The sequence below is a fragment of the Mus caroli genome, unplaced genomic scaffold (assembly GCF_978045245.1).
Source record: "Mus caroli unplaced genomic scaffold, Mus_caroli_1 scaffold_18, whole genome shotgun sequence".
NCBI classification, from domain to species: domain Eukaryota; kingdom Metazoa; phylum Chordata; class Mammalia; order Rodentia; family Muridae; genus Mus; species Mus caroli.
This window is the reverse complement of record NW_028227273.1, coordinates 19,386,704-19,445,761: the sequence shown is the minus strand read 5'-3', so window position 1 is coordinate 19,445,761 and position 59,058 is coordinate 19,386,704. Positions and strand designations below refer to the sequence as shown.

Here is a 59,058-nt window from a genome sequence, read left to right as displayed (position 1 = left end):
TTAAAGTTGCAATGAATGCAAATCAAAAAAAAAAAAAAAATGGGAGAGATCTTCAATCCTAAGCCCAGGGGAGAAGATGGCCACTGTCAGGTATTGATCAGAGGATCTTGCTGGAGGAAGTTTCTGTGGCAGACATGGATTCAGTGTGGCTGTGTCATTTAACAAACCAACAGAACAGAACAGACAATAGAAATCCCTCTCCCTTGTACTTTGGATAAAAACTCAAAATCAAAATAAAATCATGCTCTTGGCTAGGGAATACTTCTGGCATCTCACTCGAAAACAAAAGGCTACAGAGCATAGAAAAATTGCTCTTCACATTTCTCCATGAAGAGAAGCAGCTTTAATAGATTCCTGACCACATCACTAATAAACGTTTGTTTATTCAATGTGCTAAGTTTTAGGGTTTTTTTTTCCTACACTGCAAACGATGAATACACTGTCCTACAAGGCAGATACAGCACAACCTTTGGAATTATCCTATTCATCAGACAGAGAAGCATATGTCACTGGCAGATATCTATGACACCAGTACCCTAATCCACAGTAAATAGAAGCCAAACACAGGAATCTGTAACACAGGAGATTTATTTCCACTTTAGCTTGTTATATCACCAACCAACAAGTACACAACAATAAGGCACTAGATCCATACCATCCGATGCAGTAGCTATTAGTGCTGGTGCCGGCGACTGAACTCAGCCCTGAGCATGCCAGGCAAGTACCTTGCCAAACGCCATATTTCAGCTTTATATTTCAGATAATTATAAAACAGAAACAAAAGTCCTTAAGATTCTAGAAATACTTAAGGGACTTTATAACATGACAAGAAGGAGCCTTCCACTCTGCAATTTATTTTCTTGTTTTTGAAACGCTTCTTACAAAGCTGCTTAAAGCTCAGCAACTTTATTGTGGGGAAAAACAAAACAAAACCTTTAGAACCCCAAAGCATTCCAGACCAAATGGTACAGAGGGACAAGGAAGATGGTCACAGGGAGGCTTGGTTGGCTGGAGAGACCCTTGCCTTTCACAGGTATGATCTGAGCCAACTGTTAATGGCTAAGATTTGCCGAGTCATAAGGATGTTCTTTAAGTTACAATGTATTTACGCGTCAGGCTAGGGCACAGTATACTGAGGAAGGAGGCTCCTCTGGGCTATCACCCACGTACAGTGGACAGGCTTAGGCCAAGCTAACATTCTTTTTTTTTTTTTAGTTTTTCGAGACAGGGTTTCTCTGTGTAGCCCTGGTTGTCCTTGAACTCACTCTGTAGACCAGGCTGGCCTCGAACTCAGAAATCCGCCTGCCTCCCAAGTGCTGGGATCAAAGGCGTGCGCCACCACACCCAGCACCAAGCTTAGCATTCTTAATAAATAGTAATAACTATATTTCCCAGTAAACCTAGCCTTGCATGCCAGGTTTCTTGGTCTTCCTCCTACCCTGACTCTTCTATTTGTCCCATAAAACATGATTCCTTAAGATTCCATATCTGGGCTGGCGAAATGGCTTAGTGGGTAAGAGCACTGACTGCTCTTCCAAAGGTCCTGAGTTCAAATCCCAGCAACCACATGGTGGCTTACAACCACCCATAATGAGATCTGAGGCCCTCTTCTCGTGTATCTGAAGACAGCTACAGTGTACTTATTTATAACAATAAATAAATCTTTAAAAAAAAAAAAAGATTCTGTATCTGATCCGCTACCTTTTCCCTCCAATCTAACGGGATTCGGTAGGGACTTGTAATTCTGATTAAGTACCGTGATGCAAATTTCCTGGACCCTTGTTCCAGCCAATCCCAAACTTTTATTTCTAAGCATTTTCTTGAGTTTTCAGATGAAGCACACCCCAGGATATTACTTTTTCTTTTTATTACAATAAATCATTTTGAGACAGAAAAGGGAGAACTGCCCTGCCCTGGGTCACTCAGCAGGTGCTAAACACATCATTAAGATACTGTTAAAAATATGGCATAATCACTGTTGTTAATGGTATGATTATTAATGCACACATTCCTTCTGGTAAATATTTTCCTGGATCTACATAGATATTGGGGGAATGGTGAAATTTAACTGTTTTGTTGGCAGCTGTTGGGACTCTTCTTCGCTGTCCTGAATTCCTTGAACAAAATAATGGTCACTTAAACAACTAGTCAGCCCATCCTTTGTCAGAGCTTGCTGTTTTGAATACTGCACAGATGCTTTGAGGAAACTACAGGGCAATTACAGCAGCTTTCTCCAGCTTCTGAAGGTGATGAAATGTTTCAAATAGTTCGTACCAGGCTTTTTCCTATCACACACTTTGGATGGCCCTGCAACCACCTTCATGGGGGCCAGCTTCCTGGTAGCCTGTGACTAGGGCACAGGCAACCATGCCATGAATTGTACAGACACAAACTTTTATTTATGAGAGTTTGCTGGGATGGGTACAAACGCTCTTTAAGTGGCCATGTGAAAAAGGTACTCAGCTTACTAAGCTAAGCAGACATGATCCTGTGCCCCTTCTCCCGATGCAGATGCAGCAGGGTCACTCAACAAAAGGCTTCCTATAGGATCACTGCTTTTAGTGGGACAATCTGAGCTGCCCTCATGAAGAAAGCAGCGGCAGCGCATCAAGGCATGGAAACAGCTTGATGGCCTCAGGGGCAGAGGCAAGGCTGAGCCTGTCAGGTGACTGACTGGTGGTAGCAGGGATAGCAATAAGGATGGCAAAAATAGAGTTACTAGCCGAGGTTGAAGGACAGAAGGTCCTGAAGAGTCAGAGAAACAGCAGGCCCTAGTTACCAGAAAAGTTCTAGAGAGCTGTTCTAGGTCAAGGGTCTCAGTTACCCTAGGCCTGAGAGATGCTCTTACAGGGGCAGGCATCCTGATAACAAGCCTCCACCTAGAGTGGGCAATGCTAGCTGTTGCCAAGGGCTACACAAACACGCAACCCTAGAGGCACCACCTGCTCCTGTTCCCATCTGCCTGGTGCAGGTGTTCACTGCAGCCTTCGTCATTAAACAGGAGGCACACAGAAGCATTCGGTCAGGCAAAACAAATAGCTACATTGAGTTATCTTTTTCTTACTTATAACCTTTGCATTTTGCCCAAATCTGTACCACTTTTATTTCTATTACACATGTACACGAAGCTTCTTGGACCATATCTCACTGTTTCTGCTTTATAAGACTTCTCCCCTTAAACCTAGTCCCTGCTCTAGTCCATGAATTAGATGAACTACACGGGTTCCAAACTGGCACACACCAGTTTTTATTGCTGTGTCACTGAACAACAAGACGAGCATTTCTAACTATCATCATGCTAAGGAGGAATAAAATAAGATCAGGGAGAAGTCTTACAGAGCCCTGTATGTGGTAATGAGCACAGCCTGAATCTATTTTTCTACCTAGGTAAACTCAAAGATACTTTTACAAGGCCTGAGGACACGGTGCATGCCTGTAATTTCAGCACTTGAGAATTAGATGGAGGAGGGTCAGTATAAGGTCACTCTGGGTTAAAAAACTAAAAGGATATCAGCAGAGTTTAGGAAGAACCCATACGACAGAAATAAAGATGGGAAATGCTTGGGGGAAAAGGTGATTTGGCCAGTGGAAATCAGTTCCGAGCATGTAGAAGTGGTTCCAGTTCTGTCAGCCAGACTCAGTCTGTGTCTGGTACAGCTGGACATCAGCCAGACTGGTTCTACACATTAAAGGTACAGGACCCACCCATGGCAGGGCTCAAGAGTTCTCAGCACAGACTCCCGGTTCCAGCTCCTGATCTTGGGTGGAACAATGTATAGGCCTACCTGGCTGGTTCCACAGATGGCCTAGTGGTTCATGTGAAAAATCTTGATTCTCAAAAGAAATCCCCATATGCCTTACCCCAGGTAAATCACTACTGACCACAAGGTTAAGAGAGTCTACAAGATCAGCTGCGGTATAGCTGGTGGCATTTGCCTGTAGAGCCACGTGTTTGGGAGGCTGGGGTGAGCCCAAGAGTTTGAGGCCAATTTGAACATATTGTGATTCCAAGCACAAAGAAAACAGATGAAAACAGAATATGCCATCATTTAAAGGAACATTCTCTGCAAAACCCAACAATGCTAATGTGGTAATGTTGGTGGCTAGGATATCTTATCTAGAGAATTTATGGTCACGGGGAGAAACTAAATTCTTTTATGGCTTCTCAATGTAGAGAACAAGGTCTAGTTTAAATCATAAACAAGGATGAAAAATTTAAGGTCATCGTGGAGAAATCTACCATTTATTCTCAGATCATGCCTGAGAAAACAACCTCATAATAATAAACCAAAATTCTACCTGTCAAGAGTAAGTCTAGTGGGAGGAATACTGTGGAGTCCTGGGTTATGGAAACAAAGCAAGTTTCTACCTGAGATATTATTTCAAGACATGTGGCTGTGCCAACTCTATTTCTAAGAGGAACCACCTACAGTAAACCTATGTATTCATTGCTGTTTAAGAGAAAGCCTACACTCTAATTCATTTTAATAAAGCATTTTGAACATCTTGCAATCACAAAAGGTAGCTGAAATTTGCTAAAATGAATGAAAGGATCATATCGGTCTTTCAAGGACAGTTTTAGTTATCAGAAAACCCCTATTTCAATAGTAAAATATTCTAAAGATAAGACACCTTGGTGTATACCATCTGGGGCCTGTGAGATGGCTCAGAGTAAGGTATCTATCTGCTCAGGCCTGATTACTGATGGATGCAAATTTGACCTCCCAACTCCCTCTACTGGAGGGAGTAACCAACACCTGAAAGTTGCCCTGTGACCTTAAGATACATACATGCCCCACTCACACACAGTAACTCACACACACACACATCACACCATAACGAACCTTAAAGATGTTCCACTTAGCAGACGATACCATTTCTCTCCTAATAAGTACCTTGTAGTTTCCAGGTCACTTTCTTCTAAGAAAACCAAGTCTGCTTTTAGGAAGAACGGGAAACAAACCCTCTGAGGTTAGGGAAGGGCATTGCTGGATCTTGCCTAACAAGTGTAGCAACAGCTACACCCAGTGGACACAGTCAGAGGAAGGCTTTCTAGCCGTACTGTTAGAAATAAGGTAAATGTGGAAATAGCTTTTCCCCCTCCCAGTTTGTTTCGGCTTCCAGGAAAAGGGCTACCTTCTACTTAAGGAAATACCGTTCAGGAACAAAAGCCTTACTCCATAAACCTGACACAAACGTATAATCTGGTATGAAAATAGCTAAAAGAAAACTCCCAGAGCAAGGAGAGAATGTGCAGGTACTTTATTGCTCACCTCTCACACCAAACACACCTCCAGCCACTTTCTTTCACAGCTTGACAGTGTTTACATGTACAAAAACCCGGCAGAAGCATTGAGTGATTTCAGGATAGACGTGGAGAGTGACTCAGCCAGGCTTCTGTCTTCTGCAGCAATAATGAAGGGCCTCCTGCACGGAGCAGGACTCCATCTCACTTCGTAGTGCACGTCCATCACAAGAAAGGTCCCTTGCCTAAAGCAAGCTAACTTGTATATGCTGAGCCAGTAGCATTAACTAGTCATGGAACAGATGTCTGCTCGCCATTTCTTCTAGCGAATTTCAAGTAAAATCAAGGGTGAAGGAGGAACTTTTGTCTCGGATGGATGCAGGTCTGTTTGAGTTGCTATACTTAACTAAGTGCCTACAGATACTACGGTTCTCAACTTGGTTTGCTTTTGTTGTTTTTATGGGTTTTGGCCGTGTTCATGGGTTTTGGAGGAGCATATGGTACAGTATTCCACCAACAGGATAAGGCTACTGAATGTGCTATCTGCAAAAGAGCTCATGTAATAGGAACCAACCCAACAGGTCTACCAAAAAGAAAGGTGACAAACATCTCTCTGAATAAAATGCCAATCAGGGCAGAGCTATGCTCGGAGAATAGACATCAGAAGGTAGTTTACGAAAAACACACATGGGTTGTTAATATGAGGAAGGTTTCCCAGCAGTAAATATAAAGAAAGTCCAGGCAAATCCTCGTTTTCAAAACTTGCATATTGAAAATGTGAAAACTATTTTATTCAAGTAATTTCTTCAAAAAAGCATGTATGTTCCAACTGGATTAGTTTACTGGTCAACTAAAGGCAACTTAAATTGCCTTTAAAATTTGTTTTTCATAGAAAGAAGAGATATGTTTCTTAAATAAACAGTGTTATGTAAAACTGTTTAGTAATAAAAAGAGAGAAAGAATTGAATGAAGACCAGCAAATGGTTATCCTAAGCAGGAGTATGCCTGCTACCTGTGGTCTTACATTCATTCCAAATAGATGTTGGATTCAGGATTCTGAAACTAAGTTTCTATTACTTGAGCTCTAGCAAAATATGAGTTTCTGTAGCCTCAACTAGTATAATGTCTTCCTTGTCCAAATCCAGAATGACTATACTGATAGCCTCCATGTTGGAAGTGCTGTTCAAACTGGCCCCCTTGATGATAAGTCTGGCTCCCTCTTCCTCCCCAGCCTCCTCCCTGGCTTCCACGTCCTCCCCGACCCCCTCGACCACCTCTTCCCCCACGACCACTGCCTCGTTCGCCATGGTGCCCACCATCTTGGTATCTATTGTCTTGCTGGTATCCACCGCCCTGGTAGCCACTTCCTGTATATGAAGATGTCTGGAAACCACCATAGCCACCACCTTGGTAGCCACCGCTGTGGCCACCATGATAGCCACCAGGCTGGAAGCCCGAATCTCGATAACCACCGTCCTGGTAACCACCTCCACTTCCACTCCCTCCATCTGTCCAGCCTCCTTGATGTTTATTTCCTCTTCCTCCCCCTCGGCCACCGTGGTCATAGCCACCACGTCCACCTCTCCCTCCTTGTTCATGACCTCCTCGTCCTCCGTATGAGGAATGTTCATAACCACCTCTCCCTCCGCCTCGGCCTCCTGCTTGCTGCTGGGGGCCATCTTGTCTTTTCTGCCACGGTGGCATCTCTGGGGGTGGAGGTTCAATTTCATTAGGTCTGCCACCTCTGTCAGGCACCCTGCCCATCAGCACCTATGCAATAAGAAAGATAACGTAAACTTCTCATTTTACAGAGAGAGCAATGCATGGGAAAGACAATCACAAGTCCTCTGGTCACCTTATTAATGGCACAGGCAGTCTTTTCCCGTATGGACCCACTGCTTGTCCTTAAGATCTTTGACAAGTCTTGTCTGGCGGCCAAAAGATGAGCAACAGAAACGGTACCTTTAGGAGACAAGACCGAGCGCTTCGGCTGGTAAACCTTAGCTAGCTTTTCTGTCTGACTCTGTTGGAACAAAAGTGTTCAAAGACAAGTGTTAAAAATTCAGAATGGGGTGTAGAAAACAAACACTACCACTGAAAAGACTAAAGATCTGATGAGGAGGTTACTGGGTTCCAGGTGGTAGGAAATAGTTTTAAACTCTGTGCAGTTTGCCGTAGTTAAGAATTACCTTGTACAAATACAGCTGCCAGGCTTGTTGACAGAGCAGGCAAGGCAGGCGGGGCTGGGGTCACCTGGAAGCTTTCCTTTCAGGTGTGTAGGGACTGTGTTATAAACAACTACTTCATCGTACCTTAGCTCTGTCAGACCAGCCAAAGGACTGGACGGTGACATCCAAGCGTTTGATTAGCAGCTTCCTCCGGACTTCATATTCATTGGCTATGGCTTGGTTAATGGCTTCTATCTTTTCCTAAAGCACAATTTAAGCAACCAGTTAGGATTTACACATGTGCTTGATCCCTGTTCATAAAGAAAAACCTGACGCTTTCACATGTGGCTCCCCAGCATTCCCCACACACGGTCCTTCCCACTGGCTAATATGTGAATGGTTAGTAAAGTGACAGGACAGAAAAGTTAGTCTCAAAACAAGAATATATGTAAATAAAGTAAGAATTCTTGGTTAGCTTTCTCATAATTCACTGCATGAAGTTGGTTCAGCTCAGGCAAGGTTGGATCCATCTGGCAATTAGAAAAAAACGCTTCACTCATACCAAACTTCATTTAATAAGTGCATGAAATGTTTACAAATCATGAGTTAAGTGCTTCAAATCACACACAAATAAAAATTATTCTTCATAAATCTGGAGGTTCCCCCAAAATATTCCAAAGATGTCCATGTAGCAAATCACATATCAGAAAATGTAATGTAAATCAGGTGTAGTCACAGTACTTGGAAGGCTGAGGCAAGAGGACTGCCAAGAATCTGAGGCCAACCTGGGCTCTGAGTGTTGACATAAAGGATGGCCGCTTAGGAAGTAGCCTCAGGAGGATCACGACTCACCCAGTGGGCTGGTCCCATCGGCTTCTTCAGTAACGGCTTTCCCACATGATTAGGCGGAACTTTTGCTAATGTTTCCTTTAACTGACACAAAAACAAATTAATGAATAAAAAAAAAAAATCTAAAAGTAATACGTATCTTCCTCATTACCCAATTCCCATCATATCTTGCCATCAAAAGATGAGTCCTGACAGAGGCAGAGGTGGAGGCAGTTTTGAAACATAAAGACCCATGAGATAAGACGCTGGCTTGGCCCACTCCTCCATGACTGAGAAACACGGATCCCTCACTGGACCTCAACAGGGCCTGATACCAGTGGGCACTAAATGAGCACTAGCTGAATGGATGAATGAACACAGAGACTACGAACTACAGATCCACTGTTGTGCCTCACAGTGTTCACCCAACGGTGAGTGAGTCCGGCAGATATGCAGACAGGAAATAACTTTATATAACAAATACCATTTTCTTTTACTCATCCATTTTTAAATTAAAATGGCTTGTTCCTAATAATTTAATGTATATACATATATATGTATATTTATAAAATCAGTATTCTGTTGATAATGTGTGCCATAAAAGTGATTCTATTTTCACACACTAAATTATGTTATGAGCCAGCAAATTGAGTTTGCTAGTTGGAATATACAGACCCAAAGCAACTGGATTAGAAAACAGGACTTATTAATGTCCTTTTCTGTCCAGTCAGTAGGGGGAATCATAGAAATCATGACAAAAGCTATAAAGATCATCTCAAAGTTCAGTCATTTTATGAAGGACTTAAGAATCTTAGTTATTTTTACATTATACCTAGCTTACTTCAGCTTTTAAACCAAAGTATAAAGTTTCATTTTTGAAAAAGAAACATGTCAGTGTTTAAAAATAACAAAACCAAAAGCCCACTAAAATATTCATTTCTCTTTAAGGTATCTAGGATTTAAAACCCCAAACTCATTTATTAACATTCCTTATTAATATGTAAACTAGATTCCCATTAAGAGAAATAAACTTAATGTTTCATTTCAAGCAAACGTAGGACTATGCCTTTAATACGCTACAATCGGTACTAAAGGTCTTACTTTTTTCTCAATCCCGCTGAAGAATTGGAACATAGTTATATTGGCTGGAGGTTTGGACATTCCTAGAGCAATACATATGCCTTTCAACTCTTGAAAGACCTCACTACCGCCTCCTTCTTGAGCTTTTTTTGGAGGAGCATTCACACAGAGCATTCTGGCAGCTTCTAGTTCTGAGATGAGGTATGCTGAAGTAAACAAAATAAGATTTCAAAATAAGATACTATAGTTAATAGCCATAAGTCTGGAGTCACAACTCTATAGACCTAATGATATGTAACTTTTAAAGCTGCAAGAATGGACAGAACAAGCAATGAAAACCACTGTTACCAGCTGACAACATAATATTACACTGCTTATGCAACTCAGGTATTCACGAACTCTTTACAGAGAGTAATTAAAATTCGGCAATATTTTGAAACTGAAGATCAAGGTGGATCACACCTAAAGATCTAGATTCTTGCATTTGATTATGCTACCTCCTGAACAGGGGTTGGCATCTGTTAAAATTTTGCACAAGGTGACAAAGGGCCAATTTTCACTTTGAACCATATGTGGGCACAATGACAAAACTGCCTGACTCTCTCATAATCAGTCTGTCTAGAAGTGGTCAGGACCATCCTAAGTGTGAAGGTGTTGGACTTTCTAAGGGTCTTCTCTCATTTCTCCAGGGGTCTTACTCACCTGCTGGGGGTCTCTCTCATTGGTCTTTCCCCACATGCCCTTCCTCTCCACATTCCTCACCTTCTTCCCCACCATAACAACAAAACTTTTAAATAATTTTTGCTTTTTGGTATTTTTTCCATGTATGGAGTTCAGAGGACAGCTTGCATAGTTCTCTTACCTATGGGGTTGGCAGTTTTGAACTCTGAGAGTCAGTCTTGGTGGGAAGAGCCTTTATCCCTGGAGCCATCCCTTGGGCTCTTAAGTCACTTTCTGTCAGTATTTCCTTTGTGTTGAATGTTTATACATGAGGGCCACATCTCATGAAATTCAGCAAAAGCCTAACCCAGTAAACGACATTCCTGTAACTGTCCCAAAGACACTTCCATCTAAACCGTAGGATTTCTGAGCATTCAGCAAAGCCTGCTTCTGCTCTTTTGGAAGGTGTTTTCTAGGTCTTTCAATCCTATCAGAATCACCAAATTTGCTGTCCTCAGGTGGAAGCCAAGGGGAAGTCAAGATTTTCCTAAGTCATTTCTGTGAAGCCATCAATTCCTGTTCTAAAGTAATAAATACAGCTGAATTTCTGCAGAGGCCACTCCATGTGGCTTTAATAAATCTTGGTATGTTCCATGTAGTAAGCTATACTTGGGAATTAAGACAATGAAAAAGCAAAACTCTGGTTATGAAAGCAACTAGTGTTGTAAACATGTTTTTACCAGTGTCCCGACACACTTGCTCTCATAAGTCCCTGACTGTGTTCCTGTAGAGACACAGGAGGTAGGTAGTTGCCACTGAGACCTCATAGAACGCTCAGCCAGGACTATTTAGTGTCTGGCCTTTTAATAAAGTTTGCCAACCCTTGTTCTAGAAAATCATCTAACATGATTTAATACACTGGTTGTCTAAATTTGGGATGAGATAGTTCAGTCATTCCTGAGACTAATACCATTACATGAACAAACTTTAAGGCAACTGACACAAAGCACTAGAAAGGCGCTGGAAATACTATAAAAACCCCCCAAACCAAAGATGATCTTTATTGACAATCTACTTAAGAATCAAAATATCCCCCTTTTCATCTATTAGGAACTCAAGCTTGACTTAACTTAGCTGTGAGTATAAACTGAGAACCATACAAGGCCAGTAAACAGCCCAGAGTCCCTACACTTAAAGATTATTATCCTATTCTGGTACTTCAAATGAGGATCATTTATTTCCTCTTAAGTACAGTGTACTGTGCTAAACAATTCGTATTAGTGTGGCAGGGTGCTGGAAGAAAATCCTAGCATCAAGATGTGACAAAAATGACACTTGGCATGACAGAAGTAGTCACACAGAGCACCAATGAGCACGTGTATGAAATGCTTCAATGAAAGAGGTTACACACTGAGAGCTGCATTGGGGAAAGCAGGCTGCAGTGACAAGGACAAGGAAAGGGACCAGTGTGTCTTGTGAAGGATGTAAAAGGCGAGTAACCTTTAGCTGCTTCACTTATTTACAGGAGGAACATGTCATTGTATACTCTTGATAAGGTCTTCAGGTATCAACTCATAAAAATAAAGTTTGTAGTTATGACCCCGATTCCAAATAGTATAGTCTGCTTAAGAATTAGCAAGGAGTTAAAAGCGCTTTATAAAGATTTACAGTCAATGTGGTTTTCTTAAGTGTCAGTAGAAAAAAAAGGCTGAGTTCTACGAAGACTCAGCCATCTAGAGTCACTGGCAAGCATCTTGCACAGTGGTTATCTTCCTACGTAGATAATGTAAGTGACAAGCACAACTGAGCAGGATAAGCGACACTGCAGAGAAGAGTCAGTTGGCTCTGCTGCTGCTGGGCCAGTCACAATCTGAAGGAGACTAAATAAATATCTAGAAGCTAGACATAAACATCAGTGTCTACACCAAGTCCTGACCCTTCGTGCACACACTGCCCCAGCAACAAATACTAGACAAAGGGGCCATTAAGTAACGGCAGTAATTTTTAGCACCTAAGCATAATAGCTATAACACATTTTTTTTCCAAAACAAAACAAAACAAAAACAAAAAACCCAAAACATAAAACCTTCAATACTGTGGTTTTAGTATTTTCAGACTCCACAACCAAACAAACAAACTTTCTGGACCGTGCTTGTCATGGACATTCAATCAACCAAAGCTGACTCTAGCTTAATTTCAGAGTGCTACAGATTCTGAGTTAAGATTACTGCTTAAGCATACTGGGAAGTTTGTGCAAGGCAATACAATTTCGAGTCTACTAACTGTATTTCAGGAAAAGAGACACTTATCTTTTTAAAAAACATGGAAGGAAAGAACTTTTCATAAAAAACAAACAAACAAACAAAAAACGATGTTCCACAATGATTGGTGGTAGAGGAACCACTTATGTGTTGATCATGTGTCCTTAGAAACAAAAGCATTTACCAATCCAAAGAAACAACAGCAAACAAAAACACCTTTACAATGCCATCGTGCAAGCACCGCTTCCGGCCTAAAACCCACTTTCTTATCTCTCCAGGCTTGCCACTGATTACATGTGTGCTTTCCATCTAGAACACAAGTACGGGGTGACACACTGGCATGACACTCCAGCAGCCCCACTGGTCACAACAGGAGGGACATAGCAGCTGGAGGAGTGCCAAAGCAGAGGCCAGGGGAGAGAGGGGTCGGTTCAGATCAAAGCACCATTGGTGTGCACGCCTCCACCAGTTCCTAGCTGGAAATGTAAGCTAGCTCTTCTTTTAAATGGATAGTATTTGAACTAAAGTCACAAGGAAGCGAGATACAACAAGAACAACAACAAGAACAACAACCACCCACATATTACTTATGTAAAACAGACAGAACAGCTACATTCTAGTAGCCATGAACTTACTGAGCAAAAGGAGGCAGTTCTTCTGAACAAGAAGGCGCTTGGTTACATCCCCGGATGTCAGAGAAGGATATGGGCAGTTCATCTCCCCAAGTAGCCCACTCACCTCAAGCTGGAACTCTTCAGCTTCACTTGGACCTTGCGGGGATTAAAATAATTTTGACAGCATTAGTCACAAAATGGGAATTCCCACTAGACTTTTCCTGCCCCAGCTCTTCTTGCTAGTTCATCCTTTCTCATACCACTGTAATAAAAACGTTTTAGAGTGTGCAGTAGGCTAGTCTCTTACTCGACAATTAAGTTATCATTTCTTATTTTGTGTGTATGATGCCTGTGCAGAACAGAGGCACAGAGGTCAGAAGGACAGTGGAGTTGCATCCCCCCTCCTTGATGGTGGGTCGCAGGGACCAAACTCAGGTCACCAGGGCTGCATGCCAACTGCTTTTCCTCTTTAGCCACACTTCACCAGCCCTGCCTGAGAATTTTTAATGGCTCTAACTTTATACCTCAGCCAGTTTTTCCTACCTGCTTTCAAAGACTCCTCCCAACTGTTCAAGTCTGTCCTTTCCAGTACATTCAGTCACAGCCATCTAAGAGCCTCTTCCACAAACACTGGCTCTACTAGGCCTCGCCACGCTCCAAAGTGTCTCAGGAAAGCCTGGCTCGTTTGTTACTTTTGAGCCTTTATTTAAGCTATGACTGTGCCCTTCTCTACTAGTGAATCTCTCTCATCCATCAAAGCCCCGAGGGCTTCTCCACGAGACCTCCCTAATGCTCTTGCACTCATTGATTTCTTCCTCCTGTGAACCACAAAAGCAAGAGTTCAATTACTGTAGCAATCACCAGTTTTTTCACTTGTATTTCATATTCTCAGGTAACTGAAACCAGAAGGCAGCAAACATGACTTACAGTTCTTTATTTCAATAACATGCAAAAAAAAAAAAATTAAAAAAAAAATGCTTGAGGGATTGGAGAGATGGTTCAGCAGTTATTAGTCTTCCAGAGGGCCTGGGTTCAATTCCCAGTACCCACATGGCAGCTCACAACCATCTGTAACTCTTGTTTTAGGGGATCCAATACCCTCATTCAGACATATATGTAGTCAAATCACCAATGTACACAAAATAAAAATAAATAAGTTATATATAAAAATATTTTTGACGTTTAATGGGTAAATGAAGGGATGGGTGTCATCGTCACTATTCTGATTGTTCTCTTCTCAGCATTGCAGATGGAGAGAAATGAATAAGCCTTAGAGTCATTTTCAAGTCCTAAGTCCATTTTCTCATCATGTATTTATCAAATTGTGACTTGTCAACCCTAAAGCTCCACAGAGCTCCATTAAAGGCAGCTGGGAGATGACGAGGCAAGAGAGGAAAAGGGCATCTTGAGAGTGATCAAAGCATCCCAGTGAGCCACAAGGCTCTTACTGACAGCTAGTGAGGAAGAGCCGTGCTAACCCTGCCCTCCCTCTATACAAGCAATAACCACTCTCACCGTGTTCTATGATTCCAGTTAAAAACAGTATCCCATACAGTATTTACAAGGTTTCAACAAATCAGTCACAGTCAGTGGCAGACTGCCAAACTGGTTAAAAGCACCGATCCCAATTTCTCCTGATGCTGTGTGGTTGAAGCCTAAATTACATGGCCCGAGGCAATGTACCTAACTTCTTTGGGCTTTTGTCACTGACTGCATAAGAGTAATAAAATCTAACTCATAGAACTGCCCTGAGGTCTAAATGAGTTAACCAGTACATACTGCTTTGAATACAAGGAATAATAAATATAACATATGCTATCATTATTATTATGACACTAGATCTTGCTAATTGAATTGGTCAGACATAGGCTAAACTAGGATACAACCAACCTGCACTTATTAAATATACTAACAGGCCAGGTGTAGAAAGTCTAGCACTTAGCAGGCTGATGCAAATTTCCTCAAACCAGCCTGCACTGACAGACATGTCTGAGTAAATACAATAATTCCTTGTGCCGCAAACATACCAAGAAATAAAATGTATACCAGCAAGCGAGAATGAGCTCTTCAAAATGGGATTACACTGTCCCAGGGGTACACTAACAGTCAAACATTTTTACTTCCTATCCATTAGAGCTCTACCTATGACAGGAAGAAGCAGGTGCAGTGTCAGGTTCCAAGCTCATTCAGAGTCAACAAACTAGTAGTAAAGGTCAAGAAAACAGGCAATCAAGAAAAACAGGAAAACAGATACTCTCAACACTATCATCTGGGTTGCTGCACCTGGTTACAATGTGCCTAATGGTGGGTTCCAATGATATGACAGTGGCCTAATGGAGTGTCCCCTCTCTTCCCAAGCACAGTAGAATGACAATGCACACACACTATATACTGTACAGAATTCTGGAATCTGGTAGAACTAAAAGAACATCTGAAATTCTAGTAGCCACCAATCCAGGATGTCACAATTCAAGTTTCACAAAATACAGACAATGTGGGTCTTGCCTATAATCCCATCACTCAGCAGGCTGTGGCCGAAAGATCATGAGTTCAAGGCCAATCTATGCTACATGGTGAACCCTGTTTAAAAACAAACAAACAAACAAATATGGCAAGCACGTATATTTCATATGTGTATTCTGTATTTTTCTCTGTCTCAGTACAAAGATCTTTTCAGCCTCTGTATATATTTTATTGTTGTAGCCTTATATTTAGAATTACTTTATCCTTGAAAACAACAACATCAAAATCACTGTGTGCGTGTGTCTGCATGTGCGAAAGGGAGCACAGGGTTTGACATGTTTCTTTCCAGTTACAAAACTTAAAATTTTAGCTTTAATATTAATAATCTTTAGTTCACAATGCCCCAATTTCACTTGAAAAAGTGAAAATGTACTCACTGCTAGTCGCCTGCACATTTTCTTCTAGTTTACAGAGGACTCTTAACTCAGACACCAGCCAAGCGCAGAGTTTGGTAAACTCCGGGGAAGTGGCTCCAGCAGAGACTGCCTGTAACAGTGCGCCATCGTCCAACAATGGGCCCTTGTAACTGGTGAGGAAGAAAGTACATTTCAGAGGAAAATCAACGTGCAGTATGCTGCAAGTAAAACACATCTATGCGTTGCTTATGTAAAGGAACCACATGCCTGTGGCACATATATGCACATACAGGCAAATACTCATAGACATAAAAAAAATTTTTAAAGTATTTTAAATGAAGAAAAAGTCAGGCTGGGCATGATGGAACAGGCCTGTAATCTCAGCCCCAGGGAAACTGAGAAGAACCTTTGCTGGGAGACACAGTGACTTTGACATAGTGAGGTCCTTAAAAACAAAACAACAAAGGAACCAATCAAATGATCGCTGCAACTCAAGCCTTCGGAACACACGAGGGCTGGGGATGCAGCTCAGGTGGGAGAATGCTCGCCTAGCACACATGGTTTAGGTCCCAAGACTTTATAAATTGAGCAGAGTGGCATATGCTGGTAATCTTAGCTTTGGACAGGTGGAGGCATGAGATCAATCAATTGCTCAAGGTCATTTTTGGCTACGCAGAGTTCAAAGCCAGCCTAAGACACAGGAGACACTGTCTTAAAACAAGTGTCCCCTTCAAAACAAACAAACAAACAAACAAACAAACAAAATAAAAGCCCTAAAAAGCTCAACATAGAAACCCCACAATATCTATAAATGTAGTGAGCAGAGTCGACTGTTTACACGCTCACTGAAAACTCTTTTGCAGTTTACTTTCTTACCATAATCAATTAGACTTTATTTTTGGAGATTTGCTTTAGGAACCTTTCCAAGCAATCATTTACTTTATAAATATGTCTTTTTACTTATTTTTCTTTTTAAGACAGGGTCTCATGCTGCCCAGGCATAAGAATTTAAGAGTAATAATCAGAACTGGGTGTTCTGGCACATTCATATTAGCACCAACTATTCAAGAAACTGAAGCAGGGAAATCAAGAGTTTGAGGCCAGCCCAAGAAACTTAGCAAGGTCTATCTTAATGAAGCAAGCAAGCACTCTTCAATTATATATTGTTGTGCTTATGAGGTGGCTCTCAGCAGGTATAGGGTGCTTGCCACCAAGGCTTGATCACACTATACAAGAAGAAAATCAACTGCAAACTGTCTCTGACTTCGACAAGTACATGGTGGCACAGACACACACAATAAATAAATAAATGTAATTTTTCTTTTAAGGACAAGAATCTATGTAGTCCTGGCTGTTTTGGAACTTATTATGTAGATCAGGCTGGTCTCAAACTCATGGAGATCTGCCTGCCTCTTCCCCCACTGGGATTAAAGACTTCGCTTCTGTGCCCGGTGTAAGACAGACAAATAAACAAAAACAAAGCAGCTTAGTTAAGGTTATATTCTTTTAAGTGAAATGTTAAATACAAATATTATCATCAAGGACATACATTAAATATACTTAACATGGTATTCAGAGGCCTGGGTACTTTGAGATTCTTTTAAATATGCCTATATGTTTACATATTAAGTGGACGACAGAGAAATCTTCCACACTCACACAAAATTATACTGTCATCCTGGAACTAGATAAAAAAGGGATGGCCAGAGGGGAGGAACTGGAGAGATGGCTGAGCAAGCAAGAACACATGCTGCTCTTACAGAGGGCCTGGGTTCCGTTCCCAGCACCCACACTGGTCAGCTCACAACTTCATAAAACTCTAGTTCTAGGGGATCTGGCTCCTTCTTCTGGCCTCCTCAGATATCCGGTATACACATGGCATACACTGACTGACACACACACACACACACATATACACATAAAAACAAAACAAAACCCCCAACATAGTAGAGACATCTGAATAAAAGGCCCAGGCTTAGAAAGTCCTCTTTGTGTTCCACAGTCATTCAACAGCAGCTGCTACCTTCCTTCTGTGTGCTAGGTTAGAGATAAAAGATAGCATTTACTGCTCTAGAGGCAGATAGATGCTGATGGATCTCAGAGATAGAGGCCAGCCTGGTCTACAGAGTGAGTTCCAGCACAGCCAGGGTTACTCAGAAAAATCTGTCTTGAAAAAAAGATAGTATTCAACTGTCATTTTTGAGCAAATTGTTTAAAAATACACAACAATCAACTAATGGTGACTTTTGGTAATATTTAAATGTAACCACACTAAGTTAAAATTAATTATAAACTTTCATTAAAAACTCCAGGGTTGGGGGCTGGTGAGATGGCTCAGTGGGTAAGAGCACCCGACTGCTCTTCCAAAGGTCCAGAGTTCAAGTCCCAGCAACCACATGGTGGCTCACAACCATCCGTAACGAGATCTGGCGCCCTCTTCTGGAGTGTCTGAAGACAGCTACAGTGTACTTACATATAATAAAAAAAAAAAAAATCAAAAAAAAAAAAAAAAAAAAACTCCAGGGTTTATATTACAATGCAACCTAATTATTTACTTGAGGGCAATGGTTGCAGGGATAATTAGTTATAGTAAGCCAGACAAGAAAACATCATTAGGATAAAGGAACAGTAATGGGAAGCAAGCTCATCCACAGCAGCCAGTCAACTGATCTTCCCGTGCATGGAATATCCCTCTCCTCTGGTTCAACTCCTGCAACACTACCTTTTCAGGGGAAGAGACCCTCCTCAGGGCTTTTCATTGTATGCTTTTCAGAGCTTCCACGTGAACTTTTAGACACCCGTTGAAACTCACCCATTCCGCAGAATAAGGCTTACGTATGGCCCTTTGCAAAAAACTAAGTTGGCTAAGTCTGGGTTATTCACAAAATGTGATTCAAAGAAATGACCACAGTGGCTGACGTTCACAGGGATGTTAGTAAGCTTCCTTTATGGTCAGTACCTACTAGGACACCAAGCTATTCACATGGGTTGAGCTTTGGCTACCTCAAGGTGTCCTTCCCTAAAGAAAGGTGTCCCTTAAGAATTTCCACGGCATGGAAAAGCCTAAAGTTAAGCTTTGATAAAGGATTATAAAAATACAACTATCGGCAGGGCATGGGCGCTCACTCCTTTAATCATAGCTCTCAGGTGCCAGAGGGTGCCATGGCCAGGGTTATATTGCCACCTTGCTTCAAAAACTAGCTAACTCTACGCTGATTTTCCCCTGAAACAGTTATCCGCAGGCAAATATTTAATCATGCAGGGCTTTTTTTTTTTTTTTTTTTTTTTTTTTTTTTTTTAGCCTAAGAGCCTCTAGGTTCTCAAGTTTGAGCACCTTGATCTGGGTGACCAAACAAGATAAATAAGCCCCATTTCCAAATTCCTAAACACTGAAGACTAAGACTGGGTAATGATCACAAGAGAATCAAGATGCAAATATGCTGCTTCTCGGTGGGTGAGGATGACCCTGGAATGCTGGAGTTCAGCGAGGCTGTGCTGGAGGTCTGAAGTCACTGACTGTCATTTCCAAAGCAGGTGGTTGAAAGGTTAGGTGCACAGCTGAGCGTGCTAGAGAGCAGCCGGCTGCATCGCCCAGACGTGCGCTTTGGGAAGCCTAGGTGCATGCAGAGATGACTGAGCAAAGATTTTTATTTTTTTGAGAGAGACAGACAAGTAGGGTGGGGGGTAGAAGCTCAAGAAAGAAGTAGGGAATCTTGGGGCCAAGTAGGAAAGCAGATACAACTTTGGCAAACGATAAAGTGGGGGTAGGGTGGGAGGACGGGAGGCAAGAAGAGAAAGCTTGGGGAGTGGGGGGTGGTGAGAACCGGAGCCCAGACAATGACACGCGTGACTGACACACGCAGCGGGTAGCTGGGCTGTCGGGGAGCACTGGGGAGGACGAGGGCCGTCGGAGCCGAGTGGGCAGGGTAGGTGTGGACGTGGCACCCGGGGTCCCTGGGCCAGCAGCGGGAAGCTCCGGCGGGAGTCGGGTGCGGCGTGGCAAGGCAGGTGGCTCCGACCCGGCGCCCGAGGAGTTGCCGGGGCTCTAGCAGAGTGGACTTTCAGAAACTCATGCCCCCGCCGTCTTACCCTAGATCTTCCAACGACTCCAAGATGTCAGTCTCCATGAGGTCACACTCCATGCTACTGTGGTATTCAAATTTCCGAGTCGTCAGGCTGCCCTCTCGCCGGCAACGCGTACCCTAGCGCATGCGCTCCTTCCCCGGAACTTCCAAGTCGACAGCTGGCGCCTCAGTCCCCGTATTGCGCATGCCCCGAGCGTGCGCAAGCAGTTTGGTTCCGCCCACTGCCCCACCTCACCGGCCGAGAAAAAAAAAAAAATGGCCGGGTCTGCGCGTGCCCAGTATGGGGTAGTGAAGCTAACTGCCCTAAGAAGGGCAGGGAGGCAGGTGGCGTGGCACGGAGGCTCGGAGACTCAGAGACTCAGCCAGGGGGCGCGGAGCTCTTGGAATGCGCATGTGCACAGCTTGGGGCGAGGCAGGCGCGGGAGGAGCAGGAGCGGGATCCAGCCTGGGACTGTAGAGTGACAGCTGTAGTATTGAAGATGCGTGTCCTCCTTTCACCTGCGAGTCACCACAGAAGGGCAAATTTGTGCGTTCCCAACCACAGCCCAGGGCGGGGTTAGACGGGTCAAAAACAATGAAAGCCAGGAAAATGCCATTTGATTTTTCTTCAGTGTAGCCTCTGGAGTCCACGGTTAGAGAAGTGGCTTTCCTCAGTATGGATGCTTCAGAAAGTTTCTCCGGGGAAAGTTTTTTTTTGTCCCTGTCCTCTTGAGTCTGCCCCAGACACCATGCATTTTGTTTTAACGAGAAAGGGCATAACTCCATATCAAATACAATAGGGTGTATTTGATTACTTGCAGTTTAGACAACAGATCAACTTTTTGTCTCCGTTGACCTTTTTTTTTTTTTTTTTTTTTTTTAATACAGGGTTTTATAGAGCCATGGATGGCCTGGAACTCACTATGTAGACCAGGCTGGCTGTGAACTCACATAACTCCACCTACCTTTGCCTTCCCAGTGCTGAGATTAAAGGCATCTGCCACCATGCTCAGTGTTGTCATTACTTTTGGCCACCCGTGTTTGGGTGTAGCTTTCTATTATGAAAGAACTGTTGAATAATGAGGAAATCTTTTTCAAAGAGATGATGTAGTTAGAAAATTATATTTATCTATGAATTGCTATGTTGTTATATTGTGTAGTCATTTGATTTTAAACTTATTCTTAAATTTTATTTTGTAGTTTCCATTTTCATGTCTAAGGGGTGAACATTCTCTGTCAGTAGTAATTCATGTTTTGTTCTTTATTTTGTGTAACATGGGTTGGGAGAAAGTTATGCACTTACTGTTCTAGTGACTATCCTCTTGACCCATGAGTGACCTGGTTTCTCCAAGAAAGCTCCACTAAAGTTAAATATTCTTCAAGGTGTATTCATTGATTCTAATTTCCTGATTGTGAAAAGTTGCAAATCCAGAGCCAAGGTTCTGTCAGACTGTCATTAGTCCCCTTAAGAGCCCACCCTGGCCCATCCTCTGTGACCTAACCTCATTTTGACTATCAGGTAAAACTTTTGGAATGTGTAAACATCCAAATTAGCTTCTGTCTACTCAAAGCCACAAGTGTCATCAGATAACATCTAAGTTCTCTCCACATCACTGTAAACTTCTCACCTGCTGTCCCCACCAATATATCTGAAGAAATAATCCCTTGGCTTATGAGTTTGTATTGTGTAACTATACAGACAGTGGGACCAGTTCTGGGTTGGCACATGTTATGTGGGGCAGTCTGAGTCTGTACCTGGGTCCTGGTCACTCATATTTGGCTCAAGAAAAAAAGTATTTTGCATCAACATATTATTGTATAGGCTTATAAGGCTGTATGAACACTGTTTGCATTATATAGATGAGCAGCCTGAAGCACCGTGTCTTTCTGATCCTTAGCATTCGTAAACAATAAGTGCATTCTGACACTTGTGCGTATTTGCATCCATACACTTACTTGATTGTTCAGACAAGGATTAAAAGCAGAATGGAAAAAGATAGGGAAATTAATTATCTGAATTTTTTATGCCTGTATATATTGTACATAATTTTAATATAATGAATCGTTATCATGGAAATGTTGAGCATGCTAAAACAGTAACAATGAAAGGTTGTTTTTTAATAGAAAGGGTTTTATTCCTAACTCAGACCTCAAGCCTTGTTACACAAGACTATTTTAAACACTGACATTTAATTTTTAAGAAAATCAAGCAAAGTCAAAGGTTATCATTAGAAACATGATGCACTGTCAGTCACAGTTTCAAACATTACCATTTTTTAACTTTTGTAACTCAACAAGGGATTCGAGAAACAATCTGTGGTCTGGTTTTTATAAACACCTTTATGCAGACACGAGTATCCTACCTTATTAAGTATGAATTTTATAAACATATTACTCTAACAGTGTAGCTGAAGATTATTTCAGCATCCCTCAGCTTCTCCAAAAATGATTTACAATAGTGTGGTAGAACTTGTACGGCTCTTTCCAGGATCACAACTCTGTGCGTTGCAGGTGTGTAAGACCATTTATCTCCTTGTGTTTGCAGACTCTTCAGGTGATCTACTGTGTCAGAAATCTCTACTTCCGACTAGAGAGTCAGTCAATCAGTATAAACCCAAAGACAACTTAGTTTGCTTTCGTCTACCAACAGAAGTGTCCTCCGCATGTTGGCACGGGCAGCTCCAGTGCGTTCTTCTGTCTGCTGGTATGCCACTGTACTGCTCAGTTCACTTTCTACTCTGTCCCCAAGGCTGTGCATAATGTCAATGCTCCACACAGGAGGAATTCTCTGTTGATGCAGGTTAAGATTAAACTTCCTCTCACTTGGATTTTTGAGGTAATGGCATGCAACACAACTGATTCTCATAAGCATCTGAGAAACTTAAAGTGGAAGAGTTATATACAACACACATGGTTATACAATACAACATTATGTTGGTATTTGTAGAGTTGGCTTTTGCTTTCTAGATTACTTGAAACTGCCTCATGTGACTCCATGACTAATCTTTCATAATGTGTCATTTAATTGCAATTCATTTTTATATTGCTTATGGTGAATATTCTAATCAGTTTTCTCCTGTGGTAAACACGCATACCTACACCTTACCTGTTACACTGATGTGCACACAAAAGGCATCAATAACATTGGTAGTTGACCAGAAAAAAAAAAATCCTTCCCTTTCTCAGACAGAGTTGTTTTATTCCTTTAAGAATAAAGTGATCCTTTGCAGAGAAAAAATAAGTATACAACATTGAATTATGCTTTGAGCACTTGGATCATTCTGGAAGTCACTCGTGTTTATTTAAAACGTGGCTATTCTAGTAGGATGCTTTATTCTTGGCTGACTCAGACTGCTATTAACAACTTTATCCTGTGATTGTTTATGACCGTGGGGGTCTTGAGTCCTCAAGCAGCCTGCCTGCTGTTCTGCAATCTGCAACTGGACACCACCAAAGTCCCAACATTGTGATGGAGATGTTTCTGAGCTGGAGTATAACTAGAAACTGAAGGTAAATAGAGTATAAAAGGAACTTGTACTTTGGATATGCAAGCTGGCTAGTTTTGAATGTCCTCAATGCATCTTAGTTTCAAATTCTTAGAAAGAATTATACTTTATTTTTCATTGCTTTTGAAATAAGATCATTGTTTACAAACACAATAAAGGTGAAATGAAACCAATTATATTTGAGAGTTTCTGTGTTGGGTGATTTTTTTTTTTTAATAAAAACTTGGGTTAAGTCACATAAATTTAGTGTTGAAGAGAAACCTGAAAGGTTATTCTAGAAGGGTAATTCATTTAGAATTAAGAGGAACCCTTCTCACTGGGCGTGGAGTGAGGCAGAGGCAGGCGGATTTTTGAGTTCGAGGCCAGCCTGCTCTACAAAGTGAGTTCCAGGACAGTCATAGCTATACAGAGAAACCCTGTCTCGAAAAAACCAAAAAAAAAAAACGTAGGGAAAAGAAAAAAAAAAAAGAGGAACCCTTCTCAACCACTTGGAGATAGAACTGAATCCTTCCGACTCCAGATATTTGTTGTATTTAATAACAACCCATTTTCTTCTGTGCCCTTTGGAATGCTGGCCCTCTGCTTGGAAGACACCAGAGTCATTGATCAAGTCTCTGCTGTGACTGACACAGGCTGAATTAGATACAGTCCTGTGGTTTTCAAACTTTGGTGTGCGTCTGAGTTATACAGGAACTTTGAAAAAACACAGACTGCTTGTCTTCTCCTTGTCCAGGCTCTGGTTCAGTGGATGGGATTGAAGCCCAAGAAGTTGCTTCAAATGACTCCCAAGTCTCCTGTAATAGCTGATACTTCAGTCTGGCAACTGTAGTTTGAAATTATAAAATAACAGAAAATTGTAAGGTTAATGGAACAAGGTCATGTGATGAGCTTTGGACAGGTAGAACTATTTTGAAATACTGAGCAGGAGCTGTCAAATGAACAACTGGGTAAAAGAATGGGGTTGCGTGGAGAGGGCTGCGATTGAGATGTGAACGTGGGTATTTTCTCCATATAGGACTTGAAGTTGGACTATGAAAGAGAAGAGAGAGCACAGGAAGCAGATGAAGGCTGATGAGATGATGCAAAGGTGCTTACTGCCAAGTTTGATGACCTGAGTTCCATCCCTTGGACCCACATGGTAGAAAGAGAAAAACAACTCCTCAAAGTTGGCCTAAGACCTCCGTATGCATGTCATGGCATATACTGTTGTTAGTAGTTTCCTCTAAGATTGAAACATTCCATCCCACAGTGGTGGTCCTTAAGATAGAAAGAAGACAACTCAAAATTACTTCAGGAAGTCCCTGAAACTGACCAGATTCACTTCTTCCTTAACAAGAGTATATAAAGACTACTGGGGGTAACTCTTAAGACAAGTCAGGATGAAAAGAAGACTGAGACAACAGCTGCCTGGAAGAAACAAAGAACAGCCAAGATACCTGGGAAAGATTCAGACCAGCTGAGCCACCTGGAAAGGGTACCATCCAACTCCAATCTGTTGAACTGCCTTCAGCTGTGTAGTGTGCTTCAGGTTTCCAGATTCTGTGAATTGTCACTTATGCTGGGGGTGGGCATAGATAATGCAGCTGTCTTTGAGTCATTTCTGCTTCTGTAAGTAACCCCTCACCCATATTTCTGTAAGTAACCCCAATAAAACTCATTGGTTCACCAAGTTGGATTTTGGTGGTAGAGGAAGGAAAAGAATACCACAATAAGCCTTCATGTATGTGGGGAGGAGCACAAAAGAGAGAGTGAAGGGGGAGAAACGGAGGAAGAACCAGAAGAGAGTTGCAGTAGGAGAGCTATGAATAGAAACTCCTAGAATGTGTCATAGGTCTAATAGTGATAGGGGATAGAAAGGACAGGGAAGGACATTTTCATAACTTGTGTTATAAAGGGCATTTTTGTATTCAGTATTATAAACAGGAATCTGTGTATACACATTATTAACAGCTTGATATGTTCACACTGCTAATGGCTTGTCCTTAGATAACCACTTATGCTTGTTATTTTTTTTTTCTGTGCTGTAAGAAAATCATCCAGAGAGAAGTAACTTAAAGAAGAAAATGTTTATTGTGGTTCACAGTTCTAGGATACAGTCTATCATGGCAGTCATGGCAGTAGAACCCTGAGGGAGCTAGTGACATTGTGTCCACAGTCAGGAAATGGAGAATGATTGAAGAGCTCAGATTGTTTTCCTTCATCCTACAAAGTCCAGGATCTCATCCCCGTGGTACCACCCACAATGGGTCTTCCTATTTCCATTAGTCTAATCAATATAATTCCCTAAAATCATGCACTTTTTCAGGACAGTGGACAATCCCAGGGAACTTGGAAAGTGGGTCTGAGACCCCTGCACTTGGGTACCCACCCGAGACAGTAGGTGCCTCCCTGCTCCCTGCCAGATACCTGGCCTGGAACATGTGACCACATTCCCCACATCGGTCATGTAGCCCCAATGAGTTCTCCATGCTAATGAGGTACCTAGAGGCCCTAAAGGTTTAGCCAATATGCCTCCCTTCCCTGATATTCCTCCCTGCAAAAGGTATTTAACCTTTGGTTCTCCCTGAGAAGTTGGTATGCATCCATTTTCCACAATGAGCACTCAGTAAATAGTATGGATAAACATGGATTGTCTCTTCCATCGAAACCACAGTGGGGAGCATGGAGAAGGTCTTTACCTACAGAGCCACAGCCTAATTCTCCCATAGAAGGACTCTCTGCACTTCCAGACAACCACTGCCAAGCTAAGGACAATTACCACTGAGATAAGCCAGAACTCCCATTTCCCCAGCTTGGGCTAATCGCTGTCCTCAGCCCTTGGGCCCTCAATGGTCCTGGCTTTGCCTCAAGCCCATAGACCCCCCTTAATCCTTCCTTCTTACTCCTTTGTGCAGCACCCCAGTGGTGACTGTATGTCTGAGAGAAAAAAAACCCAACTTAAGCCTCCCCCACATCTTACACTGAGTTCTTCCAACCCCTGAGCCTTGTCTTGGTGCTTCCCTAAAGCCCATCACTCCCCTATATTTTGCCTCCCAGCAGTGTGTCCCACACCTCAACAGTGAAGCAGAACTCAGACCTACATTCTCTGGCCTATCTCCCAGGTGATTCTAGATTTCATGAAACTAGCACTTGAGTAATACAAGTTTGGTACCAACAGATACCAATAAACTCAGTGTTTCAGGGGCACCTGAGCCCAAACACCCACAGAATGAAGGAAGAAAACAGCAGCAAAAATGAAAGAGCACAAAATGTCACTAGCCTCAGCTTGTGGCTAACTGCGTAGACAGGCAAAACTAAGCTCTGGTGTGGGGCAATGGGCTATGCATAGACAGCCTGGTCGTCAGTCAAGCTTAGGTCTTGAACCCCGGTGGGACCCAGTAATTTCTACCTGTGTGGGACAGAAGGCAGAAGGTGTTCAATCATGTCTCCTGGACTCTTGGCTCCTGTTGAAGTTTCCGCCCCCACAGCCCCCACAGGAGAGGCACATGGCTATCAGTCACATAGACCATGTCTCAAGCTTCTGACATTCTGGCTAGACTCCTCCCCACAGTCACCTAGCAACAGCAAGATAGCCCAGCCCACTATAAGAGGGGCTGCTTGGCCCCACCTTGCTCTCTCTAAGCTTTTACCTCTCTTACTCTCTAGCCTTCATTCTCTCTCTCTCTTGCCCCTCCTCTCCACGTGACCATGGCCAGCCTCTCCTTCTCTCTACCTTCTCTCTTTACCCCTGCCTTTCTACAATAAAGCTCTAAAACCATAGACTGTCTCTGATCATGAAGGCCATCTGCTTGAATGATGGGATAGGCTTTCTCCTAATGAGCCCCGTCTAACCTCCCACCAGAAGGCCTTCCTACGGCTGCAGCCATGGACCAGACTAAGGACTCTCTCCTGCGTGGGACCCACCCAGTGCCTCCCCCCTCCCCCTGCCCTCTCCTGCCTTCCTCCCCCGGGGTCCCTATTCTGTTCTCAGCTCCTCTGGCATATCTAGTGTAGGATGCCGGAGGCTGAGAACCTGGTATCTGGGACTGCCCCTTGTCCATCACCCTCTGTGTGGGGTCAGTGGCCTAACACAACCAGATGCCCACCTGGGGTCAAGTGGAAAGCACCGGACAGTCCTCCTGAAAGGAAATAAAACTTGAGACCTGTGATTCATGTAATTTATGTCAAATAGCCCAAAGAGTTGTTTGTGAGCTTTAAAACCTGGGGCTGAGAACATAGCAGAACAGGCCAGGACATGTCCGGGCAGGCCTGTCGTTACATGTCCTGACTGGCTTAGTGCCTCCCTATCTCCCGCCCTTCTGACAGTCTGTTGATGTTTAAATGGACCAATCATGTGAAACCGTGCCAATTCCTCCCTGACCCCACCCTTTTTCTATAAAAGTCCCTAGCTTCCAAGCCTCGGGTCGAAACCACTGTCTCCTGCATGAGATACGTTTCAACCCGGAGCTCCACCATGTGGTCAACACCTCTGTCTCCTGCGGGAGATATGTGTCGGCCTGGAGCTCCGTCATTAAACTACCTCATGCTTTTACATCAAGATGGCCATCTGTTCGTGATTCTTGGGTGCACGCAGAATCGAGAATTGAGTGGGGGTTTCCCCACTAGGTTCTTTCACTCCCACATTCACCTGCCCAGAGCATCGGAACTCTGGCGGGACTCGGGCACTCTCCCACTCCCCCCTTTCCCCTACACCCACAGCCCTGGCCCTGCACTCTGGGGTGATGGATTGTCTTTGCCCTCAGCCTGGGTTTCCCTGTATAATCTGGCTAGAGGTGAGATGGAAGGCAGTTTTGAGAGCATTAACCCTCTGCCTTCTCAGATTTCTGGTTCTCCAAATAAAGTACAGCTTAAGAATTCAGTTCTTGTCTGTGCTCATTGACATCCCTAGTGACTGGTTAGCGTTAGCTAGAGTTCCAGTCATGATGGGGTGAAGATACTTTTAAATTCCCTGAAGTAGAAGTTTCTGGTCATGTCATGTGATGCAGACTCACTCGATGTTTTGCTGAGGCAAGACCTGTGGGGGACACACATGCTGTTTGGAGAGAGTATAAATAGGACTCAACAGCCTTGAAAGGCTGCACTGGTCTTCCATCTTCTCAGATCTTCTTTGAGAGTCGAGGCAGAGAACTTCTGGTGTCCCAGCTGGTGCTAGTTTTCCTGCTGACTCATGCTGATTTGGTGGAGGCTGAGCAGTTTCTGCTGGATCATGTCGCTACTGCTGATTCATGTCTGGTATCCTGACACCACTGAACTGGACTGCTGGTATCCTGACAATAGAGATTTGAATCGCCCCAAAGAACTACTTCTAAATAGGTCCACATCCCCTTGTCCTATTTATCATCTATTCTCCCCTATCTTTGGACTGTGGGCTAGAAGTGGCAGAGTGGGAGTGGGGGTTCAAAGCATTTGACAACCCTTATTAATAGTAGGTTTTGAAAAATCTAAGCCTACAACACCCAATCAATTTGGTTGCAAAGTCATGATGACCTTAGGAGGAGCTGTTTCAGTATTACAGTGCAGGCTAATGTAACATCAGGATGCATTGTGGTACACAAAAGGCAGAATGTAAGCCTGATACTGCTGGTCATGTGTGTGTGTGTGTGTGTGTGTGTGTGTGTGTGTGTGTGTGTGGTGTCCATATGTACACATGAACATACAATGGCACAACTTTGGGCCTCTGATGTTGGTATTTGCCTTCAACCCTGTTTGGAACAGGGACTCATCCTTACTGTTGCATTCAGTGTAGACAAGAGAACTCTGTGGATTCTCTTGTCTCAAATCTCCCAATGGGACTGCTGAGATCACACATGCCTGTGCTGTTATGTCCAGCTTTAATACGGGTTCTGGGGATTCAAACTCAGATCCTTGTGCTTGCCTTGCTGGTCAAGTTCTTTACCCAGTGAGTTTTCTCCTTAGTCTAAAAGTTTGGTTCTGATGAGGCAAAGCTGAGAGTGTGTTACTGGCTGAGTACATGGACTCCTGTGGGGCAAGTGGAACCATGTCACCAAACAGAAAAACTGGTGAGGTCGAACAGATTAAGGAATTCCAGCAAATCTCATAGTTGAGAACTAGGCTTTCGAATCTACTCCCAAATAGGTTCCTGTCCTGGAGCATGTGACTATGACATCCCACTAAGAGGACCGTGACAACTGGTTACATAGCATAGAAACCCAGAGTTCTTCATGCTAATGAGGTATCTAGGTGGGCCCTGAGGATTTAGCCAATAAGATTCCTTTCCCAGGCATTCCTTCATGCAGAAGATATTTAATCTCTGGTTTACCCTGGTTAAGTCCTATGCATCTTTTTCCACCATGAATAAACAGTTTGGACAAGCAAGAACTGTCTCCTTTGTCAAGGACTGCTGGGGTGGAAAGCCTTCATCATACCAAACAGTGCCTAAGTCTCCAGAAGATGGCCCCTCCACACTCTTGGTACTCACCCAGAACTAAATTGGACTTTCCCCATCCATAGCTCATCTCAGGTCCTCAGGCTATGTTTTCAAATCTTTGTGGTGTCCAGTGGTGTCTGGGTGCCCAGGAGTTTGAGAACAACAGCCTCTGCCCCAGCCCCTGCTGTTTCTCACCAGATAACATGGACTGGGGCCCCATCTTAGGCTGTGTTTCCTTTTCCCTGAGCTGCGTGGTGGCATCCCATGAGCCTAACATCCTGGTGGTGATGAGAAAGGCATGTAGCCTAGTGCCTCTGTATTTTGCCTCCCCAGGCCTCATTCTGACATCTTAGTGGCAAAGCCAAACCCAGACTCCAAGATCCAAGGCATTTCATTTATTTTACTTTTTGTAATTGGAGAATATTTACAAGCTAGTAAATGGGACCCTAGAGTAAAGGAGTTTATGGAAGCAATGAGAAGAGAAAAATCAATATATATATATTAAATGTTGTAAGGGAAAGAATCCAAATTCTTTTTTTTTTTTAACATTTATGTATTTATTATATGTAAGTACACTGTAGCTGTCTTCAGACACACCAGAAGAGGGAGTCAGATCTTGTTACGGATGGTTGTGAGCCACCATGTGGTTGCTGGGATTTGAACTAAGGATCTTTGGAAGAGCAGTCGGGTGCTCTTACCTGCTGAGCCATCTCACCAGCCCCCAAGAATCCAAATTCTTAGTATGTGGATGAAGAGTAGAGGCTAGACGAGTCTCAAACCCATGTCAGCGAGTGGTAAAGCAACTGTGAAACAGCCCTTGCAATAGAAATTTCACACGACCTAATGATATTTGGCTTTAGGCATCCATGTGAGAAGCAGAATATTAGAAAGCAATGGAAGTTGCTATCGGTTGCTTTTGCAAGGTATTATTAGGAAGACATTAACAACTGCTGTATGCAATCAGGAATGCAAAGCAAAGAATGTTATTTAAAATAAAGGGGTGGTAAGTAAGGGTGGGGGAGTAGGAAAAAATGGGGTTGTGAGGTGCTCAGACCCTTGACCCCATTCTTCTCTAGAGGCTTAGCTGCTGTAGCCAGCCGTGTTTGCATTTCCTGAGGTGAGACAATGATTCCTAGAACTTTTCACATACCTGCAGGGTATGCATCCTCCTTAGAAGTAAGGTTTTGGCAAAAGCATTTACCTGACAGTCAAACAAGGTCCATCTCTTGCCTTCTCTCAGTGTCCTGAGTTAGCTTTCCCATCTCATTCACTGCTGGTTGAGGCCACCTCGTTTGTGGTCTTCATAACCTGCCCCATAAAAATATTTGGTTTTAAGTCCCATCTAGTTAGTTGTGGCACTCTATTTAACTGGGCACACTGGAGAATGTCTGCTATCTTAACTGCTCTGAGGTCTGACCAAAATGGATGTAGTTTGGAAGCCAATCTGGGCAGCATAACAATTAACTCCTTTTTTTTGGTGAAAGTAATAGAAAACCTGGGAATTGATTCATTAATGCACTTTTACAACATTTAATAAAAACCTACTCTATAGCATCAAATTTAATGACTGTCTAAGGCCCAAGGCATCCTGATGTTTCCTTGCTAGTAGATTAAACAAGAGATCGGTTATCAATTAGAAAGTGGTATTTAGTGTTTGAGACTAACAAAACGTTATTCGGGATTGTATATGTTGGGCAGTGGTAAAGGGTGTGCTTAGCATACATGAGACCTTGGATTCCTTCTCAGCACGTTAACAACAAACAGTCCCAATAACTTGGTGGCTTAGCTGTTCCAGGATCCTCCGACTAAACAATCAGACTAGAAAAATCTGAAAGTCCTCAACATCTGCTTGAATTGTTTTGACTTGAATTTATGGAGTTGCATTGAAGAATGAACTGTTACAAAGATTCCAAAAGATACTTCGTTGTTATTATTATTATTATTATTAGCTTGCACAGAGATAAAGAAAACAGAAACAGATCTTTTAGATGCAAAGCTTCATTAAAGCAAAATTATATGCTATTGTTTGGTGAGAGTGATCATCATTGCCCGCCTTCTCCTTGGTTTCTACTACATCTTTTTTTTTTTTCTGCTGTTGCTAAACAATAAAACGACCTTATCTCTCCCGTATTCGTTATTCATGACTATATCCCTTAAAGCAGCACTAAAATGTCCAAACTAGTGAAATGAACGACTAATGCTTTTGAAGGATATCATGGCTCAACATTCAAAATGTATACACCATTGGCGTTGGCATCGTTGATTATTTAAAGGTAAAGGCAAGGGAGAACAGCAGATGAAGAATAATTCTCTGCTGTTCTGCTGTCTGCCTAGCAGAGGAGGCATAAATCTGCCCCCCTCTGCTGTAAGCAGATGAGGAGAGAGGTATTTATCACAGGAGACTGGAGAACCAGACTCAAGTGAGTCTGTACAAATAGGTATTACTGAAAATAACAACTGTCTGGTTATTTCCTACTCACTGTGCTCTTATGTAAATTCTTTCTTTGTTTTTGTTTTTTGGTTTTTGGTTTTTCGAGACAGGGTTTCTCTGTATAGCCCTGGCTATCCCGGAACTCACTTTATAGACCAGGCTGGCCTCGAACTCAGAAATCTGCCTGCCTCTGCCTCCCAAGTGCTGGGATTAAAGGTGTGTGCCACCATGCCCGGTTTATGTAAATTCTTTAAAGCCCTAATTCCTCAATCCCCCTTCCTTTGTTCACTGCTCCAAAATTTCTTATTCTTTGGTAAAATAATGTAAGTCTTGATGTCTCATTATTTCTTCAGACTCTTTTTCTTTTGTTGTTTTGTTTTTCGAGACAGGGTTTTTATAGCCCTAGCTATCCTGGAACTCACTTTGTAGACCAGGCTGGCCTCGAACTCAGAAATCTGCCTGCCTCTGCCTCTCGAGTGCTGGGATTAAAGGCGTGTGCCACCACCGCTGGGTGTACTTCTTCAGACTCTTAATTTCTCTTCTGTGATATCTCTGTGTAAAAAAAAAAAAAAAAAAAATACCACTATCTTGCTGACTGTTTTCTCTTGTCCATCTGACCCAAGCCGGTGTTATTATGGAAGAAGGAACCTCAATCAAAAAATACTCAGCTCACTTCCAGCAGACAAGTGTGAGAGAGGTCATTGTTTTCATTCAACTTGCCCTCTTCCCAGATGAGTCTGGTTTTGTGTCAAGTTGACAGGGAACTTCTGTCTTAGTTTGCTTACGACTGCTGTGATAAAGCACTCTGACCTACACAGCTTATAGAAGAAAGAGTTTATTTTGGCTTGTGATTCCAGGGGCTTAGAGTCCAGGCTGGTAGACAGGGGGTGGGGGTGGGGTGGGGTGGGGTGGGGCACGGTGGCTGTAGTGAGAAGCTAAGAATGTATATTTTGAGCTACAAGCAGGAAGAAGACAGACTGAGCTAACAATGATGTGAGTCTAAAACTCTCAAAGCCTGATCCCAAATTCCTGTTTTCTCCAACTAGACCCTACCACCTCCTAAGCTTCCCCAAACAGTGCCATCAACTGGAAACCAAGTATTTAAATGTTTTGAGACTATGGGTACATGTCACTTAAAACACCACCCTGTCAGTAGTATTTATATGACTTTTATTCAGTTAATATGAATTCAGTCAGTTTAGTCTATAGTCTTCAGTTACTAATCTGAGAAGGTAAAGGAAAACTTATTTTAGGATCAAGCCAGGCATAGATAGAGCACACTTTTAATCCCAACACTAAAGAAGAAGAACTAGGCCGTCCAGAACTACCTAGTGAACCACTTTCAAAAAACAAAACAAAACAAACCAAACATAAATAAAAAACAAGAGTAAAATAATATTAGAAGTAAAATAATGTATTCTTTTTAGCCAGCAAAAGTTATGTCTGTATTCTTATTTTGCTTATAATTTAGTGAATAAGAATTTTTCTGTTTGGTGAAGGAAGCTTAGAAGAGGAGAAATACTCTCATGTTCCCCTACCCCGTCTTGTCTTTGACTGCATCTCCTTTCTCTCTCCCTCTCTCTCTCCCTCCCTCTCTTTCCCTCTCTCTCTGTCTAGATAAACCAATGAGTTTATTGAGATTACTTATAGGAACATAGAATGACTCAAGGCTACTGCACTACCAAAGTGCACCCCAGTGTGATGGTGATACATAAAAGTTGGACCCCTGGAACTTGTTGTGGGAATTTACAGGCAGATCAATAGGTCAGAGTCTTCTCTCCTCCGTAGCCCTTATTGCTTGTATAACCTTGAGGAGGGAGATGCCTTATATTCTGGTTTCAGGGACTTTCTGAACCTTGTATGTTATCCACTCCCAAGTCTTAATGAGCCTCTCTTTAGAACTTCCTCAATCTTAGTGAGCCTCCTCCAAGGATTAAATGTTCAAACTTGGAAGAAATTATTACACAACAGGCTATGAAAATAGAAAAGAGGGGATAGCATAAGGACAAGCTGTAGCTACTAGTGTCTCCCGGTTTCAACGGTGGATCTGCCACCACAGGATTTAGATTTTATATGACTTACAAGATTAGGATTCTAGTTGAGTTACCATTGTTTCTGAACAAAGTCTGTGTGGTATTTTCCTTTGTGAGGCAGTTCAACTGGGTTCAAGAGAGAAAGGTACAGTGGCTAAGTGTGGGTTTGCCAGATGTGCACAACAAAGGCCTTGGGGGATTTGAAATATGGGGCTGGCATGATAATGACCTGCCAGTGGGAATTTAGCAAGCTGGGTGGAGAGATTTTGGAGCTCAGAATCAGAGTCTCCATGAGATAAAAACAGATGGCCATTGCCCACAGTGCATAGCTGGCAGGCCCGCTGGGGCAGAGAGTAGTTGGGTGCAGCGCTGGAAGTTGGTGCCTCTTTTTAATATTTTCAGCAATAGGTGGCAAACTAACGTGTTGGGCAAAAATCCACTAGAAATGTAAGATTATTAGTCTGAGAGTTAGAGGTGTTTTTTTGTTTTGTTTTGTCTTTTAGTGAGTAGCTGGGTAGCACTGGAACAAATCACATGGACTCAAGCACAGGAACTTTGAAACAAAGAAACTGCTTGCAGGCTCTGAGGTCCCGTGCTGTGGGGAGTGCAGGCTGCTCTGAGTCAGAGAGCTGTAGATTGGAAGTTGCCTGCTTCTTGGGGCAGAGACTGATTGAACTGTGAATTTATAAAATTGGGATTATTTGCTTTTAGGATAGATTTATATATATAGATTTGTCCAAATCACGTGGGGGAGTTTTGCCTGTGGTTCGGAACTAGGATAGGGAAAATTAGTCACTGACTTGAAGTAGAGAGGGCAGTGAACAGGTATTAATTAAAAATGCCTGTGGCTCCAGGCAGAGTGCTAAACAGATAGATGGTATAACAAGATGGCTGCTCTAGGCAGAGAGCTTATCAAGTAAAAACTATCTGCTTCCTATAGGTGGATACTAGTGAAAGTTTGAATTAATTGCTTTAAGATGGTATGAAGAGATATGGCTCTAATATGTCTTACAGGATACACAAATTCTGTCTAAGATGGGATCCATGGGAATTTTGGGTTATTATCCTGCATGGAAAAATAGAAAAGGCCTAAGAATAGGCACAAACAGTATTCTAGTTGACTTCATTTGTTTTGTATTGTTTTAATGGGTACAATTTTGAGTTTCATGGTTATATTATTCCTCTGTGAGAGGTCAATGTGGAGGTTTTTCTGGTTACTGACTCAAGGATCTGCTGATTCGGGAGAAAGGCTTTGTCTTTGCATTTTTAGAGAAGGTGGTTAGTGTCTCTCCACCTTCCAGAGTAACATGGATCAGATTTCATTAAGGGACACCCCTAGAAAACTAGATTCCAGAGAATCAAACAATAAAGTTATCTCGATGATACTAAAATTTTGTTTTGAGATTTGTATATTACAGCCTTGGTGAGTCTCATTGTCAGACATGCAGAACTGGCCGGCTTGAACTCATGATGTCTCGGACTTTCAGCTGGATCCAGTCAAACATCAGAGACTAATACAATTGTTGGTGTGGCCTTCTTAAGTCCAACCAACTCCCCCATTTTCCCTCCCCCATGCCCTTAAAAAATATCTCAATGCCCATATTCAGCTTGAAGAAGTTATGAAGAGTCGTCGTCCCAGTTCCATGGGCTTTGGGGCTGGAGGTGATTATTCTAAAATTGTCTTTCTAGAGAATTTAGAACATGGTCATAATTGGAACAGGGAGGAAATAGCTAGAATTGACTGTATCACCATAATCTCATTTGGTAGAAATCTTTATAATTGTTACTAAGTTAAAGTCATAATTTCTTTATTTTGGTACAGAATTTATTTATTTATTTTGGTTTTCTTTTTTGGTTTTTTGAGACAGGGTTTCTCTGTATAGCCCTGGCTGTCCTGGAACTCACTTTGTAGACCAGGCTGGCCTTGAACTCAGAAATCCGCCTGCAGAATTTATTTTGATATATCAAAAAAACCTTGAATCAAGGTTTCATTGGTATAAATTTCTTCTATTGATATAAAAACTTTGTAAGTACAAGGCTTGGACCCAGTCCTTCTATAAATGCTATTATAAACTGATCTGAGATGTTTAAACCTGTGAGTTAAGGGCCAAATAGCAAATTCATGGCTCTGATTTTATTGTTAGGGTGTTTTCAGATATTTTAATTAGAAATAGCCAAGGGTAATTAATGGACAACAGTACAGCTTACTTTACATAGAAAGTTGGCTTTCAAAAATATCAGAAATCCACAGAATGTGACATTTAATGTTATTTATCCACTTCTTGAGACAAATCTGCTCATAACAGCTTCCCATTTGTGGATTCAAAGAAGCAACAGAACATTGTGACTAGGTGGCCACTGAGCAAAAATTGCCTATCTCTCCTGCAGACCTGTACCGCTATTGAGTGGACACAAGTTACAGTTAGGACAGCTTAGTTCTGCCAAGACAGAATAGGCTAGTCCTTAATAATTCCTGTTTTTCAAGGTCTTTTAGAATATCCTGTGTCAGAAGGCTGAAGACTGATGCTCTAACTTCCTGACTTACTGGGGCTGTATAGATAGGCAGCTGTCTCTACAATTTGTCTCAGTTCTGGAAGCTGTGCTAGGCTTCCTGTATCTTCAGATAATATTGGACATTCTCAGATTTCTGACAGTGTTGAAAGACTACTTATAGTCTCATAGACAGCCCAGGCTATTTACATTGAGAGAACAGATTTGAGAGGATGGCTTTCAGATGGCATACAATCTTAAGCCAGGTCTAAGTCAGGTGTGGAATTATAAGTCTTTTAAGTTAGGACAGATGACAGTGTTCTATTTTATTGACAAAACTGATGGTCTGGGTGTTTGGTCCATCTTGTACTTTATGAGTTACGAAATGTTAATAGTTGTGCTCAATTTATATTTGAGAGAAAAGTGTTGATTTTTATTAGAGCAGAAATGGGGGAAGTGCTGTGGATATCCCTGGTATTGCTTGTATTTTGATGATAATTCTGCTCTCCTGGGAGGGGTTGCTAAGGAGGTATGAGTCATGTACTCAGATGACTCCTTGTGAACCATCCCCTAATGAATAAAGGAATCAATCACTGGGCGAGTAGGCAGGACTTCCAGGTTGGGTGGAGGATGAGAGGAAACAGGAGAGAGTTAGGGGCTTTTTGGACGGGGATAGCATAAGGACAAGATGTAGCTGCTAGTGTCTCCCAGTTTCAATGGCGGATCTGCCAGGATTCGCCACCAGAGGATTTAAATTTTATATATGGCTTACAAGATTAAGATCCTAGTTGTTGTACTCAGAGATTGAGTTACCATTGTTTCTGAAGAAAGAAAGAAAGAAAGAAAGAAAGAAAGAAAGAAAGGAGGAAAAATGAAAGAAAGAAAGAAAGAAAGAAAGAAAGAGAGAAAAAAGAAAGAAAGAAAAAAGAGGCTATCACTTGGGGGGAGGAGCTTGAAAAGATAAGTGGACAAGAAAAGTTAATGGGGGAAACAGAAATAACTCATTTTTTTTCTCATATATAGAATCTCAATTAAACTCTGTGTGTGCATGTGTGTGTGTGTGTGTGTGATATAAAAGCAAAAGGGAGTCTATTTTCAGGAGGCAGGAGACTAGAGGAGAGGAAGGCAAAACAGGGTGCAGGGCAAAATCTTTATAAGTCATTATATTATATGCCAACTAAAAACTGGATAATAATATTAATTAACAACAACAAGAAGAAAGGGAGATCACCTCTGCCCTCCTCTTTGGGGAGACATTACTTAAATGCATTCAGGTATGTTAGTTTGAAAGAGCACGGACAGATTTCCTTAGAATCTCAATAATGCTCTTCTGTGCAACAAAGAAATTTCCTCTTAATAACTCATTCTTCACTAATATAAATCTGTCCTTGGAAGCAAAATGTAAACAAAGTAAACATGTGAATTTGAGTGTGGTGCCAATTCATGCCTAGGCTTGGAGCAGAATGGATTAAGAAGGGACAGGATGAGAATTGAACTCTGTTTAGAAATGCAGCTCTCAGGCAGAGAAAGCATTCAGGGGTTTCAAAAATTCTTCCATATCAAGACATTTTCTTTTATACCATATTTTGTGGGTGATGTATTCTAATCCTTTTCCAAAGGGGTATGTTAAACAGTACACAAATGTGTTAACTTTAAAAATATATTGAGCACGGTTTCTCTGCTGTTCTTTTTAGAAATAAAAAAATAAATCAATGCAAACAATAATTCTTAGGGGTGTAACAGGTGCATGGCATCTGCTTAGCAGGCATGAAGGCCTGGGTTTCATGCCTAGAGTTACCAAAACCAACCAACGAACTAAATGCACTCCAATACTCTGAATATTCCTAGATAACCAACAATAGTGTTTAAATCCAAATTGCATGCTGATTCCAGTGGATCATGGATAATGGAGCTTTATGAACATGAATTCCCCCAGGGACAGAAGTAAATGGCGAAATCTATTGGGTCTCTCATTGGTCAAGTCCAGCGTGTCCCTTGGAAGAGGAGGTGGGCAACCTATGGAGCACAGTGGTACTTTAAATGAAGATGCAGTTAACTTGCAATAACTCTTACTTCCTTGTTTATAATTTTCTGTCCTTTGATTTTTCAGTCTGTGGTCACTAAAACCTTAACAGGTTTTCTTCATTAGACATGTTGGTTCCAGGACCTGCAGAGCTACCAGCTCTCACCGGCTTTGCTCTACCTGCCTTTAGCTCCAGGAGGAGACCATACTCCCAGCCCTTTTTTAGCTTCCCTTGAATGCGTGGATAAAAGATACACAAATAGTTAGTTCCTTTATAACTTGCCTTCTTGGCATAATTACTGGGTATTACTGTCTTCCGCCTGGAAAAGCATGCCCTTATTAATATTTTTATCCCTGTCTCTCTATCTGCCCCAAACTTCAGTGGCTAGTCCCACCTAGCCTTTGCCAAACATCCATGACCATCCAGCTCCCAGTCACAGGGCCCAGCTCCCTAGAGATCTTATATGGTTGCTGAGTTCTTCCTTCAAAGCAAGGCAGAAAAAAACAAAAAACAAACAAACAAAAAAAAAAACCCTCCTTCTCCTTCCTTACATCTGCCCTTTTCTCCTGGTCTCCCGGGACCCGGAAGTCCTGCCTCTATCTTCCACCCAGCAATTGGCCCCTGGCTTTCTTTACTGACAAATAAAGAACGAGTTGGGGAAACAGGACCTTAGCATCAGAACTGCCCCCTTCATTATTTTACTTCTATGATGATTTGCGGGGTTGGTTCATTCTATTGCCTGTGGAGGTTCAGGTGTTATTTTTTAACTAGAAAGATACTATTTGAAGAAAGTATCCTTTCACACTCCATTGTGCCCCCGAAAAGAACTGACAGGAAGGGACATAGGGACTTTCCCAGAGGCAATGCGAATGGCTTACTGGTCCCCCTCTCCTCTTGTTATGGTTTGTATATGCTTGGCCCAGGGAGTGGCACTATTAGAAGGTGTGGCCCTGTTGGAATAGGTGTGTCACTGTGGGTGTGGGTTATAAGAACTTCACCCTAGTTACCTCGAAGTGAGTCTTCAGATGAAGATGTAGAACTCTCAGCTCTGCCTGTACCATGCCTGCCTGTAATGGACTGAACCTCTGAACCTGTAAACCAGCTCTAATTAAATATTGTTCTTATAAGAGTTGCCTTGGTCATGGTGTCTGTTCACAGCAGTAAAACTCTAAGACACTTGTCTACTCTGTTTTCTGCTGTGCCCTACCCACCTTCCTCTCCTCCTTCTACTCTTTGTCCTTCCATCATTTTCTCCCCCACTTCTTCCTTCACTCTGGTGCAGGGGAAATTGGATCTCCCTTGAAGTTCCTAGTCTCATTAATAAAATAATTTAAAAGTGTACTTAAATAGAAGCACAATGACTATTTTATTAGCGTTTAAAGACAAACTGCCTAGCAGGCAAGTTGTAAAACTTCAGCACCTCTTTCATTCTGAGCAGAATAGGGTTGGGGGGTGGGGGCAGGGAAAAAGCCATGCAATTTAATGTGGTAAGCAGGTCAGACACTTGATTGACAAGCAGCCGTATGGGGGAGGGGGGAGCTTTAGAGATAGAGAAGGAAATCCCAAGTGTTGGGAAAAAAAATCAAGGTGTTAAAAAAAGCATGTTTAGAAAAAAGAAAGAAGAACAAAAAAAAGCTGCATTTTTCTGAAAAATCCCCTTACATATTAAAACCCTTATGTGGCTGCAGTCCATGAAGACTCTGGGAAGGAAAAGGTCGGGCACTAATTATTTTGCCCATCTCTTAAACATGTGTTAACCACAGCTGGCTTCCTAGGGGTGGTCCCTTAGCCGAAGTGTTCGATGGTGACCAACTGGAGTGTATCTACCCACGCCAGAGTCTATTCTTGACCAGAAGATTCTACTCTAACACTTCTTCCTTTCTTTCTACTCCTTTCCTCCTCCTCTTCCCCTCCTCCATTTCCCCTCTTACTCTTTCTCCTCCTCCCCTCCCCTCCAATACATGGCTTTACCCACAAGAAATTCCTGACCGCGATGAACTGAAAACCTTTAAAGCTGTGAGCCACGATAGCTCTTCCTGGATTTAGACTTGTTTTCTTTATATTTGTGAGCATGCATGTGTACTCATTGAGCCATATGGATGTGGATGCCTGCAGAGGCCGAGGGATCATGTCTGGTCCTCCTAGCTGGAGAGGCAGCCGATTGTGAACAGCCTCGTATAGGTGATGGGGTACAAACTCCGGTCCTCTGGGAGAGTGGCACATACTTTTAACTACTGAGGCCTCTCTCTCGGCAGATCCTGGTGTTAAGTGTTTCTTTCAGATATGTTGTCACAGCAACCAGAAATGTAAGGAATACTCGGGTTCTTCTTAACCAAATGCAGTAGGTATTCATGATGGACTTGAAACAGTGTCTTTGGTGGATCACCAGTCTTCCCGATGAGGGCAGATGGCAATTTAATTTTAAGTTGGCCTGGAAAGGTTTTTTTTTTTTTTTTTTTTTTTTTCATGCTTGGCTGTAGTGAGGAGACAAACCTCCATAGAATGCTTATTCTCAAAGATTAGATTTCCCGTGGAATCTTAATTGGAAGAATTGGGAATAGTGACTGTAAGTTGACCAATGAATAATTTCCACATGGGAAAAAATCTACATCCAGTTGTTGTTAGAGATATCAAAGACTCCAGCTTCTTCTACGGCTGACAGCTCTCATAAATCCAGACATTTCCCTGGTGCCTTATCTTGGTACTGTGCTGTGGAGAACCTTTGTCCCTCTGCTGCCACGAGGCCCCTAAACATTCTTGGATAACTGCTATTTTATATTTATGTTTCCTTGAGGACTCTCTGAAGCCAGTAACAGCATCTGCTCCCTTGCATCTTTAGGATATTAAAACCTGAGTTCCTCTCAGTAAAGCATGATATATGGTGGGTGCTGCTTATCCACTGCATTTTAATCGGTTTCTCTCATCCCTGCTTCTGAGGATATGGGCTTTCTGCATCATGACATTGACAGATAGAAGCTCTCATGGCTGTGTTCATAAATTCATAAGAAAATTAGTTTACGGTTATGAAATATGAAATTATATATTTTTAAACCAGGTCAATTTCTCTTGAAAGAGGAAGACGAGCTATTTGCCTAGGAAGGGGTGGCTGGGTGGGCCCCCCAGTTTGGTACAACATCGGCTGACACTTTTGCAGCAACACCTGTGATTATGTTTCTTCATTTTCAGATGAGGAGACATCAGTCTGTGACATTGTTTGTGGGACAGAAAAGAGTTTTAGATAAAACAAAACAAAACAAAACAAAAAACAAAAAAAAACCCCAAACACCAAAACCAATTCTGTAGCTATAAGATGTCTTTAAGACAATTGTTCTGTAAGACTTTTATGTCTGAAATGACATTTATGACCGCATACTAAGCAATTTCTTGCACCGTCATTTCACAATACTAAAGAAAGAAGTCACCGAAATAAACCATTTAAGTACATACATACTCTGACCCTCACTGTTCTGCCCAAAGACCTAGGTGTTGCTAAGGAGGTTTCATGTGTTTTGTCATTTCTTCCCCCTCCTCCCCCTCCTTTTCCTCCTCCTCCTCCTCCTCTCCCTTCTCCTCCCCTTCCTCCTCCTCCTCCCCTTCCTCCCCCCTCCTCCTCTTCCTTTTACTCCTCCTCCTCTCCCTCCTCTTCCCCTTCCTCTTCCTCCCCTTCCTCCTCCTCCTCTTCCTCCCTCCTCCTCCTCTTCCTCCTCCTCTTCCTCTTCCTTCTCCTTCTCCTCCTTCTCTTCCTCTTCATTTTTCTCCTCCTCTTCCTCCTCCTCCTTGTTTTTATTTTTTTATTTTTATTTTTGAGACTGGCTCTTGCCATGTTGCCCATGATGGTCTTGAAGTCCCGATCTACCTCAGAACTTAGCCTTCTGAGTTCCGAGAACACAAGTGTGCACACCAAACCCAGATTTGTTATGAAGTTTTATACGATGAAGGGATTTCCCAGTGTCCATCTTAGAATTTATCTGAGGATAATGCTTTCCTCCTCTTTCCACAGAGCTCTTAACTCAGAAGTTGCCAGTGGGCCTAAGGTAAAAAACAAAACAAAAAGACCATGCTGACTTAGAGTCCAATAGACTCGGGAAGCAGATTAAGTAACGTTTTCTTTATTGAAAGTTCTCAAAGCCTTTAAAATGTTATTGTGGATTAGAGTCTCCAGGAGGCAATCATATTACATTATTCTCTCTAGATTCTCTGATCATAAATTCGTTTTGAACATATCATTTTGCTGAACTCATGCCTGATCAAACATGGTTGCACAGGTGTTGATCTTCCATGCTTCAGTAGGAAAAAGAGGACCTAGTGGAGGAACCAGGTGTGTTTGAAACAATGCACACAGAGACGCAGATCTGGGACCGAACCTCCTCACAGCTCTGTGATTCCCTGCCTCATTTCCTTCCAGCCTCATTTGGTTATGCTTCCTTACATGGTGGTCTTAGGGTTTCTATTGCTTTGACAAAACACCATGACCAAAAAACAAGATGGACACATTGCTGTTCATCACCAGAGGAAGTCAGGACAGGAACTCATCTGGGGTAGGAACCTGTATGCTGTAGCTGATGCAGAGGACATGGAGGGATGCTGCTTACTGGCTTGTTTCACAGGGCTTGCTCAGCCTGCTTTCTTATAGAACCCAGGACCACTGGTCCAGCGATGGCACCACCTACAATAGGCTGGGTCCTTCCTCATTGTTCACTAGTTGAGAAAATGCCCTACAGCTGGATCTCATGGAGGCATTTCCTCAACTGAGGCTCCTTTCTTTGTGATGACTCTTAAGTTGTGTCAAGTTGGCACACGAAAACAGTCAGTTTATCATCACTGGAGAAGTTCCTGTACAGTCTTATAACATATCTTAAAACTTTTATCTAGATTAAAAAGATAGAAAGATTTGTAAAATTTTAATCATCTGTTTTTCTGTGCATGTGTGTTCCTCTGTGTGTGTATGTGTAAGCCAGAAGTTAACACTGGTTGTCTCCCTCAATTGCTCTCCAACAATATATGTGTGTGTGTGTATATATATATGCATAATATAATTTTATTTATTTTTATGAACTTAGAGCTTGCTATTTGACTAATTTGGCTGGCCAGTAAGCCCAAGGAATTCTTCTTTCACAATCCCCCTAGTGTTAGGATTACAAGTGCACATGTGTACTAGCACATACTAGTACATCTATCTTTTCATTTAACATGGCTACAGGGCATGCTAATTCATACTTGTATTGCAAGCATGTCTTAGTCAGGGTTTCTATTCCTGCACAAACATCATGACCAAGAAGCAAGTTGGGGAGGAAAGGGTTTATTCAGCTTACACTTCCATACTGCTGTTCATCACCAAAGGAAGTCAGGACTGGAACTCAAGCAGGTCAGAAAGCAGGAGCTGATGCAGAAGCCATGGAGGGATGTTCTTTACTGGCTTGCATCCCCTGGCTTGCTCAGCCTACTCTCTTATAGAATCCAAGACTGCCAGCCCAAAAATGGTCTCACCCACAAGGGGCCTTTCCCCCTTGATCACTAATTGAGAAAATGACTTACAGTTGGATCTCATGGAGGCATTTCCTTAACTGAAGCTCCTTTCTCTGTGATAACTCCAGCTGTGTCAAGTTGACACAAAACTAGCCAGTTCAAAGCACTTCAGTGACTGATTTGCCTGCCTTCCATATTTTGTAACAGCATTCTCTCTGTATTTCTTTCTACACAGTTTTTGCTTTGGTTTTTTATACTGCTTTGCTTTATTTCTTATTTCTTATTTTTTATTTTTTGGAGATTGGGGGAGGGTCTGGCTTGAAGTCAAACTCTTTCTGACCTGTCCTCCCAAATGATGGGGTGATAGGTGTGCACCACTGTGCCTGGCACACTTTTCTTTTCTTTTCTTTTCTTTTCTTTTCTTTTCTTTTCTTTTCTTTTCTTTTCTTTTCTTTTCTTTTCTTTTCTTTCCTTTCCTTTCCTTTCCTTTCCTTTCCTTTCCTTTCCTTTCCTTTCCTTTCCTTTCCTTTTCTTTTCTTTTTTTCTCTTTTCTTCTTTTCTTTTCTTCCCTTTTTAAAAAATATTTATTTATTGTATGTAAGTAAGTACACTGTAGCTATCTTCAGACATTTTTTCTTCTCACTCCGGGCCCGCTTGCTTGCTGTAGCTGTCGTCAGACACCCCAGAAGAGGGCTTCAGATCCCATCATGGATGGCCGTGAGCCATCATGTGGTTGCTGGGATTTGAACTCATGACCTTCAGAAGAGCAGTTGGCGCTCTTAACCACTAAGTCATCTCTCCAGCCCTTGGCACTTTTCTAAATTGTGATATTATCTATATGACTGTCCATATTTCCTGTTCCTACATATTCATAGCCCCCAGTATTTCTCCAAATATGTAATTTGCCATCTTAACCATTTTAAGAAGATATTTTTTTGTTGTGAGATTAACAACAATTTCAAATGAAAACATTTTAAAATACAGAATTTACTTTTTAATCTTTTTTCATTTTTGAGTTCAAGAGATCTAATCTAGGACCTCATGCATACTGAAAAAACTTTTATCCCAGCTTCCATTTTTTAAGAAAGAAAAGCATATGTCACTGTGCTTTTTAATTTTATTTCAGTTTGACATTGGTAGAATCATCTGAGAGGAGACACCAATCGAGAAAATGCCTCCACAAGACTTGGATGTTGACAGGTCTGTATAGTATTTTCTTAGTTAGTGATTGATGAAGGAAGACCCAGCCCATTATGAGTAGTTTTATCCCTGGTATGGTGGTCCTGGATTGTATAATACAGCAGGCTCAACAAGCCACTAGGAACAAGCCAGTAAGTAGCAGCTCTTCACTACCTCTCCATCAGTTCCTGCTTCCAGATTCCTGTCTTGTTTGAGTGCCTGTCCTGACTTTCTTCAGTGATGAACTCAGCTGCAGAAGTGTAAGCTGAATAAAACCCTCCCTCCCCAAGTTGCTTTGGTCATGGTAGTTCATCATAGCAGTAGTAACCCTACCTAAGACAAGTTGGATAGCAGGATACTGCTATGACAGATCTGACCTTGTTGTTTCTGGGAGGATTATGGAAGAAGGACTTGGAACTTTGGGCTAGGAAAGCCACTGAGTGTTGAGAGCTTAGTGTTTTGTGGGAGGTTAGAAGAAAAGAACGTTGAAAGCAGTGGAGGCAACAGAGGCCTGGCTTGTGGAGTTCCCGAGGAAAGCAAAAAAACCAAACCAAACCAAAACCAAACCAAAACAAACCCTACTGGGTCATTTGTGTGAAGAACGTGTAATGTCTGCTCAGCTGGGTGTAATCGACAAGAAACCGGAAACAAAACCTTTCTTTTTCTTGGTGATCCGGTGCTGAGGAATCAGTCACGATTAAGAGAAAGATAACATCATTGAGGAAACATTTCTGGAAAATATTTCCTCAGAGTCAGCACATGTTAGCTGTGTTCAGAGGTGGTCAAGGTTATACCTTGTGTTGGCAGGCACTGGTTTTGAAGGCATGAAAGGGTCATGAAGAGCTATAGTGGGACTTCCTTGTACCCGGCAGTGGTTAAATAATGACACAGAGAATTATTAATATCTATTAAAGCTTAACCATATAGCTGGACCTATAGATTCTCAGGTAGTTCATCAAAATTATCCTGATTATTCCAGCCCAGGTCCTACCACATGGCTAATTCTTTATCTCTCTCCCAGCCTTGGTACAGCTGTTTCTCTCCATGTTCCCTGGACAAATTCCAACTTCTGTTTTCTTCTTTCAGAGACCCTTTCTCTGCATGGAAGTCCCACCTTTCCCCTTCCTGCGCAGCTATTGGCTTAGCCAGTTTTTACTAAGTTAATCAGCAAGTGAGGAAGGTAAATGTTTACAAAATAGAAAAACTGATGCGGGGTCCATAGATCTCTACTGGTACAAAATTAACAATTGAGTATACAGAGACAGACCTTCACACAATGCACTAAAGGCTTTTAACAGCCAGCTGAGGCTTGGTGCTATGACGGTCCAGAAGAGCCCATTGGTGAAGGTACAGCTGGAGTAGCAGTGGAGCCCCAGGATTGAAGGAATTATGGGGAAAAGTTGAGGTTTTGCACCATAAAAAGAGCCCAGGAGAGGTTACTGGTGAAAGTGTAGTCTAGTTATAGCAGAAAACCTCAGAATTTTGGAGATGCCAGTACCATGGATTGCAGGGAGTACAGCCTACACACGCTTAGAAGACAATCTGTGTGCTGCAGAAGACAGAGATGGAGATGTGACCCGAGCCCCTTTGAGGAGCCCAGAAGATTGTGAGTGAATCCCAGATATTGAATATTGAATTATTTACACTGCTGGGAGTGTGATTTTTACTTTATTCAGATTGTGACTGTGCCCAGTTCTTCCTTCTTGAAGTAAGAAAGCATCTTATTTTTGTTTTTATAGAATCTCACAGTTGAAAGACTTTTGAATTTCTAAAAGAGATTTTGGGTTTTAAGGATGACATTAGATTTTTTTTTTTTTGAAATTGAACTTTAAAGGTGTTTAAATTGGTAAAAACTGTGGTGTAAAAGTAACTTTTAGCCGGGCGTGGTGGCGCACGCCTTTAATCCCAGCACTCGGGAGGCAGAGGCAGGTGGATTTCTGAGTTTGAGGCCAGCCTGGCTGTCTTGAGTTCCAAGACAGCCAGGACTACACAGAGAAACCCTGTCTCAAAACAAAACAAAACAAAACAAACAAACAAAAAACCCAAAAAAACCAAAAACCAAAAAACAACCAAAACAAAACAAAACAAAAAGTAACTTTTATTCACTAGATGTAATTGTCATCTGGGAGGCTTACTGTTGACTAACCTCATCCTTTCTAGCTCTTTCTGAACTCTGTCTGGCTCAACTCAGCTGTTCTGGCTCAAACTCCTCTCCAAGATCACTGATTCAATCTGGCTTCCCTTGGCTTTCTACCGAATTGCTCTGCTTGACCTCTAACTCTGGCAATCTGTAATAATCTTCTGACTCCTCATTTTCCTGCTCATTCTGTCTTCACCTGCAACCTGTCTCTGTAAAACTGTCTCAGTAAAACTCTATCTTCCCTTTCTATCTTTCTGTGCTGATCTCTGAAGTCCCTCTCCTGTGCTGTTCTCCTGAGAACTGGGCATATCGTTTCTCTGACTCAGTCTGTCAAATTTTTCTCTGATTTGTTTTTGTGTCTGCCCCTCAATTAGCCATCACTTCCAAACTTGGCTGCTTCCTTCTACAAACTAACCTTACCTACATTGTTTGGGATTAAAGGTGTGTGCTAGGGTGTGTCTGCATTTCAGCCAGAGGGATTAAAGGTGTGTGATGTGTCTGCATTCCAGCAAGATCACACAGACCTAGGTCTTTGGATGTGATCCCTTGCCAGAGCTGCCATGTTGCTAGATTAAAATTCTTCTACACTGGGGACCATTTTTAAGTTTCTAATTTGTTTTGTATTTGTGGTATTTATTAATCTGAGATCTTGGAGGGATGAACCAAAAAAGGAAAGATTATGTCTTAAATTGTTTTCTGTGTCAAGTTGCCAAGACGTCAATTGTGCTGGCTAGTTTTATGTTGACTTGACACAGGCTAGAGTCATTTAAGAGGAGGGAACCTCAACTGAGAAAATGCCTCAATACTACTATGTGTGGATCTCTTGCAAATAACACAATTAGCAGCAAGGCAATCCGTGAGTGGTAGGAAGGAAGTCTAGTTCAACACAATTCAGTAGCCAGTGTTGGATCAAACTTCGAGAGTCTGATACCAGGTAATTTTAGACATATTTAAGCACAGCACAATTTGGAAAAAGTTTCCTGGTGATAATTAACTCAATCCTGTGTGCACAACAAAGCTTAAGGCACGATTACTTTGAAACTCTTGTAAAGTACAAATGATATCTTCCATAAAAAATAGGTTCTGTGGATTAACTGAGAAAGCAGCCTCCAATATAAACAAGCATATGATAAGGGTTTGGGGGAGGATATGGCTAAAGATTGACTGAAATAATAAGCTTTAGTTAAGGGTTTGGGGGAGCTGGTGAGGCCTGGCCATACAGATAGCACAGATTACCAGGCTGCTAACCACAAGCATTCTCAGCCTTCTGGGCAAAAAGCAGGGTATACAACTCTCACTTTGAAAATACAACCCTGTGTGTTTAACATTCCTGGTTTTCCTGGTGCTTATCTGTTAGCACAGGGACTTGTGTGCCTTCCACAAGACTGAACTATAAGCAAGCCTGCAGGGCTTAATCAATGATCAGTGGGGGAGGGCCCACCCTACTGTGGGTGGTACCATGCCTGGGTTGGTGGTCCTGGGTTCTATAAGAGAGTAGGCTTTAAGCAAGTCACAGGGAACAAGCCAGTAAGAAGCTGTCTTAGTCAGGGTTTCTATTCCTGCACAAACATCATGACCAAGAAGCAAGTTGGGGAGGAAAGGGTTTATTCGGCTTACACTTCCATACTGCTGTTCATCACCAAAGGAAGTCAGGACTGGAACTCAAGCAGGTCAGAAAGCAGGAGCCGATGCAGAGGCCATGGAGGGATGTTCTTTACTGGCTTGCCTCCCCTGGCTTGCTCAGCCTACTCTCTTATAGAACCCAAGACTACCAGCCCAGGGATGGTCCCACCCACAAGGGGCCTTTCCCCCTTGATCACTAATTAAGAAAATGCCTTACCGTTGGATCTCATGGAGGCATTTCCTCAACTGAAGCTCCTTTCTCTGTGATAACTCCAGCTGTGTCAAGTTGACACAAAAATAGCCAGTACAGAAGCCCTCCTCCATGGCCTCTGCATCAGCTCCTGCCTCCAGATTCCTGCCCTGAGTTCCTGTCCTAACTTCCTTGGATGATAAACTATGATGTGTAAATGTCAGCGGAATAAACCTTTTCCTCTCCAATTTGCTTTTGGTCATGGTATTTATTTCGTCACAGCAATAGTAACTCCAACTAAGACAATCTAACATTTAACAGATTTTATGTTTATGACTACATGTTAGTTTTTAGACATTTGATTTGTAAGGCTCATAGCATAATTGAGCAGGAGATATAGGGACCCTCCAGGTCTCCCTGGTGCTGCATATCCATAGACTCCTCCATTATCTGTCTTCACAGGTTTTCATTTCACTGAAAACTGTTGGGAGCCAGAGAGTCATGCGTAGGCTTTTTGGGTCTACCTTCTTTCATTTAGTAATTTTCATTTAAAATTCCATCTTTTTTTTTTTTAACAGATTGATAGCTCATGTCTTTGTAGCATTAATATTCCATTATCCAGTGGGCCACAGTTTATTTGTTCATTCACCAAATCAGGGACTCTTGATTGCTTCCAATGTTTGTCAATTATGAAAAAAACTGCTATAAATATCTTTGTCCTGGTTTGTTTGTGGACATGATCTTTGTTTTGCTTTTTTTTTTTTTTTTTCCAAGAGAGGGTCTTACTGTATATGTATGTCCTGGTTAACTTTAGCTGTCAACTTGACACAGTCTAGTATTATCTGGGAAGAAAATCTCAATTCAGGAATCATCTAGATTAGATTCACTTCAGAGTAGGTTTGTGGTAGACTGTCATATTTATTGATTGACAGCAGAGGGTCCAGCCCACTGGGTGGGGATACCACTCTCTGAAAAGGTGGTCCTGAATTGTAAAAGAAAGCAGTCTAAGCATAATCAAAGCCAGTTAGCCAGCAGACAGCATCTGGCAAGGTTCCTTCTCTACCTCCTTGACTGTGAGGTAGGAAGTAATAGTGTGTGGAATAGCAAGCAGATCTGCCTTCAAATTCCAGACCTGAGTTCCTGCCTTGACTTTTTCTCAATGGCAATGGTGACTATGACCTGGAATTGTAAGCCAAAAACAAAAACAAAACAAAAAATCCAAACCCAAACCAACCCCCCCCAACCTTCCCCCCCCCCCTTTAAGTTGCGTTGGGTTGGGGTATTTTGTCACAGCAACAGAGATGAAGCTAGAACAATGTAAAGTAAGTGTGTGTGTGTGTGTGTGTGTGCGTGTATGTGTTTGTGTACTATATGTCTCAGGATGGCTTTGAACCTACAATTCTTCTGGACCCTAGGAGAGCTGGGATTCTAGATATATGCTAATCTCTGTTATGTTTTCAAATATATACCATATCATTTAATAGACTTTAAAATATTTTATGAGTACTTTTCTTTTTTTCAAAACTCATTTCACTTGTGGTATTTTAGTTCATGGTGCTATTGTAAGATTTGTGGTAGCTCAAAATGATCACTGTTGTAAAAAGTTAGGTAAATGCCAAGATGTTCTTTTCCCAGAATTGGACTCCGGTCTTTAAGTTTACTTGCTAAGAGACAGTCCTCTGATTGTTTAGAAAGGCTCATCACATAATGCCTCTCGTCCTTAAGTTTAACCTCTATTTGATAGTCATCTGATTGTCTAGAAAAAGCCCACACAATGTCTCTGGTCCTTAAGTCTGCCCCCTTAATGTGGTTAAAGGTTAATCAATGATAAACTGCCAGTCCTAAACTGTGACTGAGAACTGCTCTAAAAAATGTATAAAAGGTGTGTGCTTTAGCTACTCAGGATTGCTTCCATCTCGATTTCAGGACGACCCCAGCATGCTGGATCAATAAACCTCTTGCGTTTTGCATCAATCTCCGTCTCTGTGTCTCTGTGAGTGGGACATCCCGGATGTAAGGCTTTTCCGGTCTTACACTATGCAACATTGATCATAAGTTTTAAATTTGTGTGGTAAATATCAAGGGGCACAGTTGCTGGATTATACAATAAGTATGCCCTCTCTTCTGTAAGAAATTGCTAAACTGTCTTCCAAAATGCCTTGTATTTTGAGTGTCACCAGCCAGGAATAAGAATGTGCTGAATTTATTCTCTGCTTTGGATTTTGATAGCTAAGCTATCATTCGTGGTGTGTGTGTGTGTGTGTGTGTGTGTGTCTGTCTGTGTGTGTGTGTGTGTGTGTGTGAGAGAGAGAGAGAGAGAGAGAGAGAGAGAGAGAGAGAGAGAGAGAGAGAACCTATTTACACCCTCCATCAAACCTACCCCTGCTGTGGACTGCACTGCTGTCATCTGTGGACTCACCTGATTGTCTTCCTGTCAGTAAGAACCTTCAGGTAGGTCATCCTTGCTGTCTCTGCAGTGTCTGGGTTATAGTGTTGTTAAAAGTCCAGTTGAGTTGAATAAACAAAAGTTCAGAGGCTAAAAGTTCAAAGATTTAGTGTGAAGAGCCCCTCCCTAGGAAGGGAGAAGATCCTTATTGTTTAGAAAAAAAAAATCTCCTAACCCATGTCCCGCTCTCTATTCTTCGTGTCTCAGTCAGGTCTGGTTGAGGTGCCAAAGATATGAACTGGCAACTCAGAGCTGCCCTAATCACAAGACATTTGAGTACAGAGCTCAGGACATTTCCCTCTTAATAAAGACATTGGAATCACAGAGATCCTGGGGGATGCTGGCATCTGAGCACCAGATCTCTACGGTGAACAATGGTTTGGAAGGGAGAAAAAAGACGGAGAGAAGTTGGTTTGTGAAAGTCTCTTTTTCTGAGGGACATATTGTTTAAGCTATAAAGCTGTGAGGTGTGTTTGATGGGCTTTGTCTTCCTTCAGAGCTCTATAAAAATCATTGTTTTATTGGTGTCATCCCTCTGTGTGAAGTCAATGATGGATAAGCAGAGGACCATTTTATCTCCTGGTGGAGACAAGCTGTGCTGGGCTTTATTATCCCTGGTCCTCCTCCTAAAGGGGGGTTGAAAGCACATGCTAGTCCATTCTCTTCGGCAGAGAAGAGCTGTAAACATGTTCTCATCTGCTGCTCTTCCTATTATATTGGAAAACTTCAATAATTATGGGTTTTTATTTCTCTTGTGGGGAGCTCGGAAATAATATTTGTAAGGTCCGTGCTTCCTGTTTTTCGGGTGCAAATGCGATGTTACCTGGAGTTACGCAGGATACAGCACGGATTAGTTTCAATATATTCTATCATGAGTATCAGTGGAATCTTAGCTCAGCATACTGAGGTTAGCTACCCTCTTAGTCAAAAAAGTGATGCTTAAATTGTCTCTAAAGAGATTTTTCAGGGCTGGTGGGTAGATAGCTCAGTTGGTAGAGCATTCATGAAGCCCTGGTACCAGATACCACATAACCCAAGGACGGTGTTACCCTCCTGTAATTCTAGGACATATGGGTGGCCACTAGAGGATTGGGAGTTCAAGGTCATCCTTGATTACATATTGAGTTCAAGGTCAGCCGGGCCAGCATGAGACTGTGTCTCAAAAGAATCAAACAAATAAATGAAGAAGAAGAAGTGTTTCCCTTCTTGGTGCTAGTTGGTCACACATCTTGTTTGCACACTTTGATAACCTTCCTGTTGTCAGGGAAACTCATATTAAACGTATTCCCAGCCTTTGGTCTCTCTGTCCCTACAGCTAGGAAAGACTTACTATCTAAGTTTGACTGGTACTTGGCAGAAAACTGATTTCCTGTGTCATGCTAAATATGGCCAGTAGCTTTTGGTTTTGTGGAACATTGACCTAGAAGATAAGTGTTAGGTCTCACACTCAGGACAAATGAACTGAGGTGCCTATTTAACATATCAAAGCAGATGCTGGCTGCTGGTCTCAGCATCATCAATACCTGGCTATGGAGTCCTGGCTCTGCTCCAAACTTTTCACCCTACCCCTTATGCTGAACCTCTCTGGCCCTGGAACTTCCCTTCCCTCAGCTTCTCTGATTCCTATATAACCCTGCCATTTTGGCTACACTTTTGGCTGTTCTCTCCCTTATATCCACAGGATATCTTCTCCTCAGCCACACCTAGGAGCAGACACTGGCCTGGGCTTTTTTTTTTTTTTTTTAAATTCAACGAGGTGCCATGAACTTTCGATATTAAGCAATGCTACAGTCAGTTAGGGGACTGCCTCAGAGTTAGCTGTGGGAACACAAGGGGGATGCAATGCTCACCCAATTGCTCACCCTGCTAATGTAACAGATTCAGGAATCCCACGACTTTCTGCCATTCATGGTCAGAAAATGTGTCCCACGTTTATATGGGCCAGTTAGAGAGAGAGAGAGGGGATTAGGTCTATAATCATAGTTTAAGTAATCAGAGTGAGAATACAGCAGAACCATGCTTGAAGACCAACCCTTTGGTCATGAATCTACAGACAGGTGTTATCCTCTTTTTTTTTATTAAAAAATTTATTTTTATTATGTATTTTCCTCAATTACATTTCCAATGCTAACCCAAAAGTCCCCCATACCCCCCCCCCCCCGCCCCCCAATCCCCTACCCACCCACTCCCACTTTTTGGCCCTGGCGTTCCCCTGTACTGGGGCACATAAAGTTTGCATGTCCAATGGGCCTCTCTTTCCAGTGATGGCCGACTAGGCCATCTTTTGATACATATGCAGCTAGAGTCAAGAGCTCCGGGGTACTGGTTAGTTCATAATGTTGTTGCACCTACAGGGTTGCAGATCTCTTTAGCTCCTTTGATACTTTCTCTAGCTCCTCCATTGGGGGCCCTGTGATCCATCCAATAGCTGACTGTGAGCATCCACTTATGTGTTGAAGGACCTTTAGGGTACCGTTAGGAACTGGCCTCCCATTCCCCAGCAGGCTTCATTCCATTCCTAGTGTTTCGTTTATGATATGTGTTAAGCATCCGTTTGTCTCAAACCACTCCATGAAGCAGATTGTCCCTCATAGTGAGGTTGTTAAATCTGGCCTCTTTCCTTTTTAGGCTTTTTCTTCCTTAAAGGATGGATGCAAAGAAGGAGGAAAGAAGGGAGAAAGGGATGTTGATACAAGGCATTGTTAGCAGGAGGTGAAAATTAGGAGCTGGGGCCTGGTTGGATTTAGTCTACTGCTAGGATGTGCCTTTGAGAAGTGTATCTGGTTACTACCTCATTCTAATCTCTCCTTTGTCTCTTGGCAGCAAGAAGTAAACAACTTTGTTCTGTTGTGCACCCTCCACAGGAGATATTTGACCTCATCGTAGAACCAAATCAATGGGGCCAAATAACCATGGAGTCACCCCCCGACTTTCAAGTTGTTGATATTGGATATTTTCTTATAGTGATAAAAAACTAATATTCATCAGGGGTTGGGGGGACCAGGCCCAATTTTGAACTAACTGGTTGGATTTTGACACTGACAACTGATTTGAAGCTAGCTCTGACACTGTTTCCCGAGAACGACTTATAGAAGTTTAGTGTACTATCTATTTAGTGTACTGCACAGCCTTGCCATTGCCTGTACTTAATGTTTTAAGAGATTATTAATCTGATTTTCAAAGTGGCTGCAGTGGCTGCAAACTCTCTAGCCATGTTTGTAGACTTTTAATTTCTTCATGTCCTCTTACCAAGATCCTTTCTGAGCTTATGCCAATAGAGCAGTAAGGCACTGAGTTCCATTCTTAGCAGCTGACAGACAAAGAGAAACTAGAAATATCACTGACTGGACAGCTGCAGGATCCTTTTCTCATGTTAGGATAAAGGCTGGAGGAGCTCCATTGTCGTGCCAATTGAAACTGACTTATTTGGGTAAGCTGGCCCGTGTCTCTCTCTCCTGGTTTTTCAAGTCAAACAATGAATTGGGTTTCAGTTGGCTGACTTAGACCTTTAACGTGAGTGGTTCCATTGTAATGTTCACACAATATGACCACAGCTATTTGACAGAAGCATAGTCAAGAACAACAGTCTCCTGTTAAATTTCATTGAACAATTCTCATCTATTCCCTCATTTTTTCCTGAAAATGTTCCTTTAACAAATTTCAGACACACTCCATCTCTCAGCAGTCTGTCTTGAAAAATGTCTGTTGTGGCATGACTATGCTTGGCCCAGGGAGTAGCACTATGAGGGGGTGTGGCCTTGCTGGAGTAGGTGTGGCCTTGTTGGAGAGAATGTGTCACTGTGAGGGCGGGCTTTGAAGCTCTACCAAGTGCAGAAGAAACAGTCTGCTTCTGGCTTCCTTTGGATGAAGATGTAGACTCTCTTTTCCTTTACTTTTAATCCACGCTTGTCTTTGAATCAATTCTGTCTTCTGTAGACAGCATGTAGCTGAATCCTGTAATTTTTTTTTAAAGGTAAGATCTCACTGTGTACCCCAGTGAGCCTTTAAGAATCTAAGATCATCTATCTATCTCTGCATCCCGAGAGCTGAGAATGCAAGTTTTGCATTTTTATCCAGTGTGACAATTTTACATAATGAATTGGGTAGTTCCATCATTTATATGTAATATTATTTATGTTATTTGATTGATGAGGTTTTGTTTTTTCTGTGTATCTTGTATCATTTTGTCCCTCTGCTCCCTATCCTTTTCCGCTTTCTTTTGTACTAAGTCAATATTTTCCAGTGGGATATTTTAAATCCTTACTATTTTCTAGCTTGTGCAGCTTATTATGTGCATCATAATTGGACAGAATCTATTTTAAATTTATAATAAATTATTTCAGTGAGAATTTTGAAAACATTGGCCCCAATTTTCTCTACTTCTTTTCTGTTTTTTTTTTTTTTTTTTTTTTTGAGACAGTGTTTCTCTGTGTAGCCCTGGCTGTCCTGGAACTCACTCTGTAGTCCAGGCTGGCCTGGAACTCAGAAATCCACCTGTCTCTGCCTCCTGAGTGCTGAGATTAAAGGCGCACACACCACCATGCCCAGCTCTACTTCTTTCCCTATTTGTATTATTATTGTTATACATATTGTATCCACATGTTACAGCATTTATTTAGAAATAAATAAATTACTTTGTATGCCCTTTATTTATTTATTTATTTATTTTTGTTGAATTTTTTTTTTAAATAGATTTTTTTTCTTTTTTTTAAAAAATTTTTAATATTTTTATTACATATTTTCCTCAGTTACATTTCCAATGCTATCCCAAAAGTCCCCCCCAGCGCCCCCCACTTCCCTACCCACCCATTCCCATTCTTTTGGCCCTGGCATTCCCCTATATTGGGGCATATAAAGTTTGCAAGTCCAATGGGCCTCTCTTTCCAATGATGGCCGACTAGGCCATCTTTCGATACATATGCAGCTAGAGACAAGAGCTCCGGGGTTCTGGTTAGTACATCATGTTGTTCCGACAATAGGGTTGCAGATCCCTTTAGCTCCTTGGGTACTTTCTCTAGCTTCTCCATTGGGAGCCCTGTGATACATCCAATAGCTGACTGTGAACATCCACTCCTGTGTTTGCTAGGCCCCGGCATCGTCTCACAAGAGACAGCTATATTTGGGTCCTTTCAGCAAAGTCTTGCTAGTGTATGCAATGGTGTCAGCGTTTAGAAGCTGCTTATGGGATGGATCCCTGGATACGGCAGTCTCTAAATGGTCCATCCTTTCATCACAGCTACGAACTTTGTCTCTGTAACTCCTTCCCTGGGTGTTTTGTTCCCAATTCTAAGAAGGGGCACAGTGTCCACACTTTGGTCTTCATTCTTCTTGAGTTTCATGCGTTTAGTAAATTGTATCTTATATCTTGGGTATCCTAAGTTTTGGGCTAATATCCACTTATCAGTGAATACATATTGTGTGAGTTCTTTTGTGATTGTGTTACTTCACTCAAGATGATGCCCTCCAGGTCCATCCATTTGGCTAGGAATTTCATAAATTCATTCTTTTTAATAGCTGAGTAGTACTCCATTGTGTAAATGTACCATAATTTCTGTATCCATTCCTCTGTTGAGGGACATCTGGGTTCTTTCCAGCTTCTGGCTATTATAAATAGGGCTGCTATGAACATAGTGGAGCATGTGTCCTTTTTACCGGTTGGGACATCTTCTGGATATATGCCCAGGAGAGGTATTGCTGGATCCTCCGGTAGTACTATGTCCAATTTTCTGAGGAACCGCCAGACTGATTTCCAGAGTGGTTGTACAAGCTTGCAATCCCACCAACAATGGAGGAGTGTTCCTCTTTCTCCACATCCTCGCCAGCATCTGCTGTCACCTGAATTTTTGATCTTAGCCATTCTGACTGGTGTGAGGTGGAATCTCAGGGTTGTTTTGATTTGCATTTCCCTGATGATTAAGGATGTTGAACATTTTTTCAGGTGCTTCTCTGCCATTCGGTATTCCTCAGGTGAGAATTCTTTGTTCAGTTCTGAGCCCCATTTTTTAATGGGGTTATTTGACTTTCTGGAGTCCACCTTCTTGAGTTCTTTATATATATTGGATATTAGTCCCTTATCTGATTTAGGATAGGTGAAGATCTTTTTTTTAAATAGATTTTTTTCTTTATTTAGATTTCAAATATTATCCCCTTTCCTGGTTTCCCCTCCAAAAACCCCCTATCCCTTCCCCCAACCCCCTGCTCACCAACCCAACCACTCCTGCTTCCTGGCCCTGGCATTCCCCTACAGTGGTGCTTAGAACCTTCACAGGACCAAGGGCCTCTCCTTCCATTGATGACCTACAAGGCCATCCTCTGCTACATATGCATTTAGCGCCGTGGGTCCCTCCATGTGTGCTCTTTGCCTGGTGGTTTAGTCCCTGGGAGCTCTGGGGGTACTGGTTGGTTCATATTGTTGTTCCTTCTATGGGGCTGCAAACCCCTTCAGCCCCTTGGGTCCTTTCTCTAGTTTCTCCATTGGGGACCTTGTGCTCAGTACAATGGTTGACCTAGAGCATCCACCTCTGTATTTATCAGGTACTGGTAGAGCCCTTCAGGAGACATCTATATCAGACTCCTGTTAGCAAGCACTTGTTGACATCCACAATAGTGTCTGGGTTTGATGATATGATATTTGCATATGTTATAGACCCATCAAAAATACATTACCTTATATAGTTGTTTTTAAGTCAGTTAATATATGAAAGGAGAAAAACCATGACTTTTTATTATACATAATAATGTATATATATATATATATCTTTAAAAATATATTGCTTCAGATTTTATTTTATGTATATGAGTATTTTGTCTGCATGCGTGTACACCATGTGCAGTGTGTGATGGCTCATAGGAGTCAGAAGAAAGCATCTAATCCCCTGGATTGTGAACCACCATGTAGGTGTTGGGAAGTGAACCTAGGACCTCTGTAAGAGCAGCAACTGCTGTTGACTACTGACTCATCTCTCTAGCAAATAAATTAAGTATGGCCCTAGAAGCTTGAAACAAAGAAGTATGCCATTGTCTTAGTTAGGGTTTTATTGCTGTGAACAGATACCATGACCAAGGCAACTCTTATAAGGACAACATTTAATTGGGCCTGGCTTACTGGTCCAGTCCTTTTACAGGTTCAGAGGTTCAGTCCTTATTTTCAAGGCAAGAGCATGGCAGCATCCAGGCAGGCATGGTGCAAGAGGAGCTGAGAGCTCTACATCATCTCAAGGCTGCGAGTGGAAGATTCACTTCTAGGCATCTAGGGTGAATGTCTTAAGCCCATACCCACAGTGACAAACCTACTCCAACAAGGCCACACCTCCTAATAGTGCCACTCCCTGGCCTAAGCATGT

General features: G+C 42.1%; 1 protein-coding gene across 1 annotated transcript; it reads right to left on the bottom strand.

The window, feature by feature from the left end:
- Positions 1 to 5,247: 5,247 nt before the first annotated feature.
- Positions 5,248 to 19,970, bottom strand: Tslig3a (tRNA splicing ligase complex subunit 3A). Its single transcript, XM_021149368.2, has 8 exons — positions 19,825 to 19,970; positions 15,757 to 15,905; positions 12,878 to 13,012; positions 9,343 to 9,527; positions 8,266 to 8,346; positions 7,558 to 7,674; positions 7,101 to 7,268; positions 5,248 to 7,015 (listed from the first exon to the last, which is right to left on the bottom strand). The coding sequence occupies exons 1-8, from the start codon at positions 19,875 to 19,877 to the stop codon at positions 6,356 to 6,358; spliced, it is 1,548 nt and encodes a 515-aa protein (XP_021005027.1). The 5' UTR covers positions 19,878 to 19,970; the 3' UTR covers positions 5,248 to 6,355.
- Between the last annotated feature and the right edge of the window lie 39,088 nt (positions 19,971 to 59,058).

Excerpts from the sequence above, each read along its gene's own strand:
- Tslig3a (XM_021149368.2), bottom strand. The coding sequence starts at position 19,877 with ATGGAGTGTGACCTCATGGAGACTGACATCTTGGAGTCGTTGGAAGAT. Across the intron at positions 13,013-15,756 it reads AAATGTGCAGGCGACTAGCA|GTCCAAGTGAAGCTGAAGAG; the intron begins GTGAGTACATTT and ends AATCCCCGCAAG. Across the intron at positions 7,016-7,100 it reads CTGCCTGTGCCATTAATAAG|GTGCTGATGGGCAGGGTGCC; the intron begins GTGACCAGAGGA and ends CTTATTGCATAG.